Source organism: Populus alba, chromosome 1 (assembly GCF_005239225.2).
Source record: "Populus alba chromosome 1, ASM523922v2, whole genome shotgun sequence".
NCBI classification, from domain to species: Eukaryota; Viridiplantae; Streptophyta; class Magnoliopsida; order Malpighiales; family Salicaceae; genus Populus; species Populus alba.
Genome location: NC_133284.1, coordinates 40,105,341 through 40,177,429, shown reverse-complemented (window position 1 = coordinate 40,177,429; position 72,089 = coordinate 40,105,341). Strand labels below are relative to the sequence as shown.

Below are 72,089 nucleotides of genomic sequence, written 5' to 3'. Positions count from 1 at the left end.
ACAAAGAAATTTGAATTTTAACATAATTGTGCCTACTATCTAATTTTAGGGCAGCAATCATATTTTCCAATTCGATCATTAGATTGAGATGAAAACTTACCAGAGTTTCCTGGAATATTGTTCTATATTGGGGGTTTTTATTATAATAGTGTTAGTACCTTGAGACATGTTTTTATTGTGTCACATAAGTGTGGAGGTGCATTAGCAAATCCTTGAAAGAATTAATGACAAAATCCTTAAAAGAATTGTGTCACTATGTAAGTATAGTATTAATGCTACTTTTAATGTTATGATCTTTTCTTAGGCACGAGCTGCTATCTTTTTTTTTTTTTATTTATTATTATTATACAATAACGAGATTGAAAAATAGGGATTGGCCCCAAGCCGAATCCAAGTAAAGTATCGTTGTTTGCTATCAGTAGAAGTCTGAACCTCCTACTCAACTTGAGGAGCTTTAACCCTCTAACTTCAAAGAGCCTAAGTTAGTGGTTCACTTACACAATTTTTATTTTAAGTAAAATAAAGACAAAACAAAAACTTTTTTTCTTTAATGGCAAAGCTCGGGTTCCAATGAGTAGGCGTGACCCTTCCTTAATATAAATAATAAATTTGGGGTTTTATTGTTTGATGTAGGTAAAGATTCAAGCTTGAATTCTTTTTAATAGTGAGGGGATGATACGATCCAAACTACACTAAATGATCCATTAGAAGCTCTAGAAGAACCAATCATAAGATCAAGGCCAAAAAAGCTTAAAGATGCATTCAATGAGCTTATTCCAAGTGTTTAGAGCCAAGGTAAATTTCAAGAAGGCTACACCTTGAACAAGTGATGGTTAGACTTTAGTTAATTTAATCCATGTACAAGAAAGAACTGATCCATCTACTTTATAAGCTAATTAATTTCAATAGTTAGAGACTTATTTTTTCTAAAATAATTTTACTTAACAATCATGATTTTTGATCGGATTATTAGATTGAGTTGGAATTTTACCAGAAGTTTGCAAGGGTCTTGATATATATTGAGTTAAAATTTTAAAGCAATCGAAAATAAAAAAAGGCCTTGCAATAAAGTCTAAAAGCTACCATACAAGAATTGTATTGGTTTTCTAATTGATTTGAGATTCTTTTTATTTTATTTTATTTAGAACTCTTTTATTTTTTTTTTCAACATTGTTCAGGATATTTCTTGTTCTGGCATCTTCTATACTTCTTGTTCGTGTCTTTTTTATATGCGTTGGGTTGGGGTTTGATAAGTTATAATTTTAGTGCCTTGACACATGTTATCGTTGTAATAAACAAACAAATTGTAAAGAGAAAAAAAAATATTTCTATCATCAAAACACAACAATCCTTAAAAAAATGAAAGGAGAAAAAAGAACACATCATATTTCAATAAAGAAGTCAATTTTAGACCTAATATTAACTTTCTTAGGAAGAGTAGATTTGACTATAAATTTCTTCATCTATATATCCATGAGGCTTGCATCAAGTTTAGTTGCCATGATTGCCTGTTTTTATTATCATATAATTGAATGAAATAAATTTATTAAACCTAGTTGGATCTATGATCTGAATTTCAAATTTTTCTTGGTTTTGAAAAACATATTAGTAGTGCTTAAATGCTTTTTTCTGCATTAATTTTTTTTTCTGGTCGTGGCGTAGGCAGGCCATTAATTTAATATTTCTTAAATTACAACATTTTTTTTTGTTTTACACTTTAAATAATATAATATTTGGAATATATTTTTGCTGAGAGATGGATGAAAAAACGCATGAAAATCCTCATGATCCCCCCCCCCCCCATCAAGAAAAATATGTTTATAAAGGAAAATAAAGGAATTGAAAGGATTTTTTGTGATCTATTAGTCAATTTCTCAATGACACCCAAATAGATAAGGCTAGTAAAAAATCAGATTATTTAAGGTGAACAATAAGAAATTTCTTGTTTATTTTCTTAGTCCATGGACACATTTGTTTTTCCGCTCAGGTATATATTTTTTTTTCATTTTTAATTTATTTTTTTTGATATTTTTAAATTATTTTAATATATTGATGATAATAATATATTTTTTTAAATAATATAATATTATTTTAATATATTTTTAAATAAAAAATTTAAAAACCAATTGTTATTTAATACGTGCAGCCCTTTTTAGAAGAGTAAAGGAGAAAAGTATACAATAATACACCGTAAGTCCTCAATCGAGCCTATTTTGACTTGTGTAACCAATAAAAAGGCGACAAGCAAGCAAACTGAAACTGCATTACGTGCTTTAAATCAACTTTGCAGCCTTGTCTTTCATTACTCAGAAGCCAAACCCTACAAACAACACACTTCTCTCTCGTTTCAGAGACTTGCGCTTGCTGGCTCACTCACCCCCCCGCTGACGTTTTTTTAATCAGGTCAAAATCTGTCATAACATGAAAATAATTTTGAAAAAGAAGATTTTCTCTTTCTTATTTTTGTTTAACAGTTTTTATCTTTATCTTTAATTTTTGAAAAAAAGCAGATAGAGATCGAAAGAATCCAACAAGATGTTTGGGGTTATAAGAAGAAGAGTCGCTAATGGAGGCTTGTCTTCGTCGTCTTCTTCGGTTAGAAAATTCATGTTTTTTTTTATTTACTATATTTATTCATCTATTTATTTGCTAATTTATATTATTGATATGAAATTTCTTTGTTTGATATGCCTCTTCATCAGATTTTGAGGCAGTCATTACAAACTGTTCGACCTGCGCCTTCGTCTACCTCTAGAGTCTCCGACGAGGTATTGATGACTTTCATTTTTTTTTATTATATTATGGTAGAAAATAGCTGTGTGTGTGTGTGTAATTTCAATAATGCTATCTTGTATGTCAACAGAGTTTAACTCATGCCAGAGGATTTGAACATGTTCGGAAATTCAGTTGCCTTGTTTCTCCCCGAGGTATTATTTCATACTAGGTGTGGCGTTTTGTTACCTTTTTAAGCATAATAATAATATCAACAATAATAGTTTGTCATTAATCATGTTTTTCTTTTCTTTTCTTTTTTGGTTTTTTTGTTATTTACAGGCAGGGCAATTAGTTCAAGGCCCGTGAGGTTAGTGATGTTCTATTTCTGTGCTTTGAAGAAACTATATCAGGACTAGCGTTTCTAGGATCAGAATTTAGGATCAGAAAAGCAGTAACTGGATGACACCTGTGAAACCATGCTAAGCTTATCGTTTGATTGTGGACCATTTAAGTGAACAAATAGAAATGTTCTTGTTTGATTGTCTATGTCTTTTCCTTTTCTAAACCTTTTACCAATCTTACTTTAGCTTTTATACCTCAAGGTTGAAATGCATACACCCTTGGCGAGACTCTCGCACTTAAATGATAGTGGCCTGATGGGGTGCTTTAATTCATTTTACCTGCTTTATGTCAGTATAGAACTAGATTTCCCATCTTTTATTTCCCACTGAATTTGTAAATTGGAGAATGCTTGTCCTTTCTAACTATCCAATAAAGATGTAGATTAGGTTGGTGAAAAATGATGAAGAATTTTTATGCTAATTAGAGTTGTTTGTTGCTTATTGTGTTGCTGCATTGCAGTGCTCTCTCTCTCCCACTTATATTTTTCTAATTTTTTTTTTGTTATGCAGTGAAGTTGTTTCCAACATGGAGCTCGCCTCCAGCAAGAAAACTTGGAGTAGGCCATTTTCTTCAGACACTGGTGTGTTATTGACTGGACTCTATGGATTCCCTTCATTTGTGCATTACACATTGCTCTGTAATTTCTCTGTGTGTGCACTGGTGCACAATTTATTGGTGGAGACATTGCATGATGCTAGTCCTCACTGGACTATTTAATCCTTATGGCTTTATAATTGTTAATTTCAATCACTTATCTAGGATATTAGCATTCTAGCTCTTATGTGAGTCTTTCCCGAATAGCTTTGAAGTTGCTTCTAACAAAGAATGCAGTTTAAAGCTCTTGCTGTGGAGTTTTATCATGGGAAAACATAATTAATGGAAAATTTTGAATCAAAGTACTCTGTCATAGTTGTCAGAAATGTGGTATGCATTTACATTAAATTGTGGTATAGAGGGGCCGGGCTTAGGTGGTATGACAGTTCAGATTGTAATGGCCTTTGGAGCACCTATTTGGCTTGTCACTAAGTGTTGAGTCTTTCTACAACGGCTGGGTACTTTGTTGAGTTGACCTGTGTAAGATCTTGGATGTGATGAAATGGATGGATTGCTTAAATTTAGTTTATATCTTTGAAGAGGACCCTGCAACTATTATTATTGCAGTTATATCGTGTATTAAAGCTTTGCTATATCTTGCTTTATGATAATTCTGTGTTCTGATGTAGGGGATTTGGTTGATGCTGTTGTTCCTTTTATGGGTGAATCCATCACTGATGGCACTCTAGCAAAATTCTTAAAGAGTATGTTTTACCAGTAATAATTTCTCATTTCTGTTGTTTGCAAACATCCTTTTGTCCTTTATATAATTGCAAGTTCCTGATTTTGTTGAATATGATATACTGAGAGCAGATCCTGGTGATAGCGTAGAAGTTGATGAGGCAATTGCTCAAATTGAGACAGATAAGGTGCTGTCCTCAACATGCTTTTCCTCCCCTGCTTTCTGACACATGTAATAGAAAATTTGTTGTGCGTTTCTAATACTTGTAATGTCAACTTATGTTCAGGTGACAATTGATGTTGCTAGTCCAGAAGCAGGTGTGATAAAAGAGGTAATACATATGTTGTTTTTTTAATTATAGTTTTATGTTCCTGTGGGAGGAGGTTTGATGATTGAGGTTGCAAATTTTAATTGAACTGTTGTGCATGATTTTTGGCAGTATATAGCCAAGGAAGGGGATACTGTTGAACCAGGTGCCAGGATTGCTGTCATTTCAAAGTCTGGTGAAGGTGTAGCTCATGTTGCTCCATCTGAGAATATATCAAAGAAAGCTGCACCTAAGCAATCTGCTTCTCAAACGAAGGATGAAGAAAAGCAAAAGCCTAAGGTTGAAGCTAGTCCTGTCCCAGAAAAGCCTAAAACTCCAGCAACACCACCTCCTAAACGCTCTGCTACAGAACCCCAGCTTCCTCCTAAGGAAAGGGAAAGAAGAGTAAGTTTGTTGTCTTTTGTCATTATATATTCGGGAATGTTCCTTGAGATTTGTTCTATTAGTTTCTCAATTTCTTCTTTGATTACAGGTTCCTATGACAAGACTTCGGAAAAGGGTTGCAACCCGATTGAAGGACTCTCAGAACACATTTGCTATGTTGACAACATTCAATGAAGTTGATATGTGAGTTCAATTTGATTTTAACGATTCATTGCTTATATCACTTTTGTTATGGCTATAACTCTTTGATAATAGTGGTTAGGTCATATACTATTGGTTTGGTTTTTGCCAACACAGATACATGAACTTATTTCTCTGAGTTTTCCTTCCCTTATAATGCTTCTATCCCAAAGAAAACAGAAAATAGTGCTTTGAAATGGGTGGATTAGTTCCTGAATTTTACCCCACAAAATAACATTACCTGGATTGATTTTCCTGCATGCTTGTTTTCCCATCATTGATTCTCTGCTTATTGTAGGACTAATTTGATGAAGCTTCGCTCTGATTACAAGGATGCTTTTGTTGAAAAACATGGAGTGAAATTGGGCCTTATGTCAGGATTTATAAAGGTAAACAATGTGTTATCTATAATTATACAAATAATTTCTGAAATATACTTTTGATCCAACATACGTGGTTTCATTTTCCTTGTTTCCTCTATAAAATACCTCAGGCTGCTGTCAGCGGTCTCCAGAATCAGCCTATTATAAATGCAGTTATTGATGGGGATGATATCATATACAGAGATTATGTAGACATTAGTATAGCTGTCGGTACTCCAAAGGTTTGTCTTCATCTCTTTAATCAGCCGACTTCTTATTTGTGAACACAAATATGCAACATTTGGTACTTATGGTTTGGTGAAGCTCCAGCAGTAATGCACTGGACTTGCTTTCTATAAATCTTCATTTGTGGTGTTTGTCATTAGTGTAATGGGTTCGGGCATCTTTCTTGCTCCTTACATTTTCAAAAGCATCTTTATTTGTATATTTCCTTAGCCTAACTAAATTGTGGGATGCTATTATAGTTTGATTCTGGTTGCTAAATATGTTTTTATCCAAATAATTGGAGCAGTTATGCACATTTATGAGTTCATCAAAATAATTTTTCAATTACAATTTATTAGGTTGCCAGGGCCTAATATCATTTAACCAAAATTCCCCTTGATGCTGGTCTCACCAAAAGCAACTATTTCCTTGCTATTGGCTATTCAGTGTAAGGATTGTTTTTGTTAGTGAAGAAATGACATGTTTGTCTTCTGTTTGTGATAATTGGGGGTGGGAAGATTTGAACCTGGGTGCTCCCAACCCCCACAGCCTTAGCCTTAAGTCCTTTAAGCGGACCAATGCCTCATTGGCATATATATTTGACTTGTGGCATACTACCTGCCATTTCCACAGTAAATACTGCACCCAAGATGTTGAGCACTATGAGACATTGAATTCCCTCAATTAGTAGATTGCCGCAGGGACACCATCCTTTCCTCTGGAGGTGCCAGTTTAAATGAAGCTTCTGCCATTTTTATCTCTGACCATCTGTACACTTGAAATATCTTTGACAAATATTGTGATTGTATTAAAGTATTTGTTCTCCTTGTGATTTCTATGAACAAATAAATAGGAGAAAAATGCTGCAGTTACTTCCTTGTTGGGTTTCACTTTCCTCTGTTATTTTGTTGAAGTTTCAATTATTCATAGAGGTTATAACAAATGATAAACTTGTGTCTTTTTTCCCTTTTGACGTCCTTATTGTAATTATCATGTTTCTTCCAGGGCCTTGTTGTTCCAGTTATCCGTAATGCTGCTAAGATGAACTTTGCTGAGATAGAGAAGGAAATCAACACCCTTGCAAAGAAGGCAAATGATGGGACAATTTCAATTGATGAGATGGCTGGAGGTTCATTTACAATATCGAATGGAGGTGTTTATGGAAGCCTTTTGAGTACACCCATTATCAATCCCCCTCAGGTTTGGCATTCTACTGTAATAATAATTTAAATGAATACACTTCTCTTTTCTGATTGAAACACTGTGCACTAATTTACTATTTGGCTGAACTTGAGATCTCATCTGTTTAAATTAATGAGTGTATGCTTCTCCTATGGACATTGTAGCTCTCCAACTTGATGGTCTAGGGCATGGTTAACAGAAATGGACTGGCCCGTAGAACCGGAAAACTGGTGAACCAGCTACTAAGCTGGTCTGGTTTTTATTTGGACCATTTAAGCAAAGAAACTCAGAAAGGCATTCTTAGGTTGGGTTTTAGAGAATCAATCATGTTTTCCCTGGTTAAATGCAGGCTCTGACTGGTTCTCATAGCATATAAAATTTTAAAAAGATAGCACTCTTTGCTAATCCAATCTGGCAATGATTTGGGTATTAGACTAGGAAAACATTGCTGCCTGCCTGAACCAGTGACTCAGTGATCTGGCTTTGCTTGCTTGGCCACTACCTGGGTCCTGATTAGTCTTGGTATGGACAGCAGCACATTTTCTTGGATAAGTGACTGCTGTGCACTCAATTAGTATTTGTATTTTCAGATATCTTTATGGGTAAAGGATCTTACAACCAATATTTTTTTTGGCAGTCGGCTATATTGGGCATGCACTCGATAGTGAGTCGTCCAATGGTTGTTGGAGGTAATGTTGTTCCAAGGCCAATGATGTACATTGCACTCACATACGACCATAGGCTAATTGATGGAAGAGAGGCGGTTTTCTTCTTGCGTCGTATCAAAGATGTTGTGGAGGATCCTCGCAGGCTGCTCCTGGATATATGAACATGGATTCCATTTGATGGGGTTTTCAGCCTTGCTGACAATAGAACATACTATATTTGACAAGAATAAATACTCTTGAGATGGAAGTTTTGTTGGGGTTTGTTGTTATTTTGACCCTACGAGCTTTTCATTTGCGGCATGCCATGTTTAATCTAAAATGAGGAACTGGCTACATTCTTATTTTATATTTCAAAATGTTCAGCAAACTGCTCGTTTATTTTTATACATGTAAGAGACTCCAGATTCTGGCAAACAGCACGTATAGTGCCCATATATCATGAAATTTATATGTACTTTTGAATTTCTTTGGTCTTTAGATATTCTGGACTTGGATTCGTAGATTTTATTGCACTTGATTTGTAAATGCAGCCTTTCTGATATTTAAAGCAGGCCATTTTTTTAATAGCCATTTCCATCTTCCTGTTAAGAGCTCCTGATGACACGTTAATTGGTGGAAACTGACGTTCCGTCTTCAGCTGCTGGTCTCAGGTCGATTGAAGGTTGAAGAAAAAACAGGAGTATTCTGGCTGGTGACTCGATCAATTTGCATCTTGTTGATTTAAGGTAAAGCTTGATAATCAACCCTTTTTTTTTTGTTTGAATTTGTTTTAATCAAAATGATATTTTGATTTGTGATCTTGTACAGTGATTTCAAAAAGAGACACGGAGTGGGCTATCCAACTGACTGTTTGCATAAAAGAAATTGACAATCCACAAACATTGCCTTTGAATCTACCCGAGGCACTGTTAAGGGTTCGCCGCACTCATGCCAGCTGGCATGCTCTTTCGAAGAATGAGGTAATCGAATTTTTTTTTTTTGGTAATCCTGGGTGTTCTTATAATCACAGAAACATTGCAAGCCCAGTAGGCAGGTAAACAGGCTGATACTAGGATCGAACCCAGGACCTTCGCAAGCCTTGCTGTTGATGGGCTATATTGGGGATTAAAACCTATTTATGATAAACCAATATGATTTTTTGTTCAGGGTTCTTGATATCAAAAGATCAATGGATTTTATCAATTCATCTTTGAGTTTTTTTTCAAAAAGAAAAAAAGAGTAGTAATCTCTTTTGTACTTCCTGGAACTAATGACTTATATTAGTCATTTAAATTTTTTCAATAAAAAAATAACATAGAAGTCGGATACTTAACTTGATATGGATTAGGGTACAAGATGACTTTTAATAATCATAGCATTATGCCTATGAAAATTATCAATCAATCATCCATAACTGATGTCTAATAAAAATGTCCTGAAAAATAGAGTAATGCAAACTCCATGGTTGAGAATAAATAAAACATTAACAATAAGATTGTTGTTGAATTTTTCTACCAAGTACAAATTAAGATCTTAACAATACTAGTGCTCTTGATCTCGATAAAACTAGAGAGAGGATATTAAAATTTTCCTTCAAGATCCCTTGAACAAGTCTTAAGTATTTTTTAAAATAAAAACGACTAATTATATACTTTTAGCATATGTACTATGTAAGAGATATAAGTTTGAAATTTTGCCAAGATGCTTAGGACTAAAAGAAGCCTTATTAGCCATGGATGATGTTAATGAGGAGCTATATAGAATTAAAATGAAATGATTAATCACTATGACTTTTATTAGTTAGGTATAACTAGGGATTATATTAGTTATACGAAAGCGTGTGAAGAATGGATCGCTTGTTAGAACATAAAAAGGAAGTTGAAAGATCATAATGTACACATGTTTGTTTAAAAAAATTCTCCGTAGGTGATCTAGAAGGGTATCCTTTTAATTTTTCATAAAAATCCAAAATATAGCAAGTGGTCTCATAACTAGAAAGGTTCATATATTAATAATAAGTTCTATATAAATATACTCAAAATTTATACTCTAAGGTATGTCATATTCATGAATCCTAATTCATTGTTCTTAAATCATATTCTAGGACAACCATATTCAATGGTCCATTTTCAATCATTGTTACTCGTTCCCACATATCCATATGATCGATATTTGTTTTTAATAATCATAATTAAAATTAAACATTAATCATATACTCCTCAGTATATTCAAACAATCCAAAACTCATACCTTATTAATTACTATCATTGATTCATTTTGATATACTTAATTTATGCCTTGAGTCATTCTTTAGCCCCCTTTTATTGCGGCTAACTTATTTTCAAATTATAGTCCTCGTATGAAGGCAATCTTCATATATAATCCTGTCTTGAAGGCATAAAATCTATAAAACCCTACCCTAATGCATAACATTTATAAAATCCTGCCTCTGAGATGTATAATATTTAAATATTCATGCTTTGAAGGCATAAAATTTATATAATCGTACCTTGAAGATATAATAATTACATAATTTTCCCCTTTAAAGGCATACTTTTTATAATATCTGCTTTGAAGGCATAATACTTACAAAATCCCTTTTTTTTTTTTTTAATCAATAGCTCTTTGCTCATGCTACCGACTTCATTCTTTTTAAATTAATAGGCCTCTCTCATGCGGGTGACTTTATATATATATATATTATATATATATCAATACCCCCGTTCATGCGACTAATTAATTATTTTTACAAGTTATTAGCTCCTGTTTATGCGACTGACTTATTCTTTTCATATTACGTGTAACACACTTCATTTCATTGTTTTTTTATTCAAGTACTACACTTGTTCACTCATTGTATTCATGTATGTGTATACATCACATTGAATTCACACTCGTATACTTCCATTGATTACTCACTCATTTTCTTTCATGATTTCTTGTTTTCTTTCTTTCTTTGTTTTCATTGATATCTCATTCATATTTGATTATTTAGGAGTTATATGTATTCTTTGATTATTTTATATTTTTAGTATTATTTTGAAATATTATTATTTAATATTTAAAAAGATAATTTATTTTATATTATTTTCCTTAAAAATTTAATTTTTTTTCTGAAAAATTTTTAAAACACAAAAATAAATGGGCTTGTAATACTTTTGCCTTAAAGTGAAAAAAAAGAGTAGAGAAGAATTAGTGAATCAAGATCTTAATCAGTCTAATTTCAAATCTTGGCCAACAAATATCATTTAGTTTTCACATCAATTTATTATTATATTATTTATAACTCATATTTACTTTTTGTATGGAAAATATTAAAATAATATTTTTTTTATTTTTTTAAAATATATATTGGATAGAAAATAGTTGGTAGTTGGATGCATGATTTGACCATGGATGGGGGAGGTTGACTAGTTTTGATTAGGTTTTATGTATATTTAGCTTGCAAAATAAACAAGATTATATATCGAGGTGGGAAAGCTGTAAAGGTCGTTGAGTAATAAACCTTGAGAGGAGGGAATGGGCTTTTCACAAACTTGCTTCGAATTGTCTTTGGCCATTTTATATTAATTTCAAGCATGGGAATTGGCAGGTCACACGCCATTATTTCTTGTGGAGAGAGCAACGTTCTGACAAGTTCATCTTTTCTTACTTTTATCTTACAGCTTATGAGGTGGCTCGATCTGTTCTTCAAAATTAATTTAAGATGAATGACTCATTCTACCTTTATATAATCAAATATTTATTTAGTATATGTTAAGTTCATCTTTTGATACGATTTTCAGTCTAAATCTTTGGAATTAGTTACAGATTTACACATGAATATGATTTATTCTCAAAAATGTCCTTGCAAGCCAAACAAATTTTCAAGACTTGTCATATTCTGGTTCAGCAGCGTGTATGCCTGTCATCAAGGGTTTGCAAGATAATTCTAATCTGGTGCAGTGGTTTAGATTTAAAATATACTACAATGATATACACACACAATTAGCTCAATTAAATATAAAAAGGTAAATTAAATAATTTCTCATTTATATAGGACATACTAAGATATTAATTTAAAATATATTAAATTGAGTTGCATTCATATGTTAAAAGATACTAATTTAAAATATATTACACTTGAAGTATAGTAACTTATGCTTGATAAGCTTTTTAAAATTACGTTTCATTTTAAAAAAATATTAAATCAATATTTTTCTTAATGTTTTTGATGTAATAATGTTAAAAAAAAAAAAAATATTATTTTAATATATTTTTAAATAAAAAATACTTTTTAAAAACACTCTATACTATAATATTAAATACAAACGCTGCAGGACTTTCTCTATTTCTGATAGTGATATATTTCGATGAAAGATAGACTACGTTACTATATCAAACAACTCTATCTCATTAGGGATGAGTTGGAAGAGGTGAAAAAATTAAGAGTGTAATAAATAATAATTTTTTATTTATTAATTTTTAAAAATTAATTTTGAAATCATCATATTAAAATGATATATAATTAATTAATTTTAAAAATAATTTAAATTTTTAAAAATATAATTTTAATTGTATTTCAATATAATATTACTAACTAGCTTTTAAATAAAAACATTTAAATTTTCAAAAATACGATTCCAATTATATTCCAGTGCAACGTTACTAACCAGCTGAATTTTAAAGACAAGAAAAGCGGAGGAGAGGGGATATAAACGTCCTGAAGGAAACAAAAGCATCCCCAAGAATTTAACAAGGAATCATAAAATTATATAAAAGGATGTGACCTCTCTCTCTTTCTCTAACAGAAAATCTATCTAGATAGAGATCATCACAATCAATTCATACTAGTCATGCATTATCGCATTACTTACGGTCACTATGTTTTTTTTGGAATAAATTTCTATATTTAAATCTTACAAAATTTCTTATATAAATCATGCATACACACACATATAAAATGAAGATTTCTTGATATAATCTTGAGAAGTATAGCTCAATTATATATACTATACAGGTAAAGTAGTATAGGCAGTATACTAAAAGGTTACGCATCGTGGCCACTGGAAGGAAAGGTTGGCACCTGCAAATAACACAATAATCACACATAGACTTATGCTTTTCTTTATATACCTTTTTGATATCAACTCTTTAGCTTATCTTCGAAGCTCTTTTGTCTCATTGAAATTACTTTTATAGGCTGGTCAAATAGGAATCATGGCTCTAAATACAAGATTAATTTGATAATTTATTCCCTTTTAACTATGGCAATATGCTAAGAACTTTTTCAGGAAATACATTTTTAAATTTCTATAACAAAGAACCAAAAATACTAGAAATAGAATGATCAAGTTAGTTAATATTAAATAGGAATTTTTGTACAAAAATATAAACATAAGCTAGTTAGGATAAAAATCACTCTTGATCTCATTTTTTTTTGCATAAAAACAAACAAAAATTTAAATTCTTTATGAAATGAAACAAAAACAACCAAAAATCTTAGTTTGTAATGTCCAACCAACAAATTTCAAGAAATAAGACAATTAAGAAAATAAAAATAAAAGTGACTACAAAGTTTAAGAATGATTTAATAAAATCCAAAACCAATGTTAACTCAAATAGCCTGAAATCAATATAAAACAAACAAAAACCCACTGATGAGACAAACTAATATGAATTGTAATTTTTTTAGGACCTGAAATCAATATTATATAATTTTAATTTATGATAGAAACCACATGTGATTTATTTATTTTCTTTTATTTTTTAATCGGTTTCAGTAGTAACTATAATTTAATATAAATGTTTTCTTTTTTAATAGTTACTGCAACTCAAGAATTGATAAACAAGAACAAAGAATTAGATTCTTGAAATTAAACAAGAACAAAAACATGAAAAATTTAAAGATCAAATTATAAAACTTAATTTTGGAGATAAGATATAATACCAGCTGATATGAACCTAAAGGGTAAGAACCCTATAACCCACAATCAAAGATTGAACACAACCCATGAAATCTAAAATCAAGTCGAAAAGAACCTGACCTAGTGTTTACTTGAATTAAAAAACAATAGTTATTATTTAAAACTCCAAATTATTGATTATAAAAAATGAAGAACTGGAATTATAAGGATGAGTGCCACAAAGAAGTAAGCTTTGATAAGTTTTAAAGAGTTCAAAGAAAAACTAAGAGTGAGAGGAACCTTGCACTTAGAATATTATTTTTTAAATCAAAATACTCAAAACCTAAATACAGGCTAAATAACTCTATTTATACCACGTAAAATGTCCTAAAAATGTTGAGAAAACAAAAAAATAGTGTAAATAATCCTAAATTACCTAGAAAAACATTGCAAATTATGAACAATAACTTTTAGGCTTTATCACAAAGCATTCCCGATGTTTGATCGCTATGAAATCTTAATTTTATAAAAAAATATTTTAGAATCTTCTAGAAATATTTTATCTCGATCCAATGATTGTATTAAAAATTATACCCATTAATATAAAACTACACGTTATAAAAATAAACCTAATCCACTTGCCTCAAGCCCAAGAACCATCTCCTTCCTTTGGTTGGCTCATTAGAAGATTTTGACTTTCTTTTATGATCAGTTAGCTCTTTGCGAGGAACATCCAAATGCCGCCTGATTATCACTAAGCAAAAAACAATTGCTGAATAACAAGAACAAGAAAAAAAAAATACATAAAGTAAATAGATTAAAAGGACCTGATCATAAGACCCAAAGCTTGTTTGTTTTTTAGGTAGCTTTTACGTTTGTATTGAACCACAAGTATCAAGTGTTTGGCTATAAAACCAAACTGTGTTCTTATATGTGGGACCTGCCAATAAATTAAGGTCCAAACTTAGTTATTAGGAAGCATCTTCTACCAGCTTTTTTTTGTTAGGGTTCAATCAATGTTATGTCCTTTAATTTTTTTGATCGTTTGTTACCTTTTAACTTACAAAAAATGACCCTCTTTTGTTCTTCCTTCTCCTTGTGAGAGAAACCAAAAATTGATAAATGTCCTTTTAGATCATTTCATAAACAATTTTATTTTTAACCAAATATTTTGGACATGTTTTTTGCTTAACAACAACCACAATTTTAACTAAACATATATTTTTATCAAATCAACCACTACAAAAGGTGATTTTTTAAGCTTATTTTTTTAAAATCATAATCATAAAAACTACTGCAATACCAAACACACTCTTAATCTAAGCCAGGCTTTCAACTTAAGACGGAGGCATGATGATTAGGTCACAGCCTGGCCCTACCCATGTTTTTAAAGCCAAAGAGTTGTTTTAAACACAAGTTGAGTCAGCATATTACATAGGGGTGTTCATGGTCCGGTTCGGTCCAGTTTTAACATAAAAATTCAACCGAACCGGAAAATACTATTCCTTGTTAATATAACCCGAACCGAACCGAGAACCGGTTCAAATCGAACCGGTTTTGTTCGGTTCGGGTCGGTTTTTTAGCCTTAGAAACCAGAAAAACTGAAATCAATTAAATAAGAGAAAACTTGGCCCAATCACAATCACTTGACAAACTTGGCCGAATCACATTCAAAAAAATCCTTGTTGAAACCTTTGAATCCAAGCTCTCCGATTGAGATCTGAAAGATCTCCCTTAATTGAATCATAATCACTGAATCTATCCATATTAAAACAACTACATGTTAACAAAGATTTCAATAGCATCCCGTAAAGTAGAGAATAGAAAGGCAACAATATAAGAGAAAATGAGTTGTTTTAAGTCTTTCTTGTGCACAGAAGAGAGGGAGAGGGAGAAAGGAAAGGGTAAGGCCACTGGAAAAGGGGAAGGGGGGGGAGAGAGAGCAAGGAGGGAGGGATGGGTGGGGTTGCTGAAAAAGGAAGGGGTTTTGGGGGGAGGGAGGGATAATTTATTATTAGGTTTAGTGGGGGGTTAATTTATTATGGAAAACGGAAAGGGAAATGGGGAAAAGCTGGAAAGGTTTTGGGAGGGGGGCGGGAAAGTTTTGGGGGGAGGGGGGGATAATTTATTATTAGGTTTAGTGGGGGGGGGGGGGTTAATTTATTATTAGGTTTAGTGTTTCTTTTTATATATTTTTTTAAATTCAATTAAACCGGTCCGGTTTGGTCCGGTTTAATCGGTTTAAGCCTTCTTAAACCGGAACCGAACCTGACTGAGTGGTTTTTAAAATTTTTTAATCGGTTTATTCGGTTTTTTCTATCGATTCGGTTTTTTCGGTTTAATCGGTTGGCTGGTTTTTTTGAACACCCCTAGTATTATATATGTTTTCTTAGCATAAGGCATGTCAGGCTTCACAGAATTTCATAAGTCAATACCACACCATAAACTTGGATAAACAAGTAAGATTCATTTGAACCGCCCATGATAATCTTTAAGCATGAGTTCCGCCCATCTTTAGGAACAAATGCTATATCTAAATGAAATCATTTTTGCAATTAAACATTCAAGTGTAGATTACATATTTAGTTGTAGAATTATTTAAGTGTTTAATAAATTGATAATTATAATTGATTGAAGCTTATACTATGCAGTTAAATTAGTGTCCATATGTAATTTCTTGAGTTTATGGTTCAGTTTTTAGGGTTTAAGAGAGATTATAAATTTAGGAGACATATCAAGACTAAAGAAAGTGTTAAGTACGGGTATGATTTGTCTTTTCTTATATATTATATACGATGACAATTTTATTTTCAATTCTTTTTGAAGTTTTTATTTAACCCATTATGTAAAATATAATTTTTTTAAAATATAACGAGAAAGTAAAAATGTGATCAAACATTGTGAGATTTATTTTTGTAATTATTCCAAATTAAAAATAAAATTTCTATCCATAGTTGTTTAGGCTTGACCTAAAAGTTAGGAATTCTAGTCATTTGGACCAAATGCAAAAAACCAGATGACCTAGCCATTTAGGCAAACCCTAGATTGCCAGGCACTTTAGCGTAACATCTACATCAACTCACCTCAATGTATTTTTATGTTTCTAAAAAGTCAGAGCTGCATTGCACATCACTTACTAGCGCATACCTACACACCTTCATAAAAATTATCTTTGCAAAGCAATATCTCCATCAATAGCACAAGAAGCACCACAAACCAATAATAAACATTAACCTCTTCACCAATGGTATTTATTTTTCTCCATTTATCACAAGATCACTCTTCATCATTACTACACTCCATAAAACACCGACAACTCCACTCATCACAAAATATTTGATACACCACTTTTCATGCCACAAGGTAAGCTGACATGACAAGACATTACAGCTAGGCAAGCTCAAGTCATTCAAAGGCTTCACACTAGTCCATTCAACAAACACAGTCTCCATGTTTTCTCCTATTTTGACAAGAAAATTCTTTTCTAACAAAAATCAAGCCCAAAGATAACCTACATTCAAATCCATTCACTTTAGCTCAAGATACAGCCATGAAAAGCCCAATCCAACCCTCAAATTTTCACAACTTCAATACACATGTTGGAGTTTTTTTATCCATCTTCACTCTACAATCCTGCTATTACTCGCCAAAAAGCCTTCGTGGTCAGATCAATCTCGGTATGACAGATTCCTACACGTATGAAATCATGGCTCATTCATCCTCCATCCTTTGCCACTCCAGAATTCAAGATAATTTTTCAACCTATCAATCTATTCCCCCGATTGCCAAATACCAGCGAGCCTTGCCCATATCCTGAAGCAAGGGCGATAACCAGACCTACGTTTACGTCAAAACAGACCTTTTTCATGGAAGAGGGATATATAGTAGAGAAGAAATATGAGGCTAAAGAATGCTAGAACCCAACTTCCAAGGTGGGAAAAGCGGATGGACTATTCTCTCCCCACACACAAGCGTCCACTCGGGAGTGTATAAATCCCAAAATAAGCCAGATAAGGAAATACTCGCCTTCACATTTTCTATTGAAGTTAATCCAGAAAGAGAAAGATCACAGAATTTTGACGGAGATTAACTTCTCATGTCCAATGAAAGGCTATTCAATCAACAACTACAGTTGCCTCGAGGGATAATCTTTATTTCGCAAGCACAGATACATTGACCTTCAGCACATTTAAGTGTTTACTAGAAACTTAAAATGACCACTGAAATATAACACGTAAGCAGTAGTATGCAACACACCAAGCAGATATACACATGCGAGTTTCATGGGAAACTTCCAGCACTTCGACAACCATGAAACAAATAGTATGGTTTATACATGCTGGTATAAGAGGTTGATAATGCTAGAACAAACCGATGCCAAACTATTTGACTAAGTAGCTTCAGCAAATCCAACTCTCATATTGCCATAATCGAATACTGTGTGGAAGCGACCCATAAAGACATCACCCAAGATCCTGCATTGCAATAAATATTAGTATGAACTAGGAGCTTAACAATCCAGTGATCCCAATAAGGTTAAACATCTCTCATTTAAACTACAAAAATCATCCAATGTGATTACTGAAACCAGATAGTCACTTGGAAGAATGTAGCATCTGAGAAAGAGGTAGGGAGTACCAGAGAGGACCGCGAGGTGGTGGTACATCCAGTGCTGTGAATCCACTAATGCATTGAGCTACATCTCCCTCGCCAACTTTGAGGACATACTGTGGCATCACCAGAAACAAACAAGCAAACAAGAATACAGATCAGCACTTGTAACGTGCTGGTGAGTCAAATGCTCATTTGCATTAGGAATCTAAGTTACTTATGAAAAATAGTTCCAGCTACAGTAAGCTCGTCATTGGAACTCATATGATATTAAGCCCCGAGAGACAGCACTGACAATATCTAATTCATTTCTCCAGGTAGCCCACAGGCATGATACCACATTTGTTCTATCAGGCATATCTTGCAAGCTACAACCAGTAAACCCATTAAGATTAAAGATTACACCATACCTGCTCAGGGCTAAGGTCAAAAACCCTTCCACCAATTGTAAATGAAACATTAGGCATGGAAGACAAACCATCACAATCAACAGCTGATTCTCCCATAGGACTGGGCAGTCGTTCACATAGCTGCAATTACAAGATGAGACCACGAGTAAGCATTAACTCATGGGAATATGCTAAGTACAACCATGGTTGATTACCTCATTGACATAGTCAAGAATGCGCTCTTGTGTTTGATTCTGCTTAAGTTGGTTCTGCATCCACACAACAGCCATCTCACAAGTAGAGCACATTGCATCATGAAAACCATCCGATGCCTTCTGAGCATTCTCATTCACTACACTCTCAATGCCCATACTGATCAACTCGGAAGTAATTCAAGGAGCAAGGAGCAATATTAGCTATGCCATAAGTAGAATAGATGTATCTTTAGACATGCAATAATGAAAAGCATTTCATGTCTAACCTTACACCTCGCGCCCCATCAAATGTGCACAAACCAATTTGTGAGCAAATTTTTTGTGGTTGGTCCTAACATGTGATAGCAATAATAATTCGAAAATCAAACAGGGAAAAGCAATCAGAAAATGAACTTCACATCACACTGGCAAGAATGGTATATTCAGCAGCTTAGGATGTACCTTTGCTAAAAGCATCTCCATTATGGTGTCTCCATATTGAGCAACAACTGCCTTGCACTCTTGACTAACAACTCCAGTGGCTCCAATTGCATGGTTCACTTCAGTAATAATAGTCTGCAAATGAAATACAAAATAACAGTAGTTAGACACAAACCAGCAAATTCAAGCAGTGAACATCATTGACATTGATGCTGGAAAGGAAAAGAAAAAGAAAAAGATTGCTATGCTACAAAATTAGGTGAGCAGAGAAGAAAACCAAGTGCTAATAAGTTTAAAAATTGTTCATTGTTAAATATGGAAAACAATGTTTAATACAGAGACTCGTAAAAACAAGCATGACATCTAATTCCTCATTTAGAAGCAAAGACAATACAACGAATCCTTAGTAATTGATCTAGCTTGGAACTCCCATCATCTTTTGTGAGAAGAAGATTTGGTCAAACTAGACATTTCATAAGCAAAAAGAGAGCTACACACAGAAATTATGCAAACTAAATGAGGTTTAATACACACCGTAGGACCAGCTAACAAAGAGGTTCCAGAATCAGCAATTGCTGCGCAGCCACTGGCACAAAATCCTGAAACAGATATGGTAAAATCATGATGGCAACCAATGAAATTATGGAATAAATCATTCCACATCTCCCCAGAACAGAGTTGCAAATCTAGTAAAAAGAACTTTGCTAACCAGAAGTTTGACCACCAATCAAGACATCACCCATGTCAAACTGCCAAATAAAAAGGAAAGGAAAAGTAAGAATCTTCAATGTTGAATTGAACCAATCGCTGACATTTAGTATAACAGTAGATTGGACAATTGGAACACCAACCTGCCAATATCCTTTCTGCGTCACAGGGACATACGTGTGCTCACCCTTGTAATGATCAGGATCTACCCCACCAAAAACAATTTCACCCCCTTCTTTTTCATCAGCATTGCGGTTAAACCAGAATGAAAAAACTGGCTCTTTAACAAGACCCTGGTCAACCATGTTGTACCTGAAGAAATTCTAAAGTTAGATAACTGATTAATGAGTTCCGGGCATCTTTGTCTTATCGATTCATGACAGATCAATACAACAAAAATGAACAATCTATGACACAAAACCCAACGAAAGCAATGTGCAAATTACACACCACACAGGTACAGCCTTTCCAACCGAAATTTCTTGAAATCCAAGTCCAAGAATGCCATCAAACTTAGCCACCAGAAAGGTGACGCTGGGCTCCCTGGTAGCTTCAATAAATTCCTGAAATTAACAAGCCTTGCTAGTTAGTGCAAACCATCAACTGAAACCACCATATTAGTGCACTTAATTTTCAAGTAACCATCACCTTCAAGTTACCTGATTCTTAACCACAAGATCACCAACTTTTACATGGTCTTGGCTAAAGAAGCCAGAAATAGCTCCAGTTCCATAGTGGATCTCTGCTGATTTTCCTGTGCATGCATTACCTTCATGTTACTCTCCCTATCATCTGTAGCTAAGTTTCGCCAAACGATGAATATGTTCACATGCTCATACTAACAAGCACTTAGCAACAACAAGTGTTAATTGATGATCAATATTCGATGATGCATTACTGTTACTGTTACTGTTACTGCAGCATCTCAACAATGAATTCATCCTTACAGTCAATACACTCCCCTCCCAAACCCACCCCAAAACAAACAATTACACGTCATAGAAGCATATGTAAAACAACCTTGATGGCAGGACAAGAATCATTTAAAAGCACAAGGCATACATGTTGGGCATAAGCACCTCCAAAGTGATGATATGTTAGAAAAACATTCAAGACCCATCAGAAGGAGTTTACAGAAGATATATGACATACTTGCAAGTCTTTTATTGGGAAGACAGACGCTATATGACCATGTAGTAAAGGCCCCAGACTCCATTATCACGCAAGAAACTCAAACAAACTTAATGCAAAATGATCGAGTAAGAAATCCCACAACTAAGATAAAAACAAACAAACAAACCATTTTCCTTGTAGGTGCGAGAATGGCTTGACTTGTACTTGGAGTGGAAATAACAAGCAACCTGCAACAAGACACAAGATGATGACATCCAATCCTTTGTCATAAAGGAAGACAGAATACGCAAAAAAACAAAAAAAATGAAAGCAAAGCAAAGAACTCACAGAGAAATAGCACTTGGAAGAAGGAACCCAGAGATTAGAACTCCCAGTGTCAAATATTACAGTGAACTTTTGTGGGGGAGTCCCAATCCCAATCTCCCCAAAGTACTGAGCATCCATGTAATTCTTTAGCGAAACAATATCAGTATCCTCTGCATCTCCTCCTAAATTCCTAAGAAGATGGTACTTTTTAATAGACTCTCCTTCCTTGGACTCAAGCTTGGCAGCCAATCGGTTGTTCCGTTCATATTTCCTCTTCTTCAGTCCGATTCTAATCAACCCATCATTCGGAGGCGAAAGCGTAGAGGAAATCATAGGCAACAGAAGAAAGAATAGGAAAAGCGTCGCTGCTGCGACCGGTTTCAATATCGTTCCCATTTTCTGAAATTTATACAACAACAAAATTAACCAAAACCAAAAGGAGATTAAGAGTTAGCTACATCGCATGATTACGATTGCGATTAAAACAAAAACTTACAATTTATTATTCCTTTTCTTTTCTTTTTGATGATCTGATGAGGAAGAGGATTATCGCGCAGAGAAGAAAGAAATTTTGTATGTTAGGAACCAACTGTGTTGACTTTCTTTCTCTTTGTTTTTTTTTATGATAAGGAGGATGGTGAGAATTACGAAGGAGTGTTCAGATATTTTAACTCTCCGGAATCATATTTTTCTTCTTTATTTAATGTTTTTTTAATATTAGAATAATACTTGTTTTTTAAAGTTTTTTTTATTTAAAAATATATTGAAATAATATTTTTTTTAATTTATTTTTAATATTAATAATCTAAAAATATAAAAAATATTTTGAAACAAAAAATTTTAAAAATACAAAAATAAACATATCAGCGCTGTTCTTGTACGTAAATCATGTTATTCCCTCTCATCAATGTTTTAATTGTGGATTTCCTAATGTTATCCTGTAGAGTAAGAAAATTGAAAAATTAATTAAGTCAAGAAAATCAAGAAAAAATAATTGATTAAACTGGTTAAATTTTTTTTAAAAATCAATCGGTTTAGCTTTGGTTTTTATAAGCTTGAAATTAAAAAAACCGAACCGAACCAAACTTAAACAAAAAAACTGGAAAAAAAAACCGAGCTAAATCGGAAAAAAAACCGAGTCAAATCAGTTTGAATCAGTTTTTATTCTAAAAAACAAATCGAACCAAAATCGATTGGTTTAAACTGGTTTCGGATGAATTTCAGTTTTTTTTAAATTAAATTTAATTATTTTTTAATAAAAACCAAGCAAAAAAAAAAATTATCTCTGCCTTATCCTAGAGCAAATTATAAATATCCTTTAGTTTATCATAATAAATTAATTAATCCCTTCTTCCATCTTATCTACCTTTTTACCCTTTAAATTTTCAAAAAATAAAAAATATATTCATAAATGATAAAGTCATAGACGGATTTAAGAATATAAGGATTAATTAAGATATAGTTTATGAAACTATGAGAAATAGTTAATTAATTTTAGTAAACTCTGGAACTGAGTTATAATTAACCCTTTTCCATTCACTAATGAAAAGTCTTTCTCATGTTTTATTTATATTTTTCCATAAAAAATTATTTTTTTATATTTTTTTATTTTTAGTGGGGGAGAAGGAAACTTGTTGGCAGAGGCCATGCGGAGAACCATGGCATCATGGAGTGTGACATCGTGGCGTTATGATAAGAATATCCTTTTCTTATTCACTAAGTAACGAAGGGATTAATTTGGTGGGGGCAGCGACTATGACAGCCCATGTTGCTTCTATCTGCAATTGTTTTTTTTTTTTTTTATTATTATTATTTTTATGGGTCAAATCAAAATTCAGGGCAGATGAAATTGGATAAGAAATTCAGCCCATGCTGCAGGTATGGACAATTTATGTGGGCTCCACTTGTAACATTTCTTCTTTGTTTAAATTGATTAAAGTTAACATTAATCTAAATATAGTAATTATGTTTGTTTAAGAAAAACAGATATAAAGGAAAAAAAAAAGAAAAGAATAGATTTAGGGGTAAAGTGGTAATAGTTGCTTTTTAAAATATATATTTTTTTGAAAATATATTAAAAAAATATATTTTATATGTTTTATATTTTATTTTTAAAATTAGTATATCTAAACAATTTAAAAATATAAAAAAATTAATATAAAAAAAATTATTTTTAAAAATAAAAACTCTAGTTATAACGTTGTTCAAACAGACATTTGGATTTGTAAAAAATGGCCAGCTTGGAATGAACCAATTCAATTCCTTTCTCTATCGATCTCTATTGATTAGGAATTAAAAGTTATTAGGTAAATTTAGTTGATGATGTAAAATAATACATTAAATCAATAAGATTTTTATATTTGTTCATATTATAATTTTTATGAACAACATTTAAAACGAGTGCAATATTTGTTTCAAAAATAATTGGTTCAGAAATGATAATGGATAATCACGATTCATATTTTTTTTATACCTTATTTATTATTAAATAAGTGAAAATTTTGAATATTTATTTTCTATTTATTAGGTTTCGGATATCATATAAACATTTGTTATCTAAATACTATTTATCATTCAACATATAGTATATATATATATATATATATATATAGACACACACATAAAACATTTATATTTTAAAATAAAATATAATACATGCATATTCTAATATTAATATAATACATATATATTAAATGATAAAATTATAAATGATATGCATATATGTGTATTAGTCAGCATTGGGATATTCATATATTATATTTTATTTCAAAAATATAAATGATTTCTCTCAATATACATATATACACACACGCACACACATACGAAATATTTATACTTTGTCAATTACCCACCGAGTAAGGTAATTATAAAATAACATATCTATTCAAATTGTTATTTATTGAATCTGGATAAAAATATAATCCCTAACTTGACCTCACACTCAAAATAAAATGTTGGAGCTTCTTTAGCTTTATATTTATATTTTTATTCTAAATTATATTTGTGTGTATTAATGAATATTATATGCCTATTTAGTAGTTTGTGTGTGTGTGTGTGTAATAGTTGATATATGGATCTTTAATTAATTGTATATTTAACCAAATATTTTTGTATATTTTCCATCATTTGAAAAGAATTAGTATCATTAATGTTTCATTACTCTAAAAACTTACATTGTTATCCTAAATCCCAAATAAATGAAAACCTTTTGTTAGAATCATTCTTAAAAATTCATAAGAAATTTACCTTTAAGATTCATGATGGAGTTACTATAATTGGTTAATTAAGAATGGAAGTTTATTTATCCTCTCTCTCTCTCTCTCTCTCTTATATATATATATATATATATATATATATATATATATATATATATATATATATAAACACACACACACACACACATATATATAAAAGAGAAAGAGATTTTAGTCTATTCATCCTCTACACCCATCAAAGAGTTAAAACATTTGTCATCTTAAGGTTATTGAAAAGAAGATGATGGTATTTGTTAATATTCATAAACAACATCTTTCATTCTTATTCCATATCAGGGGAGTAAAAGTATAATTATGTCCTTAATAGTTGTACTAGCACTAGTGCTTGTTTCACCAGTCATTTTCCTTTCAAAGACAACTTTAATCAACATGCTTAACCTCTTTATAGTAGCTTTACTAACATTTAAAGATATAAAAGAGTCTTCTTTAATGATCACGTCCGCGTGGACTTTAAAATATTCAATGGCTAAGCATGGATTCATAAAGGTTTTTTTTTTATATATATAAACACAGGTGAAGTATACACATGTTTAGAAGATTCATTTAATGGTACGAAAGAGATATAGCTTGGGCACTTATAAGAGGTGAAAGAGGAGCATTTTTAGAAAATGCAACAATAATTATTGGTTAGGTAATATTCTTATGAATAACAACAATAATAACATTAATCGGTGGTATAGTGTTTGGTGAAAGGGTAACACTTAGTTGGAAGAAATATATAATGCCTATAAAATAATCTCCATAGCAATGACCATTGGTTGAGAGGTAGTTTCAAGAACTAGCGCTTAGAAAGCATAAAAAAAATAAGGTAACAAAGAGGTTCGAACATATAATGTGTTTTGATCAAATTACTTACCGCATGCCTAATATTTTTAATCAAATAATTAAAGCTTTATCATTTTTAACTTATTTAACTATTGGAGTGTTTTACGGTTTAACATAACTAAATGACACTAGTGATAGAGAAGCATTAATAGGTTGTGAAACTAAACACGGAGAACAAATTAATAACATAAGGTAGGTTAAAAAAAATATAGTTAAACATATTAAAGATCAAAATGTTCTTACAAGAAGCTCCAAGAGCATGCCTTTTGGTTGGCTTTTTAACTAGACTTTTTAAGATTTTTGTTTTGCTCCTTTAAATAGAACATATGTCATCAAAGAAGAATTTGTTAGTCATTTTTTCTAAAGAAACATTAAAGATAATGTTTTCACACCAGTCATTAAATTGACCTATCCTTTTTCTTGTCAGGGAAAAGGATTTCTTGGTCTAGTTCATCCACGCCACTCCTGATTATTATCTTTTTATACTAATTAGTGAATTAAGATGTCTATAGTTGGTGATTCTTGATCATGACCAATGACCAATAATCTATCAAGTCATATTAATGAATAATCAATGAACTTATGTTTGGCTTATTAAGCATAACTCAAATCATAGCAAGGGTTCATGGATCCATCTTATTGTACCCCAGATTTAGTCATAATATTTGATGAATAAATAAATGAAGATTGTATGTCTCAGTCTTATCCAAGCATTAACCACAATGGATTCATATACTTGGAAAATAATTTAGTGACATTAGGGTCCCTTGTGGACTAAGTTTTGACAATGATATTTTTAGGGTTCATTTACCATACAGTGTGCTTTTTAACAATTATCTATTTTCATTTTAATTTTAGTTGGTTGTATCTCATTAATGTTTATACACACCAGTGCTATGACTATGTATAACCATAATAAGTGAAGAAGTTATTTAAAGCTAATATATTTATATCATGCATGAATGAACCACATTGTAATTCCCATTCAACACTTAAGAGTAAAGACCTTTAAGAGTTAATTAAATTAGGAATTGTTGATGGATGACTAACCAAAAAGGTTTAATGCATTTTACAAAAAGACTTTAATTTTTAAAAATCAAATTACAAGATGAAGGTATTACTCCTAAACGACATCCAAAATAAATATTTTTATGAGTTCATTTAATTTATCCATTGTAGGTGAATCACATTTTCTCAATTGAAAATTTTACTTGGAAATTAAAAAAAAAAACATGATTGAGAACCAAATGAGGAATTTGTATATATATTAAAAAAACATTGGAATGTTGGCATTTTAAAAGCATTTTAATATGGGTTGAACTCTTAATGGGTTTTATAAACAAGTTATAAAACCAAATGCAAATGTATATTAGAGTGTGAACATGACTCATGCATAAATAATACAAAGAAATGTCCAATAATATTAAACATGAGTTAAATAAAAACTTTAAAGGGTGCTTCTTATATGCACAAAAAGAAAAACTTGAAAACACATTAGATACATTCACAATGTATGTTCATCTATAAAACATGTTATATTGAAAAATAAACAAGTAATTCAAAATATTCACATACGTAAGCAATCAAATGTCTAAATATCAAAACACATCTGGATGTTAGGCTAGATTATTCATTACCAAGAGAATGAAGTCATTATTATAAAGGAATAACAATCTAGTTCCATATATCTTTTTGAATTAGACAATCCATTAAGCTTTTATATCCCAATCAATCTCTTGTTATATCTATTGATGAATATTGGTAATTTTTTTCTCAATACACTATCTTTCATAAGTATGATAAATCCTTCATATGATAAAAAGAAGAAACAAACCCTTTACTTATGAAAAGAATATATTCTTTCCTAAAGGTATTCTCGATATCTTTACTGGTTACTAAACTTTCAATACAAGAAAAAAAAAAAAAAAAAGCTTGATTGATGCCCAATTGTCAAGGTGAAGTTTTTCACCTACAATAACTCAGGTGGTGTTCATTTGTCATAGTCATAACCATTATTTGCTTGAGGTTGTAAAAAGTAAGCTTGGCTAGATTTGGTTTATTCATAGCATAAAACATTATAAATAGAGTATATTGAACTAATTCCAACTACCTTACCATATAGTATAGGTTGTAAAGCTTACATGAGCATTAATTATTTCTTTAAATAGAGTCGTTCACTAAACCAAAGTAAAGATCTCTGCAAGTGCATGCTCCTACATATTAAAGCATACTCTTTTTTTATAACTTTTATTGCATGTTATTATGAAAGAGATAGGTAATTTGAACTAGTCCTTATTACAACAAGGAATTTTATGGATTGGTCTTTTTTTTTTTTTACCATTAACATGAAGGTTTCCCTATAACATTTAAAAGGGAAGTTATGTGATTTATTCTTTATCAACCTCTCTATCAAACAAGTTAATTAAAGGTTCAAGGTTGAATGTACATCACTAAATTCTTGAAAATAGGTTGTAGCCTATAATTGTACCCATCAAAAAGCACTATAGATGTTTTTTTCACTATAAAAGGATGTTATTCGCTCTTGACTTGGCGTTACCCTAAGGCCTTGTAAATATGGATGAGTATAAAGGATTTTAAAGCCATAACAACCTTCTATTAAGGCCACAACTATCTTTAACTATGCCTTAATAAGCTTTTTGGACTTGAAACATATTAAGTATTTGTCTATTTAATATAACAAGAAAGCAACATGCTCATCCTAGGTTAGGAATTTTGTTTCTTTATTCTTTCATTTTAGAAGAGTATTGTTATACTCAAGGGTGCTTATTCATAGTTCTTTAAATTGATCAATAAAGACTGGTAAAGGGGTGCATAATTCTTCACCCTCTAGATAAAGGTCTCATATCATGGTCAAATAAAAAAAAGGTTACAATATGCATCTCATACCTGAAGATAAAGATGTTACTAGACTTTGAACATAAGAGAGAGAGCTTATTTGGCTTGGTGGTAATCTTTGATAGTTGAATGGCATTTAAAATTCTTTGGAATTTCTATTTATCACTAAAGTGACATTCGATTTAGCATGTTGATGTAATCTAAAGTGATTATATTAAGCCATGGTATAGTAGATTTCTCCTAAATGTTAAGTTCGATATGATAATATTGAAGCAAAAATCTTTTTTTTTTTTATGTCCAAAAGGAAGAGACGAACTCCTGTAAGGAGAATTTCTTCTTAATAAGAGTATAGACATTCCCTAGTCATACCTTTTAGAGCATTACTTATAATTTCCTAGTTAACGTTAGGGATGTAGTTAGTAAGGTTTTGAAAATGGGTAATTAGAGAAGGTTTTTATAGCAAAAAACAAGTAGGAGTGTCATTTTTTAAGAATAAAGCATAGGGTTTCTAAGAATATTTGGTTTTTGCAGAAAGAAATTAGAGATTTTTTGGAAAGAAGATGAAGAGCTCATAAATTATTAGATAGATATTAAGTGTGATAGTTCTTATAATTATAGGTATCATATCAAAGCCAAATTTTATTTCATTTTGCAATTACTTAGTTGGCTAACATGTCAAAAAGCAAAACATAGTCAATGTTTTAAAGGAATAATACTCAATTTACCACATTATTGATGGTTAATTTATCAATCAATTTAAGGAGGTAGGTCGATGTTCATTCATTTATTCTAAATAAAGAAATATAAAGAGTATTGTTTGTACCAAAAATACATAATGATGTGCCATTTGATTGATCAAAAGCGGTAGTTGTTCACTTTGTGTTTCTTAGCAAACCAATATAGATAGCTAAGGTCAATCATCAACCAAGGAGAGATAATGATTCACTTTTCACTTTATTGATCGCCAATCAATTCATATTTAGAAAAGGAGCTTTTAGTAGTAAATGTTAGCAAATGTTGCAATAAAATTATAATTCCAACACATAAAGCATGCAAATAAAAAGTATGAATTATATTAGAATTTAGATTGTAAAATACTTTTCTACTATTGATAGTTTGTATAAGACTATAATTTATAATTTATGTGAAACTCAATTGACATTATATTATAAATAGGTCATTTAGTAGTTAGAAATGATGGTTAGCAATTTAGCACCATACACAAAATTTCTTTGCAAGTTTTTTTTTTTTGTAATTTATTATTATTTTTAATTATCACAATTTACAGGTTTTCTTTACAACTTTCTTTTATCTTTATTGCTTTACTATTTTTATTTAGTTTGTAGTTTCTTTGGCATTATACACATTAACCTCTTTAACTTATTGAACAAAGTAAAAACTTTCACACTTCATTTGATTTATAATGTTGTTACATATCTTTGATTGAGATTAAGTTTCCAAGTGTTATCTCTCTTCATCGAAAGAAATGAATAAACAACAAGTAACATATTGATTAAAGAATTATTCAACAAATTAAAATGTTTAGCGGGACAACTACTAGTATAGTGGGATAATGATTGACAAACAAATTCGATCTATCCCCAAATTGATAGATCAATAGAAAAGAAGAAAGAAATGTTGATTTTCTTTCATCTGTCTTCTGATGATGGCCATCTCAGCTAACCCAAATAAATGCAGCAAAGAAATGGCAAACGTTGTGTTATTTGAAACCACCAAACATGTAGATGATATGATAGGTTCAGCAGAGCTTATTCGTAAATTAGGATAAATCATTCCAAAACCTCACTATTATATGTATAGATCATGATCATCATTTTGACATTTGCTAATACAAAATGATATCAATTTATCTTTGACTCATACATAGGATAAGCAAAATTGTTTCGGCAAGCAATTTTTAGAATTATAATCGTATAATTGTCAATAAATAATGTGTATGTAAAAATTGAATAAAACAATGTGTTCTAATGTCCTTTATCTAATGCTTTGACCCTCTAATATCAAGCATCAGATTCTATCAAATATTACATTAATAGCGTCCAACTACTCCTAAGGATACATGTAACCTTTCTTGAATGCTTGGATTTGCTTATTCCATATAAAGTAAGAGATTTTGCCCTCTTTTGTTTTCTATGAATTTGCCAAGAAAAGAAAAAAACCAATTCAATTGATCTAAACAACCCAAACTTAAAATATAATTCAGCTAAAAAAATAAAAATCAATAGCTGATCAACAATCAAATAATTAATTCATCAAATTCATAAGTGTATAAAATAATATGAGAAAATTTATACCAAACAATAAAGAGTTGTTGTTGCCTCAATTCTTCGATTAAGCAACCAGGTATGGAATGTCTTTCTATCATTCTCTTCTCGCTAGTCATTGTTTAAAGAAGTCAAATTTTATTTTGAAACAAAATTGATGAAAATACAAGAGATGAAAGACATTAAAAAAGAAAAGAAAAAAAAAACATGCTTCCTCTATCAATCAACGCCTAAAAAGAAACAATGTTTCTTTTCCATAGTTGTACAAGAGAGAAAGAGAGAGGACGAACGATCGAGATAAGAAAAAATAAAAAAAAAAATTCGAACAAAAATAATCGAACTCCTTAAGGAAAATGAAATCAAAATGTAACCAAGGCCTAGTTATTTCAAACAATAAATATCCACAAATGGATGTTTTATGAGAAAAGACAAATATTAAGGCAGAAACAACCACAAGTTAAAAGCAGTGGTCTTGCTATTCAACGTAGCAAGGCCAACTCTTGCAAAAAGTAAATATAGTAGCAACTTGCATTACCTATAAGGAAGACTAGATTGATGGTCTGTGCTTCGTCGTGTGCCGAGCCAATTTCTTTGGAGTTGAAAAAAACAATGTCAAAACACTATTATTGTATTCTAAAGAGAGAAAAAAAATCAACTACTCGACATAATAGAAAAAAGAACTAAAAAAAATAATGATAATTAAACTCTACAAATCAAACTATGAAGTGATAAAATCGTGAAAAAAAAATCCATCAAAAAAGGTTTAAAAAACAAAACACTAGCAAAACTAAGTGAAAAATCAAATTTCAAAATAATAAAAAACATAAAAAAAAAAAAAAATAAATTTTCAACGAGCTCAATAATGATGGATGAAATTTTTTAAAATAGTTAAAAATGATTGAAGTAAACCTGGTCCAACCTTTAAAATTTGAAACAGATTATAAGGCTAGATCACAACGTAAAAGACAAAAAAAGAAGTAAAATTCTAAATCAACCAAAATAATTAGGGATAAACATGAAAAAAAATTAAAATGATTTGAAAATATAGATTTGAAAAGAAAAGGAATCAAATTTGACACAAAAAGAATAAAAAAAAAACAAATCATAATGGATAAAATTGGAAAACAATTTCAATTAAGAAAAGGATAAGAACAACTAAAATTAACAATCAAAGAATAAGGATTATATTTGATATAAAAATAAAATGTCAAGGGATGAAATCTAAAGACAAATTAATTCAATATATGATTCAAGACAAAAAAAAAAAAAACATCATAATTAAAAGAATGAGTACCAAATCTAATATAAAAACAAGTGTAAGGAATGCAATTGAAAAAATAATTAACTTAATAAATGATTTAAGACCGAATACATTAATTAAAATAACAAGGACCAAACATGATATAAAAATAAAATATTAAGGGATGAAATTGAAAAAACAAATTAACTCAATAACTGATTCAAGACCAAATGTATAACAAAGAATGAGGACTTAATTTAACTTAACAAACAAATAGTTAGTCTTTTTTCTTTTTTTGCAATGGTCAGCATGCTTTTCTAGGTGAAGAGAGGGAAAAGGAGGAAGGGAAAAACATCTTGTCAATACCCCTTTTACACGTTCCCGACAAACACATGCCTTACCACCATGACGAGGGTGGTGAGGTGCATTGAACACCACCTCGGACGATGGCATTCAGTGTTGTGTGGGTACCGCACATACCACTTGAAATACACGGGCAGCATTTTTTTGAATTTAAAATTAATTTATATATATTAAAATACCAAATCACCTCTAACCCCGTTTAAGAATTACTAAAAAAACCTACAATGACCTTGCATTAATAATAGAAGGAGTTTATTTTTTAAGCAATTGACATACACAAAAATAAAAAATAAAAACAACAAAACCCCTGAATCAAAAGAGATTTTTTTTAAAAGAGTTATTTGGTAATTATATTGTAAAAAAAAACATGAAATTATTAAAAAAAAAAAAACATATATATATTGAACCAACTGTTAAAAAACATAAAATTATTAATCAACTTTCTTTAACATAATTACTGATAAAACCCCATGACAAAAACAAACATATCCCTGAAGCTAACATCGCCGACCGAAGGTTAAATCAACTTTTTCACACAGTAGATTCACACAGTAAAACACAGCTGATGTATTGTAGTTTTAAGTTAATTAATAATTAAGGTCATAGAAAGAGCATGGAAAAGCAATCACCGAGGAATTGCACGTTGCTACATCAATGCAAATGAAATTCAAATTGCACGAGCAGCACATGTAAGGATATACAACTATATCTTCATAAAACCAGGTACAAAAATATATTCCTATTTAGATCCACGACCCACAAAAATTGAAAATCAAATACAATACAAAATGCTCTACATCTAAAAAACAAAACAAAACAAAACCTGCAGATCCATGTTGTGGCCACTTACAAGGTCGCCATCAACATGGCCCGTATTTTGGCCCTAAGGTCATCAGAAACCTCAGTGGTTTCAGATGGCCGAGAAGAGGACCTTACATCGTTGTATGATTTTGATAAATCCACAGAAGCTTCCCTGCTAACACCATCTCCACCCCCACTTGCTTTGGATTGATCTGATTTTGTAAGGATCTCCCCTTCTTCCAAGTCAGCTTCTCTTTCCAAGAGAGATTTCTTCACATGCCTAACAGATTTTCTGTGATGCAGATCCTCATCATCTGAGGAGCTACAATGCTTATGCTCATATTGAAAATGATCGATAGAAGAGTTGCCGCCCTTGCTTCTATGTCGAGAGTGCTTATGTTCATCATCTAAGACACTACTGTGCTTGCGCTTGTGACGAGAGTGCTTGCGCTTGTTATCAGAAGAAGTATCATGTTCATGCCCATGCCGAGAATGCCTATGCTCATCATCAGAGGAATAATCATGCTTATGCCTGTGTTGAGAGTGCCTATGATGAGATTCAAGAGAACTACGCTTACACCCATGTTGATGGAGGCTACTCTCGTAATCAGAGGAACTATAATGCTTCTGTTTATGCTCGCCATCAGTATAGATACCTTGAGCATGATCATGCTCATCATCTGAAGTATGATTGTGGTTATGCCCATGCTGATACTCTTTGTCCTTGGACAAAGTATTCTCTCTTTTTTGTTTGTGTCTATTGCTACTCTGATGTGAGCTATAACGAGATTGTTTCTTCCTGACAAGTTTCTGATCCCGGATTTCTTCCAATTCCCCTTCTTCCCCATCTCCTTCTTCTCTTTTAGATCTTGAGCGGTACCTTCTCTTCGATCGTCGCTCATTATGGCCACCAGCTGATTCCTTCTTCTCAACTTTATCAGAAGTATTAACATCTAACTGACATAAGCTGCCTTCCCTTTCAAAGCCTGTGAGGTTTAAAATTTGAGTGCCTGAAGCAGAGAGCCCAGATTCAGGTGGTTCTGCAGATAACCCACGCCCAGATTCACTCCTTAATGGTGCAGCTCCTCCATTTTTTATCATACTTGCAAACATCTTTGCCCGTTTCAGTCTCTCAGCCTTCAACTTCTGCTCTCTTGTCAAGCTGGCTTCAGAAGAATCAGCCTCACTTGCTGCTGCACTAGCAGCGGTCTGCGCAATAGCCCTCACCTCAGGAATAGAAGCCCAAGGTTCACCATGATCAAGCTTTTTGCTGGAACTTTGAGCCTGGGAAAGCAAGCTGCTAGGGCCACTGGGTGTCCCACTTTCAGTGTTAGGACCTTGAATGATGCCATTTATTGATGTCTTTGATAGTATTTCTAAACGGGGATTCTTGACACCTTTAGTGGCAGCCTGAAGAATAGCTGCAGCTGCATCCACACTGACACCTACTTGAGGTGGCGTGGCTTTTGAAGGTGGGTCTTGTCCATCCTTCTTTGACTTTCCAATGACCATTTTAAACTTCTCTTTCCTATTGCAATCATATGGTATATCAGATGATGAGAGGGTATCACTTTTTTCAAGTGCTGTTTTCCTGCCCATCCCATGCGCCAAGGAATCAAGCTTCTCAGAAATGAAGCCAGTGCCAGATGACCTTGACTGCAAACAAAGAAACATCGGAGAAATCAGCAAGCCAGAGCAGATAAAAAAAATTTCATTATGGCATTAGAAAATTAAATCATATGACCAATGAAAGCAGTTAAAGAAACAGCAGTGACAGAGAAGTTGAAAAATATCTGTCATGTTCAGTCAATACATGATGACACCACCATAATCAATTTAAATGAAAATACTTCAAACTGCCCTAACAAGCAAATAATCCTCCATAAATTCATACTCTGGTAGCATATTGATAAATAGAGGATAGCACAGCTGCATATCATAACTCAAACCATGTGCGATCCATTAACCCCCCTTATAAACAAGGCATCCAATGCAAAAAGCACAACATAAAAAGGTTTTGGGAGAACGCACCTCCTGAGCTTTATGAAGAGCATTTAGATAGAAGGGATGATATTGGTTAGATGGCAGAAGGAATGGGAACCTTCCATGCTTTGTATCCTGCTGGACAAGAACAGCCTCAAATTCTTTCCCGTTCCTCAAAATGAACTCAACTATCTTCTCAACCACCCTCTTCAAATCAGATGGAGGCTCCAAAATAGATGTTTCCACCTTGGACAGGCTTGATGAATCAGAAGCCTGCAACTTATCCACAGTAGAGGAAACCATGTCCAAGGAATCACCTTCTTTCCTCACCCTAGTTGTGGTTCCAGCCTGAACTACACTGATGGAACGATTTCTTCGTACCAAATGAGCCTTTTCTTTTGAAGGAGTAACTGGATGCTTGGAACTTGCTTTGCCTTTACCAGCTAAATTTAGAGAAGAACCGCCTTCTTCTGATCCAGGAGAGATGATCACAGAATCAGCATTAACAGCTTCCTTGGGGTCCTTTTCTAAAACAGCTGGGGCATCCACAATTGCACCTTCTTCATTCTCTCCAGAACCATAAACAGAACCTAGCAATGACAATGCTCCAGCTGGACCACCTGCTTGGTCAAGCACATTCTCCACTCTGTTTTCTTCTTCTATAGCTTTTCTATCAATGACAGACTTCAAAAGTTCTTCATGATCAACAAGAAACCTAAAGTACGGATGAAGATAATGATCAGGCATCAAGAACCCAAAAGTTGGGTTGTCTCCCTGTTTGACCCTCAAAACAATTTCTGATTGCCCACCATGTTTGCTAACAAAAATGGCAGTTCTTGCAATGATCTGATGCACCTTCTCTGTTGGAGGCTGAAAAATGGACAAAAAATAAATCCTCCTCAATGGTGGGAAATTTAAGCATAGCACAATACCAGTAAAATAGACATCTAGCTGAATACTCCCAAGAAAAACTCCTGATTCTTGATGTATTAGGACAACTATAAATATAAAAACACAGCGCTCAGTGAAGACATCTATCATCCGATTGCTCTCTAGAGATTAAGATTCCTGTCAACGTAACATTTTTTTTTCCATCCTAATCCCACCTGCATGTCCCCTTGTCAAGACATCAAAAGAAGACAAGGTGCCTGTGAATGGCAACCTTGAAGGACGCCGATCTCTGCTCCAAGCATCTGAAACTTAGACATGGTAAGCCTTAGAAAAACACATGCACCTTAGACAACTATATTTGACCACACTGGACAGGCATCAAACAAACAACATTATCATGATTTAACAATAAAAAAATATACAATGCCAACAGTAAAAAAAATGTCTACTCACCAAGTTTTGAACCAAGTGTTCAGGCACTGGGAAAGAGGGGCAAAAACTAGACTCGATATCAGCATTCTTTTGGTCAGTGTGTTGGTTTCCATATGTAAAAGAAACCGCATTATAGACACCAGCAATCTCCTGAACTGCCTCTGTATCTAAGTCTAAAAATAAGAGAAAAGGGAGATCAAAATCAAATGAACACAAAGTCATCTTACTAAAAATGAAATCAAAACTATATACATGACATCAAAAGGGTATCAGCACTGAAAACAGTAGACACTCAAAAGAAAAGGCAAGAGATGTCTTACTTGTCTCTCTGAAAGTTACATCTTTAGCAAAATCATTTTGATCCTGCAAACTTGGGAAAGGTAATTGAAAACATACACCACTCATGCAAATGACAAACTATTACCTAAATTCCCAATTTTTATCTGAACACAATAGTAAAAGGAAATTCATATTTAATTGAAACCAGTAACGTGTATTCGAACAAACATTATAAACAGAGAAGTTCTGTAGCCAGCACATATAGAGCTAGTAACTAGACATCGTTTATTAAAGGAGAGGTGCCTATACATAGCATCCACTTAATTAACTTTTTTCACACTAGAATTCAAATCAAGTGGAGGAATTGTTTCTTTAATTTTTGGATACCAAAAACAAACTATGATGTTCTTCAATTGAGAGGGAAGCAAATCACTCCCATCTATTAACAAAGATACAAGCTTCTACCATGCAGAAGGTGATATATATTTATATAGTCACATTTTTTTTTTAATTTATAATTCTATAATTTCACAAAGATCCAATTACACACACACACACACACACACACACATCCAAACTAGCAAAACAATAATTTAAAATAAAAGTTATCATTGCCAATTCTTCTAAGCTCAAGCTCACCATCTACCACAAATTTCCAAACCTTACCCTAAATACTGAATTTAAATTTTGGAGCAAACAAAAAATACATGTATTTGAGTAAAACAATACAAGATAAATAATAAATTAATGAAAGAATACCTTGTGGTAGGGAGGGATAGGTTAAATCGAGGTAGCGATCGTGATCGAGCTCAGATTCGAGAGAGTCGTGATGTTTGTGGCGGTGGCGAGAGCGAGGCGGCGGGGGAGAGGAAAGGAGATGTCGGACGTCGTAACGATCAATGGAGAGAGAGTTCCATTCGACAAGTGCATCGGTGGAGTTGACGAAAGACGCCATCGTATCGTCGTCGAAAAGCAGAGCGTGGCGGCCAAACACTTCCAGATCCATCTTTGGAGTTGGAAACTTTCGACAGAAACCCTAGAATTTGTTTTTGGCTACCTAGGGAGGTGGCGTGACTCGGTGACCGGCTAAGAATGTGTTTCGCAGTCTCTTTTCAAAAGTTTTTTTTCTTTATAATACATTAAAAATAATATTTTTCTATAATTTTAATATGTTAATATAAATAATTAAAAAAATAATTTATTTTAAAAATCCTTTTAAAAAATATCTTAAAATAAAAGCAACTTTACTCTCAAATACACTTTAAATTCATTAGCTTATTATCATTATCATTATCATTCTAAGTAGCTAATGGAAATAAATTATAAATTATTTTTTCAATTTTGTAAAACAAATTAAATAGCCTTTATAATTTTAGAAATTAAATATTTTTTAATGTTTAATTTAAAATTATTTTTATCTAAAAAATATATATTTCCTCATCTATCTTTATATATTATTTACTTTCATATATTAATAAAAATAAATTAAACTAAAAAATATGAAATTAAAAGGAAATATAAACAAATTTAAAAACATATAAACTAATTAATAAATTATAAAAATTAAAGAGATTATTTAATTCATTTAAAAAAATAAATGAACTAATTTATAATTTACTTCCAAAAACATTATGTTTAGTAATTAAATCATGCAAATCCTATTATTAAAATGTCAAATTCATATATCAATTATCACAAGTTTGGATCGGATTTAAAAGTGGAGGTTTATCATTTAAGACTTAGGCCTCGTTTGTTTCCTTCGAAACTGGTTTCTGAAAATCAGTTTCCAAACTTTCATGTGTTTATTTGTCATTAGAAAAGTTGGTCAACGGAAAATATTTTCCGGTCAACGGAAAACACTTTCCGGTCAATTTTAGTCAATGAAAATTTTGGTTTGGTTTTTCAGAAAAGTGTTTTCCCTTTAGCTGTGTTTGCTTTCCGGAAAGTGATTTCCGGGAAATCATTTTCCAAATTTTCTTGTGTTTGTTTGCCATTAGGAAAGTTGGTCAATGAAAAACACTTTCCAGTAAAAGAAAAATTTGGATTGGTTTTCAGGAAAGTGTTTTCCTAAAAAATTTGAGGGAAAACACTTTTTCAAAAATTGTGAAAAATTTAGAAATGTCATTATTTGCTGATTATATTAAATTTGATCCTCAAACTTTTGATCGCTATATATATTTTGTTTTTAATATTTATTTTCAATTTCATCTCTTAAAATTTTATTTTTATATTAATTTTGGTCCTTATTTTTATAATTGTTATTTGCTTTTTTCTTATCATTTTTTTATTGAAAATTTTTATCTATCAGATTTGGTCCTCATTCTTTTGATTGTTACTTATTTTATTTGAAATAATTTATGAAATGTTGATTATTATTATTTTATTTGACATAATTTATGAAATTTTTTTTTTTTCAATTTCATTCTCATTCAACTTTTTAATTTGTAAGATTTGTTTTTTATTATTTTAATAAACTTGAGAAAAATAAAATGTTAATAAGTTATTTTCCAGCTCATTTTCCATGACATAACCAAACACTGGAAAGTGTTTTCCAGCTTATTTTTCCATTACACTACTAAACATCGAAAAATACTTTCTCGGAATTCACTTTCCCCGAAATTCATTTTCCAAAAGGAAACTACTTTCAAGCAAACAAAGGGGGTTAAAAACAAATCTTGAAGTTACTGAAACATAGTAATATTTTAATATTTTTTTAAAATAAAATTTTATGTTCAAATACAATATTTTTCAATTTAAAAAATTAAACAACTACTTTTTTAATTTCCAAAATTATACTAAATTTAGAAAACACGTTGTAAAGGTTCCCATCTTTTTATAACTTTTTTTTTTCTAGTTTTTCAAATAAAATAATAAACAATTCAGTTTTTTTTTTTAATTTTATATACGAACACAAAACAATGTAAAAGATTGTTTTTTACATTTTTGTATTTAGTTAATGTCATAAATTTTATAAGTCTAACTTAAAAAACACTAGTTAATAATATAATTTTTTTTATGATAATTTTTAATTTAATTTAAATAAAATTAATATTATATAATTAAATTATCACAAATATACAATATTAAGATAACTGTTTTAAATTATGATTTTGATTTTTAATAAAATATAGTGTAATCTTGATATATTTCTTATTTTATTTTATTTTTGATAAAAAGATTTGTCTTCATTTTCAATAACTAAATATGTTTTTTTTTTTCATTTTTTGATGGAAAAAAAAAACTAGAAAAAAAATCAAATAAAGAAGAACAATATTTTTCTGTATATAAACACACCCCTTCATTTTCACTACATTTAATGAATACCTTAAATGTAAAAAAAAAAAAAAATCAACTATAAGATAATAAATTATTATAATATTTATAAATAACACAACACCATTAACCAAAAAGGAGAAGGGGTTTTTATTATACTATTCATTAAATAGCATTTTTATTTTGCTTACTTTGATTTTTTTTAAAAAAATTATATATATTTTTAATTTTAATTCCATCTTTTAACATTAAATTTATTAAAAATTAGGCTTCATAATTATTTTTTTTCTTATAAAATTATCTTAGATTTGTTTTCTCAATTTCATCTTTATTATTAGATTAATAGAAAATTAGAATTCAGAATTTATTTCAGTCTGCTTTTTATGATGTTATCCTTATCTTAAAACTCAGGTTACAAGTTTGGTGGGTGAACCTTGGTTAATCCAGGTATTTTTTTTTAATTTTATCGTTTAATATTAAGTTGTTTGAGAATTGAGTTTTATAATTTATTTCAATTTGCTTTCTATTAGGTTATCTTGATCTAATAATCCAAATTGCAGGTTTAACATGCTAACTCGAGTTCATTTGAGTCATTTTTTTTGTTTTTTTAATTATTATTTTTTTAATTTCATCATTCAGTGTTGGATTTAATGAAAATTAAGCTTCGTAATTTGTTTATAGGTATTGGCAAGTTAACTCGAGTAGACCCAAATCAATTCAATCTATTATTATCTTAATGTTTTTTTTAAGAAAACTGCATTTTAAATATTTATTTTGAGTCCAACTATATTTTTATTGGTTATATGTGTTGCTTTTAAACCCGTTAATAAGATTGAGCCATATCAAATCAATTTTTGTATAATTTATTTTTTTATACTAGAAAAGATATCAACAAATCCAAGATATTTTTTTAACATTAAAAAAAATTAATCCAAGTTAGGATATAGAATCAAATAATCCTAAAAGAATTGTATTATACAAAGTAAACCGGAAATAAATAAAAAATATCAACAAGCATCTTTGATCCCTTTAAATAATATCAAAAGCCATGCATGATCTCTCACTATATATATTTATACTTGTGGTTCAAATACTTTTATTTAACATAAATGCTTGGGCAATAAGTCTAAAAACATTATCATGATTCAAAACAGTTTTTCCTTAGCCCTTAACTGCTTTACTAGACATGCTTTGCTGACCGTATGATTCATGACCCTGGGATAACATGTTAAAGTAGCGACATCAAGTTAAATTGCATGAATTTTGTATATTTTTTAACATCGATTGGAAAAATAAATATCATCCGATAAAAATAAATGAAACATTCCTTTTAAAATTAAATATAATTTATATAAATAGTTAATTATGCCCTTTTAAATTTACTAATACATCTAGTACTTTCATGAGATTTATAGTATGCAGGTTTATGCAGGTTTATAGTAGTTTATTTTAATAATATTATGATTTATAATAAGAATTTAAAGAATCACGTTGAACATTTAAGAATTAATGGGTTGTTTTGCAAAAATAATGTTTATATACTAATATGAAAAGGTGAGAGATTTTTGGATGAAAAAAATTATATTTATTGGATATGTTATTAGTACAAAAAATATGAATGAAAAAATTATTAGTGTTATCCAAGAATGACTTAAACCTATTTCAATCACCAAGGTAAAAAGTTTTCATGTGACAATTATTAGAAATATAAGACAAGCAATAATACATCTTATTTTAGATATAATGATTTGAAATGATAATATTCTTTTCTATAGGCATAACTAATCCCAAGATTCTTAATAATCATAACAACCATAGCCTTCATATACATATTATTTCAATTTTAGCATTACCATATTAATACAAGCACTTGTATCACATCATTATTGCCCACTGCAACCACTATCATATGCATCAATAAAATAATAATAATAATAAAAAACTTAATATTATCGAAATCCTTGTCATTTCTAGCATCACATCCATTGTGACCATGTCTTCATCATTAGCACCATTGCCATGCATGTTCCATGACATCACCATTTAATTATAATAAATAAATTACTAATATTTTTTTTTCATATTTTTAATTAATAATATATTATAATGTTTCTTAGATCAATACAAGAATGTTTTTTTTTTCTTTTGTACATCTTTGTTAAAAAAATATAATCATTTTCCAAAAAACACAAAACAAATTTTGCAAGAAAGAAAACCAAAATAGAAAGTGGTACCACAAGAGGCTCTTAGCTTCCCGTTGTTTTCTTTCTTTCTTTTTTCTTCAATGAATAACCGCTCAGGGAATATAAATGTACATTTCCAAAATCAACCATTTAACATTTTGATAGATCATAGTGCTGTGCAAATATCAGATTGCTAGAGGATGGAGGCAGCTGCTCGTTTAAATATTTGATAGTGGACTGCAAGTACCTGTCATCAGCACTAAGGCACAACCTAGCAGTTTCAATCAGCTTCCAGCAAACTTCTAATATATCCTGACACACCTGCACAAAACAAAAGGCAGAAGAGGAAAGGTCCAATGGAATGTTTAATTAGTTGAGGCATCAAATTTTCGAATTGCAACACATGGAAAGCAAAGACTTTTTCTGCCAGTTGCTCAACAGGCTACCGGGACATCACCTATATTTCCTTGGCTCCAGATTTGGGGAAGCTTTCAAAGAGGGATTAGCTGTTTGGTAAACTTTTTGGGGTGCGACAAATCACCCGTGAATTACAACATATGCAAACTATTAAAATTGTATATATTTGCTACTTAAAAGGTGTGCATCATACACATGATGAGCAGTGGGCCCTAAGCAATCTGATTCAAGTTCCTACTCCAGCAAAAGAAAGTCCTTTTAAAGATTGACAGCTGGGGGAAAAGAAGGGGTATTTATAATTTATTTATACTTCAAAGAGGTCAATGGGGCAGAATAACTTGACGCTTTAAGATGAAAAGGTTACCTCAGTGCTCAAGCATATATCCCCAAGATAAAACATGAGAATGGGGCAAACCATTTCCAGAAAAGATGTGTAATGGATAAATAGAAATTTTAGCTGGTCCTAACGGGTGCAAATGGCAGGATGATTAGGCTGTTGGCATGGCAGGTTTAATGCCCATCCATTGGTGCATATTCCTTACACTGATGGAAGATGACAGCCAATGTACCTCTCTCTATGATAGAAATGAATTGTGCAAATTCCGTTTTTCAAGATCAAACAATTATACTAGAATTAAGTAATCAAAAGATAACTAAGAAACATACCACAAAAGATGATGCGATGCAGTTGCAAGCTTCTAGTGCCATGGTTCCACGAGCAGCCTTAATTAGAATACATCACATCATCATATGAGAAACATGGCCTATTACTGGCATGGTGGCATTACAACTCATTTGTTGAAAGCTTTGTTACCTTTGGTGGCTCTTGTTCAATGAAACTAATGAGATCCTGAAGAACACACTCAGACAATGCAGCAATTTCATGCGTGTAGGACGGATCACCAAAGAATAACAGGTCATTGCCCATAATCTGCATAAACCAAACAGAAAATCATAGGAACTTTCAGATGTAAACCAAACTTGTAAAAGCAATTGCATGTGCATGCAACACTGGACTTGGATTGTTGCAAGAAACTCAGTATGAGACAAACCATAGGTAGCTATTAAAGGCAGCATAAACAACAATACTAGTACTTTGCAGTAGCTGGGGGTTTCTTCCAAATTGCCATTCATGAAATGTCTCATTTCATGCTTAATTAAATCCAAGGGAGAATGATGCTAGCAATATATGAACATATCTAATGCCAGAGCATATTCATTTTCATATATAATATTCCAGCTCATATCACATGGTTTTTAGTTTTAGCTAATCACTAAAAGATGTATATAAAATAAAATTGTTGCCGACACAGAAATAATATTGAGAGTTGGAGCCAACCACCCACCTGAAAATCGTAAGAAAAAGGCATTTCAATTTTTTTAAAAAAACTTAAACATGAAACCTTAAATTGGAAGAGAAGTAGAAGTACCTCCACACAGTGTGGATAGTATGGGAGCTTATCCTGAGAAAGTGTTGCCAACAACAAAATTATCCCACAAAATAACCTTATCTTCGTTCTTGGAGTCATCCTACAACAACATTTCATGAAGATGAGGTTTGTTAAATTAAATTGATAAATTTCAAAACTAAAGTAGTAACAGACAAGGCTTACCATGACTTAGAATAAATGAGAGAGAGAATGCTATTTGGAAATCTTGTGATGCCTTGGTCAGGATTACCTACAAATTAGAACAAATATACATGTATTAAAAAGAGAGAGAGAGAGAGAGTTAAAGGAACAGTGTGGCTCTGCAGAACATAAATCTTATAGATGACAACTTGACAGCATGCCATAGAAGATTATTCTCATTCATTTTCTGAAGATGCTAAACCATTCTCAATCGAAGATAAACTCATGCAGCACCAGGTTTGGTTTTACAGTTTCTGATTTTTTCAAAACCTCTGTTTGATTTTTTATTAAAATTCCAAGTAAAATATTGGGAATATTAAGCAGCAAAATCAGAACAACTAACCAAATTCAGGACTATCTAATAAGCAGTTAACATGAAAAGAAGAGCTTTCCACAATGAACTAATGAAAATTCTGACCTCATTACAACAAAAGTTGGTTGAAATACAGTATTCTCACATCTTTATTATCCTTTCTAAAGGCTTGTAGAAAAGAATACTTGTCTAAAAATTTGAGGAGGTCATTTTGGAAAAACAAAGGATTGTTCAGAAGACATCCCAAAGAAAGTAATGAAATAAATACGCAGCATGAGCTTAAATTTTCACCAGTTATGTTAGAGATAAAAACACTGATAAAAGTTTTCAGAGACCTGGAAACATAACCAAGAGGCTACATAATTTTTGAATGGATGAGAGCATTCCACCAGCATCAATTGATGTTCTGGAGCCTACACAAAGGGTATAAGCCAATTGAGCAACCAATAAAAATCAGAACATTATATCACTCATAAAGTAAGACCACATTTAATTTTATGGTCTGTGTCACAGATTGGACTTATCACATCAAATACGTGTATGCATCATAGACCAAGACATGTCACATCTGTGCCCAATTTCAAACTGTTTTACAAACTTTTCATGTCAAGGGAAAGAGTAGTTATCGAAGATAGAAGCGCCTACATTTTCCAGCAAATTTATTCACATCTGTTTTTTATGTATGTGTTTGCTTTATCTATGTGGAAATATGATATCAACTTCCTTGGTGAAAGTTAAAGACTTCAAAACAACAAATACAGAAACCTAGAAATCAGATGTACAATATTGAGAAGTATCTCTGAATGTCCCTCTATTCATATGCTGAGACAACTGGTCATGAAAACCCACCTACTGTGTTACAATTAAAGAATTGTTTATCACATCAAACTTAATGTGTGTCCAATGCGATAGCATGGTTAAATTTTAATTTTCCAAAAATGATGTTCAAATGTGGCAATTTCTTTGGAATAAAGCAAATCATGATCATTTCTGCATTTTGCTCATTACACAGTGACTACCTAAGGTTGGCATTTCAAGTTAGCAATTTAATGCTCTGACAGTTACTTTAATTTCTATCCAATAATAGCTTTTGATTTTTGAACTTGAAAATGCTTCCAATAATGTTACATGTCAATTTAAAAAATGAGATGGATAGAATATAAGTGGACAAAGTTGGTACTCTGACAGTTATACGGGTTTATATCCCCATATAAGTACTCTGATTTTTTAACTTGAAAACAAAAGAAAATGCATATACTAATATTAGATGTCAATTTCGAAAATAGGCCAAACTCAACATCATCCATTCAAAGTCCAGAACTTAAGTAGTTGGTGTTTTGGAAAAATAAAAACCAAGAATGTAACCTTCTCTGATTAAATTTAGCAATTATCTGAGAAAGGGATCAGTTGGCACAGTACATTATGATTTGTGTAAGTTTATAACCAGAGATTTAACATTGCCTAGGCTGTTATTACAACTGAGAGATTATTACCAAAAAATGTATAGGATAGGATAGCATATATCAGCTTATGTAGTTCACAACCAAAGATATTACATTTTCTTGATTCTGTATTATAACTGAGAGAAATGATTAGCAATAACTGAATACTCATAAATTAAGAACAGATGGCAAGCATCAAATAAATTGAATGGTCAGGAACTGACTCAAGTGCTTCAATTGTAAGAAATGATGAACTAACCATCTGTCAAGTCAAAACATTCTAGGCAGCTTATTGCAGAAACCACCAGGCCATCTGAATGAGAAACTAAACCACCTAATAAAGCAACCTGAGATATCAAAACGAATATGATGAACATATGTGGCTTACTTGCAGCACCAGATAGTCGCGTCAAAGGCAAGAACATTACCTCAGCGGTCTCGATATAAAGATTAAACTGCACAACATGCTCTAAAACAGAAGGTATTGTGACCTCACTAAATGCTATGCAAGATTTGACAAAATTGAGGTGCTTTCTTCCATCTTTCAAAGCTTTGATAGCCAAACAATTGCTTGAATGGACTAGAGTCTCCTGCAAGAAATTTCAAGTACTGGATGAAGAGTTTGAGTGACAGAACCTCTTATTTCAGAATGCACAGGTTTCTAGGTACATTCAGAGTCAATTCCATCTTCAGTTTATGAACTGAAACTGGTTCTGTGAAGACAGTATATGAAAATCTCAAAAAAACCAGCAAATTAAACACACAAAATAACTTCTCTCCAACTATGTTTCCTTTCTAGCTAGGTCAATTGTCAAAGACTTTAATTTCATTAACTGTTTCTTTGTGAACAATGTCAATAACATAGCCATCATGATAAATAAGTTTGAATGTCACTGGGTAGTTAGACATTTCCACTGCACTTAAACATTAACTATTCCACTGCCACACAGTATTGATGTATAATCCTCATACTACTCCTCTCTGGTCTCTCTCCCCTCCTTTTCCACCACTAATAATTAACATTTCTTCACTTTCTTCTCTATGCATGGTTTTAAATTGCAGTTATGATCGTGAATCATGGACTTTCATCGTATAAAATAACAGTGGTACCATCGCAGTGGGGTCATTGCTGTTGCAAATCACTAGCAAGACAAATATTTTCATGATGCATATTTTCTAATAATTCACTAAATAAAAACAATATCAACACTTCTAGTAGTTAGACATATCATGCAAACAATACATAATAACTTAAATTTATGTCAAAAATATTCATTTCAGTAGAATCATCCTGGAAATCAAACATAGTCAAACTTAAAGATAATAATAGAATAAATTAACTTAAAATTACAACCTAGGTTAGTACAATATTAGTAACCATAATTGAAGTCAATTTAATCTAAATTTCTAATCATAAACTATAAACAATTATAATTAATTAAATCCAAAAAATAAATATAAAAAATGAATAAATTAGGTTAAGAAAATTAAATGACCCACCACTAACACAAATGTTAGTGATAAGAATTAAAGCTCAATTTAACAAATATTTTAAAATTCTAGCCAACTAAAATTGTTAGCAAAAAAGTTTTGAAAGTTATTTCAAAAATAATTTGTGGGAGGCCTTTAATAACTAGAACTCCAAGAGTACCCACCACTTGGTACTCCCGGGTCATAGAAAAAATGAAAAACAGTGAAAAATGAAGATGAAAGCAGGCCCTTATCTTCAAAACATGGGCTGTGACGACCATTATCCAATATAATGACTTTTTGAAGCAGGAGCTTTCGGAAGAACAAATATTTCCTTAGTAATTTTAGTATTTTTTTAATTAGTTTAGGAATCCTTATGCTATTTAGACTCCATATTAGTCATATAACTTTTAATAGTGATTTATCTTCCTATAAGAATTGGGTGTTTAGGAGTGTGGTAGCAATTGTTTTTCAAAGTGCTTTTCGCTCGGAAATGCATCAAATTAATGTTTTTTTTATTTATTTTTTTTAAATTTATTTTTGACATCAACACATCAGAACGATCCAAAAACACTTTTAAAAAAATTAATTTAAAGCAAAAAAAAAATTCAAATTTTGACGAAAAGCAGGTTAAACTCAAAGCCAAACACGCACTTAGGATTTAGACCTAGAACTAGTATAAATAGGGCGTATACTATTTTTCCAGGACATGTCATATTTTCTATCAATTAATTTAGGTTTTAGAGGTTGTCTACAAATGCTAAACCTATTTTTCTAGTTCCAGCTTCAATTTTCTTCTAGTTTTAGCCATCATATTAACTGTTCTTTGCTGCTTCGAGTTGATTTATCTTCCCACCCTACATCAGTTTTTGGTACAAAATGCCGTTAGCAATATGATAATAGCAGTAACGAAAACTTAATGCTGATTTTCTGTTAAATAGTAGCTGTTACATAAGTCACCACTGTTTTTTTAAAACAATGCCTCTATATGTCAAATGTCTCTAAAAATCTTTATTTCTTTTTATTCTCTTGTCCCTTTCAATATTTTGAAGGTGCATGAGCACCACAGCTGGTATATACAAAGTTGTACTGCAACATGAAAATACCTCTGCTAACAAAGGATGCCAAAAACATTGTAGCCCTCCATGTTCTATACTTTGAACCTCTTCTTGACTGCATATAACAGAGTTCAATAATTTTGTATATAGAATTAAGATTCCCTACTTCTATTGTGAAGGAGTACCTATTACACTCAAGTTTGGACAGCATGATCATTAGAAACACTAATCAAAAGCATATTCCTAAATATAGTACAAACAGTCATCTTAGCTTCAAAAGCATCTAATAGCATACCAGGAGAGAATTGTATAACATTTAAAAAGTGTAATTGTAATGCTGGATATGCTAGAATTAGAAATCTTGTAACCTAGGTGGGAAAAAAGGGCTCTATTTCTATACATTTCATTTATAAAAAAACGAGTTCTGACCTTGAGTTCATTTATGATACCGAAAGCTCCACGGCATTCAACTAAAAATGTTAGATGTCGTTCCATCTCTGTCCCATAGTCAACCTAATAGTCAAGAGCAACAATAATTGTCAACTGATCTAATGATAGGCTACGTACACATCATAGAACATAAGGAAAGATGTATACAGCTAGCTGAGATTAGTTACCATCTCAACAAAACGAGAAATCAACCGTAGTGGCTGTTGGTATTCATCATCTTTCATACTTCCAAAATCTATAACATCATGTAGAGACTGAGAAATTTCAAAAAGCAACTGTATGGTTGACAGATCATGCAAATAACCGGTCCTGCACAAGATATAGTCAGAACTGCACTAAGAGTTGATAAAAAGTTCTTCAAACATTGCCATGCATGATAATTAGAAAAGAACATATTACAGTGTAAGGAAAGGGGCAGATATTGAAGTATAAAGAACTACAAAATAATGAATGAAGATACTGAAAATGGTTTCCCAGAATCTTATTTCACAAATGAATCTACCAATGTCTGTTACATCATGTAATTTTCATGCAATTAGCAACAAGGCTGGAACTCAATGAATCTTGTAGGTCACATCCTGTATTTTTGTTGTGTAGTCTAGGATTGAGTATTTCATGTTGTGAGCAAGATTACCAAATAATGCAATGTTTCACCAGGTTTTTTTTTTACCTCTTACAAGACCATGAAAATTTAGATGTTTTGAAACCTTAGCAATAGATGGTTCATTTAAAAGGGGGGAAAAAAGCAAAAAAGGAGAAGCAAAAGGTGGTTCTATGAATGAAATGACTTCCAAAACCCTGAAAGTTCCATGAAATCATAATGCCACATTGTTTGTGATTAACACAACTCTCTCAGAACCACTAATGGTATTTTCAGTGTGCTACATATTTAAAAGAAGTGCACACCAAGCCCTTGTATCCATACAACTTATCAGATAACTACCCAGGTCAGACATACTTGGTTGCTGCAGTGTTTACTAAGCCATTATTGGTATGCACCAACCTACTAGACTACAAAAATCCTCCTATAGACTGACAGATATTTTAGCAGGCTCAAGAAAATGAATGGCATCAATGCAACGAAAAACAAAAATAGTTAGAAAGTAAACACGCATTAGATTTACCAGGATGATATACATAGGTAATGAAAGTTACCTTGTCGCCATACTAAGGATATGCATATTGATGTTACTCCTAGGGTTCCCATACATTACATCTAAGATTTCAAGAAAATGGTCCTGCAGAAATAGATCACAACCGATTGCTTGTTAGCAGCTAAATCAAATTCCATCATGGCGTTGAACCACAAACCATTTACTTTCTCAGCATGTGCATGCTTTACAAGCAATTAATAAAAACAACGGTACGGGGGGTGTGATGGATTCTGCGCTCTTATCTTACCAAACCAAGTACATCGTGCAAGTCTGTGAAATGAGAAAGAAGCTTCATCAAGATCGACTTCAAGCTTTCAAGCTCATCTTCATGTATTTCTTTATGGCATGCTCGCTTTGAAATACCCTCTAAAATGGCTTTCAAATGATTATCCTGGCATAATCATTGGACTCAGAGAACAGATAACGACAGCACCAAACACACAGAAGAATACCAATAATACAGCATAAAAGAGGCACAAATAGGAAAGCATTCCACTCGGCAGTTATTATTTACTAGAGATGATTAAAGTAAAAGTAACATGGTTTTCTGTTCTATTATCCTTCCAGAACTGAAGAGCAGTGGGTGTGATTTACAACGACATGAAAGAGAACACCCCTAGACTCACAATCTACGCACGTGCTCCTTAAGATATGTGCTGTAAATCCCTTAAGCTTCCCAGCATAGCACTGATTTGTATTAAATTCTACATGCTGGGTCTTTTACAATTGACTTGTTATTCTCAGAACCAATTTAAATCCCTTAAGCTTCTCAGAATCACTTTGCAAGGTGCAGAACGAAGTGGTCACAGTCAAGAAATGCATCTCAGCAAGATATCATGATATCATCAGAAACAAAATTAGGGGTGTGGCTCCAGGAATGGAAGCGACCAAACAGCATGCACAAGAGCCATTTCATAAGAAATTAAGGCAAACAAGGCCAAAACAAGCCAATGCCGCAACTCATCCAAACTTACCATCTGATTTTGAAGAACAATGTCCATATAAGCATCCACAACAGTCAAGTACTGATCAAGTCTATCATATTGAGCTACTGCCTGGAATTAATAGACAAGATATAAGCATAGCAATACAGTTAAGAGTAGCTTAAGAAAATATATGTGTGTGTGTGTGTACATATCAAAGAACATTCTTCTGAAGAGCTAAATGTTGATTAAACTTGCAATAATATCAGCAGCATCTGAAATTCTATCATAATTTACCATAAGCTCCACAGCCATTCCGCATCAATAGAATAGCCAAACTTTAACTTTCAAATTAGATACAGGTGCTTACACTACAATGGCTATCAAGCATTCTTGAAAATGCACGACTCAACAAGAAAATCACAACCAAAAGCAATACATATGAACACCGAGCAAAAAAGAAAGTAGAAAATCCTACCACATGCCCTTTATAATAAGTAAACAAGAATGACATTGAAAAATGTTGGATTAACAGAACAGAATACTGAAAGAGATTTTCTAGAATATTGGAAAGGTAGCTCACACAGCTATTTAAAAGGGAGATGAGCCATTCAAATTCGTATATATTTCAGTTATTTCTATGGAAACAAAATATTGGCATATGGGTGATTGAGTTACTAATTTGTATTGTTTAGTTCTTAGTGTCAAAATATCTAAGTGTTTAACTTTATCTAGCAAGTCTAGCACCTATCTCTGCCATTTTTATGGCTACTAAAGTTCATATTCACTGCACTCTAAACAAACTTCTACAACTGCACAGAAGAACATGCCATGACTACCAATGAAACCAAGCCTCAAGGAAAAGCAAGATTCCCGACAGAACTTCCTGGAAATAAAATATAAGCCAGAAGTCCTTGAAGAAGCCTTCTTCAAAGCTAATTACTTCAAAAACAACTCTTCCACCTTACTTGGGGTTTTTCCCAATGCTTGAGACTTGCACCAAAAGACCTATTCCTCTGGCCACAATCCAATACATGAAAAGAAGGCTGTGATGCATCTCACCACTATTACAGTCCATTAAACAAATAGCAAGTTATGGTGCCTTAAGAGGTCCCCTTGCCTGAAAAAAATTGCAACTATTGATTTTATTAAGAACTATTGTCCAAATAAAAGTAATAACCTTGAAGGGTTCCTTCACTTTCCCAAGACAATAGGCAAGATGGAAAGGTAAAGGAATAGGAGATTGGGCAAGATGAGAGAGATAGGATTTGCAGGAAAAATTAAACTTCTAAGTGGGGCACCTTCCCCATCCTCTATGCTCGAATTCTATTAAATCACCCCCCTCATTGATATTGGTGGCCTACCCATAACTTACAGGGGGCAAAATCATCTCATAGACAAGTGTACCATACACATTAGGCATAAAAGTAAAATGATTGATGAATTTGAAAGATAATAAAACAGGAGTATAAAGCTCTAAGGACCTGAATAACTTTATCCACTACTGAGTAGACAATGTCCAGTTTAGATCTACTTTCACTGAGCCTGAATCCAAGTAACCTGTAATTCAAGCACTGAGCCAACCAAAAAATAATACTAACTCAAAAGTGACATTTAAATTTTGAAATAGAAAAACTAAAAGGCAAAATTGTGAAATCCTTGCATGCACGACAAGTATGTGAAACCTATAGTGTGTGCGCGTGTGTGCACGCATGCAACATGGGCAATACCTGATCGAAATAATGATCTTGGCTGCACTCAATCAGATGAAGGATACCCACAAAATTGGACCAAATTACTTCAGTTGGAAGTTCTTTCAGTAGATGGTGAAGAACAAATGAGATACAAGGGGAACTCCCACATAAATCTTCTTGATTCCTTCCCAATCCTAACTCCAGAAGTACAGAATCTACTTGTCTCTTTCAATAGAAATAAGTGAGTCAATATAACAATACAACACAAGCCACAACTAATTCATCTTACAGCAGCAATTTGCGATGAGATACTTCAGTAGGTACTACAGTGTTACTAAGGAGCACATAGCTGTGTCTCTATTGTAATGAGAGAGAAAAAAGTCAGAATGAGTTTTGCAAAGCCCAAATGCTAAATTGTTGTACTGTTCTCTCCTTGTACTAGTAGAGTTCAAAACAATTTAAATATCAAGAAACTTTGTCAACTGACAGCACATGGTTTTGCTGCTGTACTCTTGACAGCTTGTGTTGAGATTTCAACAATGAAAATTAGGAGTGCTGCTGCAACCATAACCAAAGAAACCAAATACTGACCTGAGACTGAGAAGTATTCTCAAATATGCATTTCATAATATATTCAATAGTTGGTTCCATCAGACTAACAAGCAACCTTTTCTTGTCAGCAAAATGTCCATCCTCATTTGCTGATATATGACGCATCACTAGAATTTTGGTGTCATTAACACAGGTGACCAGGTGCCCTGCTACAGTAAAATTAACATAATATGTCAAATAGAAACGAGATAGTGTATCGCAACTTTTTAATCCTTTCAGCAGGTGCACTAGTGATGACTGGGCATGGTCAACTCAAAATGAAACACAACACAGAAATTTTCCAAAAGAGACCCAATATCAGATCACTTTGTGGGAAAAGTGATCTTTCTATCCCTAAGCAGTGAGAGCACAACTTTTAAATGCAAACTGCATGAGCTGGCATGTTCATCCTTACTGGTGTCATACTTCTCTTTTTCTACATCAAACGACCGCCCCCAATCCCCCATCCATTCACCAATGCAAGAGAGAGAGAGAGAGATAACCAAGAAAAGAACTATCTCGAGTCAGTAAACAACATTTTTTGCTCTACAGGCCAGGGGTAAGAGAAGAGGGGTTTATGCAATATAATAAAATGAATGTGTTATTTTAGATCAACTTACAAATGCCATTTATAAGTTTAGCAATGGAAAAGAGATATGATGAGAAAAATGGAAACAGGATACAGGATCTAAAAGTCATAATAGGAAAGAAAGAACTCAACAGGTACAGTCTCACACATGGTTTTTGGATGGTGCTCCTAGATGTGAGCAGTTGAGAATATCACAAGGGCTGAATCTGTATATTCTATGTTGTGAGCATGATGATATAAATAGACATTTACCTAATTTTTAGAAAACCTGATTTTTAATGAAATTCCAATCATTCCTCTCAAGTTTTATCTCCCTCTATTTTCACATCTAAAGCCTGGCATAAAACATAAAGATGAACATAATCTAATATGGCCTGCTGCATAATAAGAGTCTATATTTCTAGCAGGACCAAATCAAACTCATATGTGATCTGGATCTTCAACACAAATCAAACCGGCCTAATTAGATTTGAATAAAACTTGACTACATGAATCCGGAAAAGGGTGTGCCAAACCCACTGCATAAGACCACACATTTGGTAACTTGAAATCTAATAATATTTCATACTCTGAAAATAGCATTTGAATGGCAATAAGCCACTTCTGAAATTAAGCAGAAACATATACCTATATCAGACAAAGGCAACTTCCTTGCACAGTGGGCCATGTACAAACGGCAGTAGGCAGATGCTAATGGATCAACTACCCCTCTTGCCATCATAACAAGGCGCTGGAGACTATCTAGAGGTTGGTCAATCAGAAAACGCCAGCAAGGAAATATAGCCAACTCCAAATAACTGAAGCACAACACCCAGAAACAATATGTGAGAGAGAAATGAGAACGAAGCTCACAAGACCATATATTAAAAGGAAAACAAAAAAGCATAAACATGAAAGAAATTTATGAAACCACTAAACAGAAAAAACTATTATTAAGAGAATGGGATGTAAATAGAAGACAATATGGATAGCGTATAAAATCTTAGATTCCCATGAGTAGCCCAAGTATCACCGAGAATACATTAAGAAAAGAAAAGAAATATAAGAATAAAATTACATGAACCATTGGTAACATTTTAATATTTTAAGTTATTGACCACCAAGGCTTGAGCATAACTCAATTTTATCGAGACAACCAAAACATAGAAGAAAAAAATAATAGCTAATTGGAACATCAGAAAAAAGAAATTACTAAGATTACAGGAAACAAGGAAGATCAGCATCCAGTAGCTCCCCTAAGCATGATGTGAACCTATACTGCGCTTGGGTAGAGAAAACAATAACTATCCCACCTTCAAGCGCCATTCAATTTTACAGCCCACAGCAAAGTAAAAATGGTTAACCTTATTAACAATGATGATCCAAATGTGACTGTGATTATTGAGGTCTATAGAGGAGTTTACAATAAGTCCTTTGATACAATGAGTAGTGAGGTAGTGCTATGTCCTAAGAATGCCTTGCATAAGTAAAAGTGCAGATGGATTTTCCTTCACCTAGGAATTTGCATCACATCTCGAGTAGGGGATTGCTTCAAATAGTTGAGGTAATCCCCTACTTGAGAATTGATGCAAATCCCTACAAGGAGGAAAATTTACTTACACTTTTCCTTATGCAAGGCATTATTAGAAAGCAACACTACCTCACCACTCACCTTATCAAAGGACCCCTTGTGAACCACTCTACAAGGTCCATCTTAAATATTTTTACACGCCAAATATCAACTGCATGTTGCTTCAAGCACAGCTAGCACAACTCAGTTCAGCAAACTGGTCTTGATTTATGGGAGCCATTCTAGGAATGATTTTCAGTTTCTTAAACATATCTTGTTGTATATACTCAGTTAAGACTGTTAGACATATCTTGTTAAGGTATTTGCTTGTTGCCTTTGAACTACCAAAAGGAAATAGGTGCCAGATAGGCACAAAGAAATGTTTAGCCAGCAGAGAATAGCAAAAACCTGTCAATTAATTCTACAAGAAAATCACAAATTTGGTTTTTTAACATATAAATCTACCACACACAAAAAAAAGAAGAAAAAAAAAGAGGACAATCTCTACAAATGCATATTTTATTTCAAGGCAAACGCTTGTGTGACATTGTCTGACATAAGGTGATCATTTCAAACTAAAACATTATGAAGCATTCCCAAGTTACTCCTGCTTTAAGTTAAACTCCTAGTAAATGCAGCACCTGAATCATAATTGAACTAAACCGACGTGTCATTGTAGGAGCAGTTTCCTTTTCAAGATGCCACACTCTTTGCAGTGAAACACAACATACGAGAGTAACAAACAGAGTACAAACAAAACTACAAACTAAAAATCAATGCAGAGAGTTTATGAATCAAAGAACAAATTAGAGAGGAAAAAATGCTTCACACACTTGGCATAATTTCAACCAAATAAGGGTAAAGAAAACAGAGAATATAAGAAGATAAGGACTTCACATGCGTGGAAGTAGCTCTCGAATTGAACCAACTTTGCAAAACCAGTTATTGCACGTTTCTTTTGCATCAGAGCAAATATCACTTGCTTTAAAATTCTCTGCCAAATAAACAGAACAGTAGTTTCAGGAAAAATTATCTAGCTGCTTTGAAAGGAATGAAAGAAAAGAAAATAATCAAGAATTTTAGCATGCCCAGAGTTGAGAATAGTACAATCTTTGGCTTACAGCAACAAAGATGCAAGTTCAAGTTTCAAGAGTCCCTTCATGCAAAAAAAAAATGTAAGGTTGGACTGTCTTCAAATTATTCCACCCAAGAGCCAAAACTGCAATTCAGTGGGAGGATGACTGGGACATGGCATTTCTTTTCAGATAATTTAGTCTGAGAACAAGGGTAAAAATTTTCGAAGGCTTTGTAAACTACAGTATCTAATGACACAACTCTGTTGGTTCTTCAATGATTTCATCATGAAATCAACAGGAATTGTATTTAGCACATTGACATCATAAGCATACCAGAAAGATAGATGTGCACACTTATCGAGATAGTTGGACAAGCATGCTTCTATGTTATATTATGTCGGACAGTAAATGGTAGAACTCAATAACTCAAGGTACAAAAAAAAACATGGGTACTCAACTACTTGTTTATGCAACATCAAACTTGATATATATAATACTAAACAGGAATTAAATCCAACTGCATGATTGTCGTTATCAAGTGAAAATGCAAGTGACATAGACAAACAAATGGAAAAAGATTTAGACCTGGTAAAGAGCACAGAAAGGTTCCATCTTCTGAAAATTCAGTTTTCTGCTGGATGCGTTTCCATACCATATCTCCTAGCATGTCCAATACATCTGTAGCAAGTACAAATAATGTAGGATAAAACTGTAGAACCGATGTATCCATCAAAAGCTTAGCAACCTACACAACAGGCAAATGAAATCAAGTTAAGAAAAAGTTCAAACGAGATTCAAAATACACTCATGGACCTACACTTCTCAAATCATGAGGATACAGATCTTTTTCACACCATGAAGTAACAGTTGTACAACTCACAATTTTCCTAGCATGTGAATTGCTAGATTGGTCTTAAAGTTTGTATACCAAAATCAAGCCACTTTCTTCAAGAGCAATGTGACCATTTTATTTCAGAGACTGACAATATACATTGATCATTGGCCAGCTCAACTAATTCCCATAACCAATTAGTTAAAGAAGAAACCTACAAAGCCAGCCACATCCATTAAAGAAATCCCCACTGAAAAAAATAACCTTTATAGTTAACTTCAAAGCTGTTACACGATCTTCAGCATGCCAAGCACGGTTGATTTCATCTTTGAGCTCGTGTAATCGTGAGACATACTCCTGTCCAGTAATGACCTTCACATCTTCTTGGGAAATCCTTTGTGGATCATCCACTTCCTCTAAATGACTACTTTCCGAAGATTTCCGGAATGATGTGCTACTTTTAATGATCACATCAGGCATCTGTAGAAAATATATCATATTTCCACTAGTATCATTAACTTCAGGGAACAAAATCAAATAATTGAAAAGAATAGATAAACTTACAGAAGCAATTGATATCATTTTCGAGACTGGAAATTTTTGCATTAAGAATCTCTTGAAAGAAGTCCACTCCTTGGATGAAACTTGACTATTATTAGTAGTAGTAGTATTAGCAGCTTTTTCTTCAGCACTAGTTGAGTCCTCAGCATTTAGTCCTCTTAGCGGGTCAAAGAAATCGTTATTTCCATTCTTTTCAGGGACCACCTTCATATAAAAAATGAAAAGAAAAATTTATTGTGAAAAAACAAACAAAAACAGAAGAAGAAGAAGAAGAAGAAGGAAGAAGAAAGAAGAATGTGTGAGAATTTCGAATGTTGGACTGGTTGTTGGAAAGACGGCGATGGAGGTAAAAGAGGATGGTGATCGGTGCGAGAGCGACGAAGCACGTGGCCTTGCTCTTCGGCACTGTAATCTCGACGCCGGAACTCCATGCGAAAGACAGATTTTCGACTTCTAAGTCTTTGATCTTTCAATTCCATCATCAAGAAGTATAGGAATTAAATTCAGATTTAAAAACGGCAGTAAACTATTAATTAGTTGAAAAAAACTAATCGATTATCATAATTGATAAACAATAGATAGACAATGACCCGTCGCTGCATATCAAAATTTTTGAACAAATTTGGCAATTCGTATAAAAATGACCACTTAACATATCAGTAAAAACTTTTGGTGAAATATAAAAAATTTGGTTAATAACTTTTTTTTATGTGTGATTATATCTACAATATTGAAATTAAATATTATTTTCATGAATTAATTAAATTCAAAATCAATTGATTTTGTTCGTAATAATCAATTAAATTAACTAATTGATTGATACTAAAATATAAAAAATAACTATTATATGAATAATAATTTTTAAGATTTTAATTACATTTTTGTTTTTTAATGTACAAGTTAGAAAATTATAATATATTGACTCATAAATTATTATTAAAATTTATAAAAATTATAATTTTTGTAGCTTAAACAGTTGATCGATCATAACAAACTAGATCAATCAATCGATCAATTTAGCTAAAGAATTGATGATGAAGCTATATGTGTAGATTGTCGCGTATCAAAAACACATCATGTTTAAATGTTATTATTCTAAAATGCAACAACTATCTCTTCACACTTAGCGGTGAGGAAACATTTAGTACATGTCTTGCTTCAAAAGTGCAAACAAAAATAAAAGTGTGTGGTATCTTTAACTAAACTATTTTTGTAAATAGCTGTTTATTCTATCCAACGTTTTAATTATGTGGAATGCCACTAAAAAAACCTTATCTAATTTTTTAACATAAAAATAATTTATCCATTCAGCACTTGCTAAGAAAAAAAATCACCATAATCCATTATTTTTAAATAAAGTTTCAAATCTAAAATAAATACCACATAATATAAATTAACGAATTTTTTGTTAATTCTCCAATAAACATCCATTAATCTAACAAATATTTAAATAATTTTTAAACAATAAAAACTAATTTCAATTCAGCAGCACTTGCTAAAAAAAAAACACCATATCATTATTTTTTAAATACAAGTTTCATCTTGAAGAATAAAAATACGTATAATCTCATTAAAAATTTTTGTTAAACTCTCCGCCCAGCCTCCACACCACTTTTCCTAAAACCACATCCTTGATAGATCAACAAATATTTCGGGAAATCAATAATTTTTTGTGATTATATTTGAGTAGCTCATCAAATTAATATTAAAACTTCTTCAACCACATTATTTCAGCCCTCACTCGTATCATAATAGACTCTTTAATGATAATACCTGTGTAAAGATTATATTTGTAAACTATAGTACATCACTTCCTCGATCTATGGTGTAGTCCAAACAACGCAATTTATGATTTGGAAAATAATGGTTGATATTTTTAAAAAGATTCAGAGATTGAAATGTTGGGTTCCTATTATCTTGACCCTGCACACTCAACAAACCATAACCATCGATAACATTGGTATGGACTCCTAAGTTTAATAAAGAAATTTTAATTATTTGAATAACTTCTAATACTAAAAACAATAATTAAAAACAAAATTAAAGAGTCTAAAATGTCCAACAACCCAAGCTACACACATATGCCAACGACTCGAGTGATGAAGTCAACATTGCATTTTATAACTTTTTTCTAGCCCCTATTTTATTTATCCTATCATAGAAACACAGATGCTCATAAAATCCCATGAACATCCAATCAATGTTGGATTACCACTGTGCTTATTATTTTTAACCAACCACTACATCAAAACCCAATAAAGAAGGCAAAACAAAATAAATTATGTAACTCAATTTCTTAATTAACCTAAGTTAACAATGTCAAAACTCACGATATGGATCATGAACTACACTATTTTTATAAAAAGCTTTGTATACTTTTCTAAAACCATGATTTTTTATTAATTATATGATAGAAAAATAGATGCTCACAAAATTAACTATCAATCTAATGATCATGATTTTTATTTGAAATTGAGATAAACCTATAAAGGAAAAACAATATAAATTGTTAAAATTATTTTAAAATCAATAAAAGTATTGAAAGGATAACATTGAAAAAAATAAAAATAAAAAAATCAACATTGAAGGTTGAAATTGAAGAAAAAAAAAAAAAAAAACAAGGGGAAAAAAAAAAGCCAAGCCTGCGATTTGGGTGGCTTAGCATGACTAGGCCTTTTAAAAAAGCCCTCATGCGCGTGCCAATGCCTTCTTTATTTTTTAAGGGGCATGCCACATTTCATCCACTTCTCTTTTTAAAATGCTTTACTATAAATGAAGCGTCACCTATTGCTTTAAATTTCAGTTACTTGTTGTCGAAAAGTCAAGCTACCAAATCTAATGCTTGAAAAAACCCATTTTCACTTATTTTTCAACCAAGAAAACAAATAAGAAATACAATAAGAGACCTTAATACATCCATTTCTAGTATTAAACAAAACATTTAATGGTTACAGAGATAAAAAAAATCAACTTGAACCAAAAACACTTTTTAAGGTTTGGTATGCTTTTTCAGCAAAATAAAAAGGAAAAGGACCTTAATAGAATTTTTATCATCAAATGAAACTTATTAATAATAAAAATAACTAGTTTCACCTTTGAAAATGTATCATCTATCAACTTTGTCTCTAATTTACCATAATCCAACAACTTTATCTACTTTCTCAAGCTCAATGATGAAAATATTAGCAAAATAAAATTTTGAACTAAATCATTTTATGTCAAAAAATAAAAAAGACTAAAAGGAGATTTGACAAAATTTAAAGACATAAAGTCACTGACATTTTTTTTACTTTGTTTAAAGGCCTTCCATTCCTTCTCCATATCAATTTCAATCCTCTCATTTTCAATTTTCCTCAAACAATATGACCGAATTCTTTTCCATGAAATTGTGTATCAACAACAATGATGAGGCTTTTTAGATTGAGATAGATATATAAAAGAATATATTAAAACAAATCATCAACTTGAAATCCAATAAACACAACATTAAAGGATCAAGTTGAAAATATATAAAAAAATTGATAACCGAAGGCAAAAATAAAGAGACACAACTAACATCATTGTACTTTTTAAAAATAAAAAGTTGACCATTTTCTTTTCAAATTTTATTCATTTCATTTTGGATTTTCTAGAAAACAATAAAATCAAAAATATTTTTCATGAAGCAAAGCATTAACCCAATATTAAGGCATTTTAGAGACCATAATAAGCATATATAAATAAATAAAAATAAAATTAGTAGCCCTAAATATCAATCAGCGCAATATTTAATGACAAAACTAAAAAATTGATGAAAAAAAAAATATTATATATATCCACAATGTTTCGTATAAGAGGGCTCACCAACACACTTAGCTCTCTTAGTGTTTTTTTCTTTTCTTTTTTAATGCTTAAAGATTTTATTGATATTAAGCCACATAATTGGTGACACATCATTAAATAATTAAAAACAATATCACATCATTAATATGTGTGTTTGGAATTGTTGAAATGATAACGATTCAAAATGCTTTTCGTTTAAAAATATATCAAAATAAATTTTTTTATTATTTTTTTAAAACTATTTTAATATCAGTATATAAAAAAAAATCTGAAAACATTAAATTTTTTTTATTTTAAGCAAAAAAATAATAATTTGAGGGAATATGGTTTGTATCGTATTCCCAAACACTCTTTAGTTTTTGAAATTAGACAGACTATTTAACTTATTTTACAAAACTAGAAGAAACAGTTTTATAAAATGAACATTGCAACTCGAATAATTTATAGTCATGGATATAATTCATAGTTCGAAAGTTGTTTCTCAATTAACACTAGTATATTTTGCTTTCTTCAATAAGTTTGAAGTTTAAACCTCTTTTTGGGCGATGGAAAAAATCTGCTCGTACAATTTACAGCCATGCAATTAATTCATAGCTCGGAAGTTGTTGCTCAATTGGCACTAATGTTTTTTTTTTTTTCCTTCAAGAAGTTTGGAGTTTAAACCTCTTAATTATTTCTAACAAGAGAAATAATCTCCTAGTTTTATTTATGAACAAAACCCCGTAAAAGGAAATTCAAATACTTGTAACTTAACCCTTTTAGTTTATCAAAATTAATTAATTAATTCTCGTAATTTAGAAACTATATATTCAATCTCTATATTTTAAAGTTTTTATTTAAATTTCATGTTCATGTTCATTTTCAATTTTAATTTCATGTTCTATTTTTATTTCTTGAAAATAGAATAAAGAAAAGATAATTAGTTTAATAGGCAGCTTAAGATTAGTTACAAAAGAACGTATTTTCTGAAAAATTGAAAACTATATCGGTGAAGGGACCATTTGATTATTTCCTTTTTTTTTTTTAATTAACATGAGTCTTTGAGCAGCTTATGCGTGCTTTGATTAATTTTACGGGTCCTGTAGTTAATAATTATGTAAGTCTTTAGTGATTTTGAGGTTTGTGAGACTTAAATTAATAATTTCTAATAAATAAATCCAAAACTTAACCAGTTAAGTTACACTCTTTATTTTTATTATTTTAATACTATAGGAACTAATTAACTAGTTTTAATATACAAGAATTAAGTTATAATTAATTAACTCAAAAAATTAACTTGCATGCATCACAATTACTCGTAGACCCTTTAAACATTTACACATGGAGAGAGGGCGAAATCAAATGTCTCGTTTTTACTGCAAAATTAACGACCAATTAAAAAATATATTCTTACACATTATATATATATAAAAAAACCAGCAAATATAATCTTATATACTCAACCTGAAACACAAAAATTGTATAAAGTGCAATTACAGATAACGGATTAATACGTTACAATTAAAGTTCATTGAAGTATTACATAGAGATAATTAAAATCCTAGAGGATTGTAAAGCAGTAATTAAATTATTATTATTTTTTTTATCAACATTGTAAGAAGTAATTAATTATATAAAATGTGGGAAACCACCCAAATGTGTTTTCTTTTTTATTGTTTTATGAATAAATAACGAACCTCAACCCAATACCATTTCATGGGTAATTGCACATTCCATATACGCAAAATTCACCTTCCTGGCACCGGTTATTGCACTTCCCGCAGTGCCTCTTATCAAGAGAGAGCAGCACACACTCTCCTCTGCAACAATCTTCTGTGTATTTACACTTTCTCTTGCATGCACCACAATTTTGTTTGTCTGTAGACAAGTCCATGCACTTGTTGTTGCAGCATTTATAGTTTTTACCTTGCAGAATATGGCATATTTCGTTGTCTTTGTTGCAGTGGTCAGCGGCTCTGGGATTCTTTTCTTCTGCTAGGAACCGACTCAACCTTTTTGAAGGCAGTAGCTCCTTTCCATCGTGCATAATAGTAACCCCCTCTGACAGTCTAGTTGAAGTATCGATTCTTCGATCGTCCTTTGGTGGTTTCTCTTCATCTTCGCCGATTCTTTTCACTGTGAGAGTGGTGGAGAGAGCCACTGTCATAGCTATAATGAAGATTATCCGGACGAGCTGCATTGTTTTGGAGTTCAAGAGAGAGAGAGAGAGAGAGAGGTGGTCTTCTTCTTCCTCTTGATAACAACGCGAGAGCTGGTTTTGAAACCTTAGGAGAGAGATGTATAGCAAATGGCGTGTGAGAGTTGGGGTTTATAACAGGACAAAAGGGAAGGGTTGACGCGGGAAAAGTTGTAAAAGGTGGATCCTCCTCCTATGGAACGTGCGGCAAAGAGTGCGGTACTGTCATTAATCCAGAGTTTAGTTGTTTGTGAAGAAAATTCACTTGTGAATATTAATTTGGAGCACCCTAACTTACGCAAAGCAGAAGGGCAAACTTGACTTCTCGGAGTTGAAGAACAAGCAAGCCCTGCAAATTGCCGACATGAGCAAAATGAGGCACGCGCTTCGTGGAAGCAAAGGCAAGTAGCGTTTAAGAAACTAGGTAGCTTTTGTTATTAAAAATTAACGTTATTAGCAGACTCTAAACACCCAGCATGATATTTTGTAGAATATACAAAACTTGAGCAGAAAGATACCGTTAATGTACAATCTATCTCTCAGTTTCTACTAATTAAATTAATAAAGCAATAAGTAAACCATAGATGAAGAATTAATATCTTGAGTTGAAAGGAATACAACACACATTATATTTTTCATTTCATAGGAGAATCAATGAAGGAGCACCAGGTGTCAATTGTACAAATACAGATTCAGGCTCCCCTTTACATGTTTTTATATATAGGAAAAACCAGCTGCTACTATAAAATTAACAAATATAAACAAAAATACCTATAGAATCTTTTCATTGGTATATTGCAGTGATATTTACCGGCTGAATTTTTTCATCACTAAATCCATCAGTAAATATTAACGGGAATATTTCCACGGTATATACCGAGGAAATTATAGTGAGAAAATAATGAATTAAAAAAAACAACCCAAACAGTACAATAACGTGTAAGTTTTATAGACAAAGTTATTGACGGAATTAGTCAGATGATAAAATTCATCCGTGAATATACTGACGACATACAGGCGATATTACAATGGGATTCAAAAAGGCAAATCATATGATGACGTGACATTTCCACTAACACAATTGTCGATGGAGTTACAATCGAAATAATTCCATCAGTAATATTTAATTTAAGATCGGGTACTCGACCCTCCTTTCCCACTCCCCCATTTCTACTTCTTCATTATCCATTTTTTCTGCAACAACCAACCCCTCCAATCTCAACACAACTTAACTTCCCACAACTTTTCCAGCCAGCACAACACTTGGTTTGTCAGCATCTGTGTTTTGATTCAAATTTTATTGAGGATTATCCACCTTAAGTAAGCAAACCTATCCTTTTTTTTTTAATTGAGCATAATTTTAAAATATTAATTTTTTGTGGAATAATTTTGTAGTATATGTATTTTGTTTAAATGTTTACTTGTTTTATAGTTTTTTTCTAGAATAAACTTGTTTAGATTTATGATTTGTACATGTTAGTGTTTGTTTTAGATTTTATAAAATTATATTTGTTTGTAAATTGTTGAAACTTATGTCGAATTACTAAATTAAGTGTTTTGTGATGAAATAAATAATGGTTTATTTAAAAGGTTTGTTTTATATTTTGTTAATTTTATTGTCGAGTTGTAATTTCTGGTAAATGTGTACATATTTGCATGTAGATAATTGATAATGAATTAAGAAAAGTATTAAAATAGATTGAATAAGCTTGAGTTAAACTTTTATTTTTGCAAATTAGTTTATTTAACGTAATTAATTAATACATGTTGTCATCATTATTTTAAAATGATATTCCCTCCATCCTTTTTTAACTGGATGACGTATTTACTCATACATTTACAGTTTAAGGTAAAAGTTGAAGGTACAATTCAGTATAGATGGATGTATGCATTCAAGAGATTAGAGATTACACATGCAATGTAATTAAAAATTTATTGTCATATTTTCTATAATTCAAAACATTCGTTTAATTCCATGCAGGTACTTGTTCAATCGTACATAAAAAAGTTAAAAATAAGACGCATGTTGAGGCTTTGATATTTAATTAATTAATAAATAAAATCTCTTTTAAAAAAGCTAAATTTAACAAAAAAATGACAAAAAAGACCCAAGACAACTCAGATCATTTTCAAAATTAGGGAAAATCCTATTGAAAGAGAATAAGAAAAATAATAGAGCCTAATCTCTAATTAAATAAATGTTGAAGAATGAAACTGAAAAAACATGAGCTTATAAAAAGGGAAAAACCAAGCAAACTCGAGTGAATCTCCCAAACTCTTAACCCGTGAAGTTCTAGACCTGGGCTCAATCAAAAACCTTAATTCCCAAACTAATTTTATATTGAATGATGAAATTAAAAAAATATATATAATCAATTTTAAAGTTTTTCAAAGCAAAAAATATAGCAATCAAAAGAATGAGAATTAAATGTGATTGTAAAAGAAACTAAAAGAGGATGAAATTGAAAAAAAAAATCTAATTTTATAAAATTATTTCAAATTAAAAAAATAGTCATCAAAATAAAGGAACTCCATTTGAAGGAAAAACAAATTAAAGAGTTATTTTGAAAATTGAAAGGGTCATGCATGGAAATCGAGGAAAAGAGAGAAAATAAAAGGGGGTGGTTGACAACACCAAATCAGAGGTTCGTTGGCCACATGAGCTGTTTAGGAATGAAGGGGCCACTAGATGATTCAAATACGATGTGGAAGCCACCATTTGGCTGTCGAGCAACACCACACGTCTTATTCAAAGAGTGCAACACACTTATTGACATGAGTAATGCACGTGCCAACAACTTTTGTTTTTCAAATACTATTTATATTTATTAAATTACTCAATTACTATTATATCAAATTAATTATAACAAAAAACATATGATGAACATATGAAAAATTCCTTATACACTAGCTAAAGAAATTTTGCCTTTAATAATAATTAAGTTATTTTATTATGCTATAAAAAAATGAAAATACTTATAAGTCCATGGACGACAATCAAACAAATCTTGATTTTAAAGGTAATTAGTCATTTAAATGTGCTAAAAAAAAATTTAAAAGACATATATGTCCCTGAACAATTTGATAATGTCTTATGGATTTGAGAATAGATCGTATTACCCCAAAGTTAGTACAATGATTTTTTATTGTGAATGGTAAAATAGTAATTTCACTGTAGCAATCCATAATAAAATGTATTTTGGGTGTATAGTGAAAGACTAATCACTTATTATTATTTTTTTTTTTTATAATAGTTGTCAACAACTCCTTAAGGTGTTAGTGTTAGATAACAAAGGCAAGACATGTTGAAGTCCAATTTGGTGTGTTATCTGTAATATTGGTGAGTAAAAAAACTGAAAAAACCAAATAAACCAAAAAACATTAACCAATAAAACTATACCCCCCCTCCAAAAAATAAACAAATAAAGTAACCGATTAGAAAAAAAAAAAAAAACTGGTATGGTTGGTTTTTGTTTTAAAAGTCTGAAACTAATTTAACTAGATCGAATCAAACTGGTTCAACCAACTATAAATAGCTAACAGATATGAAAGGAAAACCAAAAACCTTACAAATTTTACCTCACCTCACATAGACACAAACTTTCAACCGCCCTCCTTTCCTTACAAACCCTTTTTCTCCTCTTTTCTCTCTCTCCTTGATAAACAAAGGCATTCCAATTTTTTCTTTCTTTTTTCTCTTTTCTTCCTTTCCTCTCCACATCATCAAAATATGCTCTCTCTTTCCATCTTAGTTAATGAGTTTTTTTTGTTTTTTCCTAACAATACATATAATTTATTTGTCTTTATTTTGTTTTTTAATTCCTCTTATAGGTTTTATGTATATGCACATTCTTGAGTCTTTTTTTTTCATGCTTTTTTTTTCCTATTTGATTTTGATTGTTTATTTGTTGTTTTCTTACAGATACTAGTTTGTTTTGTTTGTCTCGTCCTTCTTAATGGATTTGATTCACATCTCCTTACTTTTTCATGAAAATAAATTATTATTGTTGGCTCAATTTGTGCAGGAAGTCACTACATTAAAGTCTGATGAGGATGGAGGTTTCATCATTACTGTTGGAAACTGTGGTGGAAAGATATGACGTTCTTTATGGCAAATCACACTATCAGATTTAACAGTTTTATTGACATAATTTTTTATCGGTATTTACATTAGTAGTCTTTCGATATGTATATTATCAATGAGATCACAGATAGAAACAATCCGTCAGAAAAACTCTCATCGGTAATTTATTGACTGTTGGTGAGATCTTCGGTAATAAATATATTGATGGATTTGCAGGTGGACAAAGCGCGTAAAAAACAAATTGTACCCGTTTTATTATGTAGGTATATCAATATGTTTATATAACATATCATCAATAGAATATCATCTTGGCATGGTACCCCGACACCATGTTATACAATTCTTCACCTAAAAAAAACGACGGTGCAACATCCCTCTCAACTTTTCCAATAAAAGAGTCTTTTTTATTCTTTCTGAACTTGTGATTCGTTGGTAAGAATCATCGATGACTGTAAAGAAAAAGATGTTATACCACCGTTTGTTAGCGTGGATGCCTTGTTATTTTCCATACGTTATGGATATGCTAGTTTTTCATGCGTGTTTAATGAGGGGATTTCTACTTCCAAAGGCATCGCCGCCTTCATCCCATATAATACAGAATATAAAGTAGTTCTTGTCGAGGTTCTAATTGTTGTGTGATATGCATGAAGAGCAAATGGTAACATCTCATGCCAATCTCTGTAAGTGACTACCATCTCTTGAATAATTTTCGTGATGTTCTTATTGGTGGCTTTCACGACATCATTCATCTTCGCCCTGTATGGTGAGGAATTTAAATGCTTGATTTTCCATTTGGTACAAAGCTCTAATATCATCTTGCCATTAAAATTCTATGCATTATCGGTCACTAGCATTTCTTAAGGATTGTATCGACAAATCATATCTTTTTCTATAAATCTCTTTACCACCTTTTGCATTGCATAAGCATATGAATTGGCCTCTACCCATTTTGTGAAGTAGTTGATCGCCACAAGGATGAATCTATATCCATTACTGGCTTTTAGGTTAACATGCCAGATAACATCAATTCCTTATATTACAAATGGCCAAGGAGATGTCAGATTAAATAGCGAAGCTGGAGGTGCATTGACCTTATCACCATATCCATAGTGGATGAAGTGATGATGCACCCTTTCATTAATGAAGCCTAGAAACAATTTAACAATGTGCATCCTTAATTTTCAATGGAGACAAGAAATGTGTATCTTAGGTTATGTACAAATAGATTCAATCCATTTGTGTCATTTGTTGCTCTTTATTCTTGTTGGCCAATGATACTCACGGTTTACAACTTACCACCAGGGATGTGTATAAGTTCGAAGTTCACATTTTTATCTATGATTATACCTGGTCCTAATAGTCCAAGTCAAAATATAGATGTTTGTCTTCAAACGATAATTGATGAGTTTAAGTAGTTGTGGTCATCTAGGGCTTTAAATTATGATGTATCAAGGGGGAAAAAATCTGATAAAGGTCTAATGTTACTTTATTTAGTGGAAGTTTGGTAATGTGGTTGCGTGTGAGGTTGAGAGTAAACCATATAAATATGTGTTTGGTTAAGTTAAAACTTGATTTTGTTTTGGTGGGACCCACCATAAATTGAGGTTGCACCTGAGGTTTAACAAAAGAAAAAAAGTTAAGCTTCGTAAACAGCAGCTCACCTTAGTTTTTCAATCATCTACCGACAAACCAGTTTGGCCACAAAATACATATTTCTAAAGAGAAAAAAAACTCGTTGGAGGAATATCAAAGTTCCCAAAACCTCAATGATTCCTCTAGAAAGTAGAAGAGAAAGAGAGAAGGAAGAAGAGCAGAAACAGAGGAAAAATAAGAAGGATTATCGTCCATCGACCAAGTAGCTCCTTCTGTTCACCACTGGCCTCCGCCATTTTGACCACCAGCTAGACATCGTCGCCGTATAAGGTAGCTTGCTCTTCCCCTTCTTCTTCTTCTTCTTTTGCATTTCCCAATATCCATTATTCTACAAAGTGAACAATGAAGAGTGTTTTCACTGTTCATGGGTCGGGTCGAGTTCGACCCAAACAAATGCATTGGACCGGGTCCGACCTAGTAAAATAAAAAAAAAATCTCAAATGTGTTTTATTCAAAAAACTAGTCTTTAACATTATTCAATAGCACTACATAATTACATTAGAAGGAGATTGCATGATAACGTAACATTTGCAGAATTTAATAACAATTCTAATTTTGTTCACTGTGATATTTTACTTGATATTGATGCACACTCAGGAAGCCATGGAAACTGGAGTCCTTGTTGGATGAATTTCGTACGTGATGGAATTACAGATGGTTTAATGAAACAATTAAAAAATACTTTATATAGAGTATTGTTTATTTTATGATGTAATAGTAGTAGTTAAATCTATAATATTTCAATTAGTCTATGTTTGTTTCCTGAAAATCACTTTCCAAACTTTCTTGTGTTTGTTTGTCATTAGAAAAGTTGGTCAACGGAAAACTTTACAAATTCAGGCTCCCCTTTACATGTTTTTATATATAGGAAAAACCAGCTGCTACTAGAAAATTAACAAATATAAACAAAAATACCTATAGAATCTTTTCATTGGTATATTGCAGTGATATTTACCGGCTGAATTTTTTCATCACTAAATCCATCGGTAAATATTAACGGGAATATTTCCACGGTATATACAATGACATGTAAGTTTTATAGACAAAGTTATTGACGGAATTAGTCAGATGATAAAATTCATCTGTGAATATACTGACGACATTACAGGCGATATTACAATGGGATTCAAAAAGACAAATCATATGATGACGTGACATTTCCACTGACACAATTGTCGATGGAGTTACAATCGGAATAATTCCATCAGTAATATTTAATTTAAGATTGGGCACTCGACCCTCCTTTCCCACTCCCCCATTTCTACTTCTTCATTATCCATTTTTTTTGCAACAACCAACCCCTCCAATCTCAACACAACTTAACTTCCCACAACTTTTCCAGCCAACACAACACTTGGTTTGTCAGCATCTGTGTTTTGATTCAAATTTTATTGAGGATTATCCACCTTAAGTAAGCAAACCTATCCTTTTTGTAATTGAGTACAATTTTAAAATATTAATTTTTTTTGGAATAATTTTGTAGTATATGTATTTTGTTTAAATGATTACTTGTTTTATAGTTTTTTTCTCGAATAAACTTGTTTAGATTTATGATTTGTACATGTTAGGGTTTATTTTAGATTTTATAAAATTATATTTGTTTATAAATTGTTGAAACTTATGTCGAATTACCAAATTAAGTGTTTTGTGATGAAATAAATAATGGTTTATTTAACGAGTTTGTTTTATATTTTGTTAATTTTATTGCCTAGTTGTAATTTCTAGTAAATGTATACATATTTGCATGTAGATAATTGATAATGAATGTTGAAAAGTATTAAAATAGATTGAATAAGCTTGAGTTAAACTTTTATTTTTGCAAATTAATTTATTTAACGTAATTAATTAATACATGTTGTCATCATTATTTTAAAATGATATTCCCTCCATCCTTTTTTGATTGGATGACGTATTTACTCATACATTTACAGTTTAAGGCAAAAGTTGAAGGCATAATTCAGTATGGATGGATGTATACATTCAAGAGGTTAGAGATTACACATGCAATGTAATTAAAAATTTATTGTCATATTTTCTATAATTCAAAACATTCGTTTAATTCCATGCAGGTACTTGTTCAATCGTACATAAAAAAGTTAAAAATAAGACGCATGTTGAGGCTTTGATATTTAATTAATAAATAAATAAAATCTCTTTTGAAAAAGCTAAATTTAACAAAAAAATGACAAAAAAGACCGAAGACAACTCAGATCATTTTCAAAATTAGTGAAAATCCTATTGAAAGAAAATAAGAAAAATAATAGAGCCTAATCTCTAAATAAATAAATGTTGAAGAATGAAACTGAAAAAACATGAGCTTATAAAAAGGGAAAAACCAAGCAAACTCGAGTGAATCTCCTAAACTCGTAACCCGTGAAGTTCTAGATCTAGGCTCAATCAAAAATCTCAATTCCCAACTAATTTTATATTAAATGATGAAATTAAAAAACATATATTAATTTTAAATTTTGTCAAAGCAAAAAATATAGCAATCAAAAGAATGAGAATTAAATGTGATAGTAAAAGAAACTAAAAGAGGATGAAATTGA

At 31.7% G+C, this 72,089-nt stretch overlaps 4 protein-coding genes across 10 annotated transcripts; 1 reads left to right on the top strand and 3 right to left on the bottom strand.

Annotated features, from left to right (window-relative positions):
- The first annotated feature begins 2,246 nt into the window (after nucleotides 1–2,246).
- On the top strand, nucleotides 2,247–8,184 carry LOC118056833 (dihydrolipoyllysine-residue succinyltransferase component of 2-oxoglutarate dehydrogenase complex 2, mitochondrial). Its single transcript, XM_035069205.2, has 15 exons — nucleotides 2,247–2,403; nucleotides 2,511–2,595; nucleotides 2,703–2,768; nucleotides 2,864–2,927; nucleotides 3,055–3,082; nucleotides 3,627–3,697; nucleotides 4,341–4,415; nucleotides 4,525–4,580; nucleotides 4,680–4,724; nucleotides 4,833–5,105; nucleotides 5,194–5,288; nucleotides 5,584–5,674; nucleotides 5,779–5,889; nucleotides 6,878–7,072; nucleotides 7,692–8,184. Exons 2-15 carry the CDS (start codon nucleotides 2,536–2,538, stop codon nucleotides 7,881–7,883), a joined length of 1,422 nt encoding a protein of 473 aa, XP_034925096.1. The 5' UTR covers nucleotides 2,247–2,403; nucleotides 2,511–2,535; the 3' UTR covers nucleotides 7,884–8,184.
- A 9,516-nt stretch (nucleotides 8,185–17,700) lies between these two features.
- On the bottom strand, nucleotides 17,701–22,026 carry LOC118056834 (aspartic proteinase A1). The gene is made up of 14 exons (XM_035069206.2): nucleotides 21,866–22,026; nucleotides 21,391–21,768; nucleotides 21,230–21,290; nucleotides 20,589–20,683; nucleotides 20,380–20,492; nucleotides 20,073–20,241; nucleotides 19,931–19,970; nucleotides 19,756–19,820; nucleotides 19,243–19,356; nucleotides 19,068–19,132; nucleotides 18,802–18,958; nucleotides 18,608–18,727; nucleotides 18,225–18,313; nucleotides 17,701–18,061 (listed from the first exon to the last, which is right to left on the bottom strand). The coding sequence occupies exons 2-14, from the start codon at nucleotides 21,763–21,765 to the stop codon at nucleotides 17,977–17,979; spliced, it is 1,548 nt and encodes a 515-aa protein (XP_034925097.1). The 5' UTR covers nucleotides 21,766–21,768; nucleotides 21,866–22,026; the 3' UTR covers nucleotides 17,701–17,976.
- A 10,897-nt stretch (nucleotides 22,027–32,923) lies between these two features.
- On the bottom strand, nucleotides 32,924–37,713 carry LOC118056836 (uncharacterized). 3 transcript variants are annotated; one of them, XM_035069207.2, is made up of 4 exons: nucleotides 37,359–37,713; nucleotides 36,342–36,493; nucleotides 35,046–35,867; nucleotides 32,924–34,670 (listed from the first exon to the last, which is right to left on the bottom strand). In XM_035069207.2, exons 1-4 carry the CDS (start codon nucleotides 37,603–37,605, stop codon nucleotides 33,060–33,062), a joined length of 2,832 nt encoding a protein of 943 aa, XP_034925098.1. In that variant the 5' UTR covers nucleotides 37,606–37,713; the 3' UTR covers nucleotides 32,924–33,059. The 3 variants fall into 3 exon arrangements, with proteins under 3 accessions (XP_034925098.1, XP_034925099.1, XP_034925104.1); XM_035069208.2 differs by lacking the exon at nucleotides 37,359–37,713 and adding an exon at nucleotides 36,641–37,345; XM_035069213.2 differs by lacking the exon at nucleotides 37,359–37,713 and adding an exon at nucleotides 36,104–36,190 and having other exon boundaries at nucleotides 36,342–36,395.
- A 4,279-nt stretch (nucleotides 37,714–41,992) lies between these two features.
- LOC118056786 (uncharacterized) lies at nucleotides 41,993–58,078 on the bottom strand. 5 transcript variants are annotated; one of them, XM_073404303.1, is made up of 21 exons: nucleotides 57,809–58,078; nucleotides 57,509–57,724; nucleotides 56,998–57,157; nucleotides 56,234–56,330; nucleotides 54,415–54,584; nucleotides 53,195–53,368; nucleotides 52,644–52,822; nucleotides 52,398–52,487; nucleotides 50,965–51,045; nucleotides 50,238–50,381; nucleotides 49,992–50,074; nucleotides 49,004–49,145; nucleotides 48,816–48,899; nucleotides 46,287–46,448; nucleotides 46,118–46,205; nucleotides 44,752–44,829; nucleotides 44,086–44,152; nucleotides 43,903–44,002; nucleotides 43,287–43,403; nucleotides 43,139–43,195; nucleotides 41,993–42,376 (listed from the first exon to the last, which is right to left on the bottom strand). In XM_073404303.1, the coding sequence occupies exons 1-21, from the start codon at nucleotides 58,013–58,015 to the stop codon at nucleotides 42,206–42,208; spliced, it is 2,667 nt and encodes an 888-aa protein (XP_073260404.1). In that variant the 5' UTR covers nucleotides 58,016–58,078; the 3' UTR covers nucleotides 41,993–42,205. The 5 variants fall into 5 exon arrangements, with proteins under 5 accessions (XP_073260404.1, XP_034925023.2, XP_073260406.1 ...); XM_035069132.2 differs by having other exon boundaries at nucleotides 52,644–52,832; nucleotides 53,199–53,368; XM_073404305.1 differs by having other exon boundaries at nucleotides 53,195–53,365.
- Between the last annotated feature and the right edge of the window lie 14,011 nt (nucleotides 58,079–72,089).

Coding starts and splice junctions, on each gene's coding strand:
- LOC118056833 (XM_035069205.2), top strand. CDS start 2,536: ATGTTTGGGGTTATAAGAAGAAGAGTCGCTAATGGAGGCTTGTCTTCG. Junction 2,596..2,702: donor TGTCTTCGTCGTCTTCTTCG/GTTAGAAAATTC, acceptor CCTCTTCATCAG/ATTTTGAGGCAGTCATTACA. Junction 4,581..4,679: donor CTCAAATTGAGACAGATAAG/GTGCTGTCCTCA, acceptor ACTTATGTTCAG/GTGACAATTGATGTTGCTAG.
- LOC118056834 (XM_035069206.2), bottom strand. CDS start 21,765: ATGGGAACGATATTGAAACCGGTCGCAGCAGCGACGCTTTTCCTATTC. Junction 19,821..19,930: donor GATTGGTGGTCAAACTTCTG/GTTAGCAAAGTT, acceptor TATCTGTTTCAG/GATTTTGTGCCAGTGGCTGC. Junction 18,728..18,801: donor TTCTTGACTATGTCAATGAG/GTAATCAACCAT, acceptor TTGTAATTGCAG/CTATGTGAACGACTGCCCAG.
- LOC118056836 (XM_035069207.2), bottom strand. CDS start 37,605: ATGGATCTGGAAGTGTTTGGCCGCCACGCTCTGCTTTTCGACGACGAT. Junction 35,868..36,341: donor AACACTTGGTTCAAAACTTG/GTGAGTAGACAT, acceptor TCCATTTTTCAG/CCTCCAACAGAGAAGGTGCA. Junction 34,671..35,045: donor CTCTTCATAAAGCTCAGGAG/GTGCGTTCTCCC, acceptor CTTTGTTTGCAG/TCAAGGTCATCTGGCACTGG.
- LOC118056786 (XM_035069132.2), bottom strand. CDS start 58,015: ATGAAGGTGGTCCCTGAAAAGAATGGAAATAACGATTTCTTTGACCCG. Junction 52,488..52,643: donor AAGATCATTATTTCGATCAG/GTATTGCCCATG, acceptor TGGTTGGCTCAG/TGCTTGAATTACAGGTTACT. Junction 43,404..43,902: donor ACTATCCACACTGTGTGGAG/GTACTTCTACTT, acceptor TGGTTTATGCAG/ATTATGGGCAATGACCTGTT.